This window comes from Oncorhynchus tshawytscha, linkage group LG20 (assembly GCF_018296145.1).
Source record: "Oncorhynchus tshawytscha isolate Ot180627B linkage group LG20, Otsh_v2.0, whole genome shotgun sequence".
NCBI classification, from domain to species: domain Eukaryota; kingdom Metazoa; phylum Chordata; class Actinopteri; order Salmoniformes; family Salmonidae; genus Oncorhynchus; species Oncorhynchus tshawytscha.
The window spans coordinates 12,771,537-12,843,625 of record NC_056448.1 but is presented as its reverse complement, the minus strand read 5'-3'; the positions used below and the strand labels follow the sequence as shown (position 1 = coordinate 12,843,625).

Here is a 72,089-nt window from a genome sequence, read left to right as displayed (position 1 = left end):
AAACACCAGGTGTAGTAGACCTTAGCGGGAAATGCTTACTTACAACCCCTTTACCAAAAATGCAGTTCAAGAAATAGAGTTAAGAAAATATTTACTAAATCAAATAAAGTAAAAAATAAATGAAAAAGTAACGAGGATATATACAGGGGGTACAGGTTAGTCGAAGTCATTTGTACATAGGCTGGGGTAAAGTGACTATGCATAGATAATAAACAGTGAGTAGCAGCAGTGTAAATTAAAAGGTGGGGGGTGTCAATGTAAATAGTCCGGATGGCCATTTGATTAATTGTTTTGGGGTAGAAGCTGTTAAGGAGCTTTTGGACCTTGACTTGGCGCTCCGGGTACCGCTTGCCATGTGGTAGCAGAGAGAACAGTCTATGACTTGGGTGACTGGAGTCTTTGACAATTTTTTGGATGGTTTCCCAAGGGGTTATACAGCAAAGCAGACCTAAAGCTGTAAATATAGAATAAGGAGCTGTCTGGTAATGTTTATCACATTTGTACCCTCTCTTGTATTTCTCTTAGCGACGTTGAGTTTAGTGTTAACTGACCATTATACCAGTAAAGAAAGTGGGAGGCCCCGGTGTACAACTGAGCAAGAGGATATGACTTTTTCTTTGCAACTCTGCCAAGAAGGCCAGCATCACGGAGTCGCCTCTTCACTGTTGACGTTGAGACTAATGTTTTGCAGGTACTATTTAATGAAGCTGCCAGTTGAGGACTTGTGAGGCGTCTGTTTCGCAATCTGGACACTCTAATGTACTTGTCCTCTTGCTCAGTTGTGCACCGGGGCCTCCCACTTTCCTTTCTGGTATAATGGTCAGTTAGCACTAAACTCAACACATCCTCCACCGGAACCCAGCGTCTCTCCTCTGGACGCCCTCCCACTCCACAAGGTACTGAAGGCCCCTCGCCCGAAGCCTCAAATCCAGTATGGAGCGAACGGAATACGCAGAGGAACCTCCCGCTCCTCAGACTTCTGGGGAGGGCCAGCCACCACCGGCCTGAGGGGAGACACATGGAACGAGGGGTTAATACGGTAATCGGGGGGAAGTTGTAACCTGTAACGAACCTCGTTCAGTCTCCTCAGGAATTTAAATGGCCCCACAAACCGCTGCCCCAACTTCCGGGAGGGCAGGCGGAGGGGCAAGGTTCAGGTCGAGAGCCAGACCCGGTCCCCCGGTGCAAACACCGGGGCCTCACTGCGGTGACGGTCTGCGCTGGCTTGCTGGCGCAGCACGGCGCGCTGAAGGTGAACATGAGCGGCGTCCCATGTCGCCTCCGTGCACCTGAACCAGTCGTCTACCGCAGGCTCCTCGATCTGACTCTGATGCCAAGGTGCCAGAACCGGCTGGTACCCCATTACGCATTGGAATTATTGCCGGTCCTGGCAATAAAACCTCAGAAACCTACCCACATCCTGGTTCACTCTCTCCACCTGCCCATTACTCTCGAGGTGAAAACCCGAGGTAAGGCTGATCGAGACCCCCAGATGTTCCATGAACGCGCTCCAGTCTGTAGGGCCATAGGGAAACCGGGCAGAGGGAGAAGACGGCAGGGTTTAGAAAAACGGTCCACAACGACCAGGATCGTGGTGTTTCCCTGTGAGGGAGGAAGATCGGTAAGGAAATCCACTGACAGGTGCAACCAAGGCCGTTGTGGAACGGGTAAGGGTTGTAACTTACCTCTGGGCAGGTGCCTAGGAGCATTACACTGGGCGCACACGAGCAGGAGGAAACATAAACCCTCATGTCCTTAACCAAAGTGGGCCACCAGTACTTCCCACTAAGACAGTGCACCGTCTGACCGATGCCTGGATAACCAGAGGAGGGTGACGTGTGGGCCCAATAGATCAGCCGGTCACGGACCGCAAAATAGAACTACTGTAAAATAGACTGTGTCTGTGTTTTTCATGATTTGGGCTAGGCCCCTTAGTTACAGTGAATCGAAATGTTAATGTTACATTGTGCAATGACATCCTAGATTATTCTGTGCTTCTAACTTTGTGGCAACAGTTTTGGGAAGTCCCTTTCCTGTTTCATCTTGACAATTCCCCAGTGCACAAAGCAAGGTCCATACAGAAATGGTTTGTCGAGATCAGTGTGGAAGAACTTGACTAGCCTGCACAGAGCCCTGACCTCAAACCCATCTTTAGGATGATTTGGAACGCCGATTGTGAGCCAGGCCTAATCGCCCCAAAACCCGTGCCTACCTCACTAATGCTCTTGTGGCTGAATGGAAACAAGTCCCCGCAGCAATGTTCCAACATTTAGTGGAAAGCCTTATCAGAAGAGTGGAGGCTGTTATAGCAGCAAAAGGGGGACCAACTCCATATTAATGTCCATGATTTTGAAATGAGATGTCTGATGAGGTGAGGTGTCCACCTACTTTTTTCATGTAGTGTATTATCCCATTTCACTACCTTTTCAAGCTTTTTTAAAATAAAATAAAAGCAAGCTTTGCTTTTATACTTAAAAGACCACCAGGCTTGATTGACCTGTTTTGTCTTGTAGTAATGTGGTGCATGCATGTATTTCCTTAAACCTTTATTTTAAGCAATACATGTCATTGAAAAAAATGTATCATAAAAACACTTTCGGGTCAGTAGGTGTCCAACATAACAAGAGGTGGTGGTGTGTTGGACACATTCCTGATTTCTGTAACTGTTAGCTTACCTGTGTAATATTGACATAAGCTCAAAAACATGGTCCTGTTTTATCAATTGCTGTGCTGATCAATAAACAGTTCATTACCTCTGTCAAAATCAAATGTTAAAGTTATGTTTGCACTTGGTTTTGTTTTTGCAATAATGATGGTGACGCAACAATAATACACATTTACCATAGGCCTATATCTAAAAATACATACAGCCAAATGATATATATATACTTTATACCGGTATGCATCATTTTAATAGCAGGACACTGTTATGTCCATTATCGCTCTGAAGAGTATGAATTATGCTCTTTGAAAAGGCTTATGGCGCTGGGCTTGAACAAAACAACTGCATAACCTTGTGGATCGTCAAGAGCAATTATTACCTCCTGATACAAACGACAAACTGCTGAGAAACACCTGCAAAATGCAAAGTTATTAGAGTACAAAATGCTTAAGAGAAATGACAGACATGTTTACAAATCTGAAATTGGATAGGTGCTCTAAACCTTTGAAAACAAACCTTTAGCTACAAGTAATGCTGGCTACCACCCGGTTACTCAACCGTGCACCTTAGAGGCTGCTTCCCTATGTACTGTAGACATAGAACACTGGTCACTTTAATAATGGAACACTGGTCACTTTAATAATGGAACACTGGTCACTTTAATAATGGAACACTGGTCACTTTAATAATGTTTGCATTGTACACAGCTGTCCAACTCCAGTAAAAGAGCACACGTGTCCTCATTTATAAATGGAAGTATAAATATGAAAACAGGAGGGAGAACGCACAGATTTGGAACAGACCAGACATTTTAAGTATTGATAGTGTGCAAAGTACCAAGTTTACTGCGTGCATTTGAATTGGCATAAGTCGTTTGTCAGTTCCACATGTCAGTTCTGACATGTCATGTCAGTTCCAAGCTTGCATTTCTCCATCACAGGCGCATTCCCACAATCTGCCACTCTGCCATAAAGCACTGTGTCCCTAGACAGTACTGTAGGGATGGCGTGCATCTCACGGATGAGGCCACTGACCTCTTCCTTGAGAGTATGGGAGCTGGTGTCTCCTCCGTTCTAACAAGACGCACTCAGTAGTACAAACCACCACACTCACTGCCACTTGCCTGCCACTCCACAAACCCAAAGTCTCCTAAGAGCCACCTAATACATGAAACTAAGTGTTAGTGTATGTGTGTTAGTAGGGGGCTGTCAAAACTATAAACAAAATCATTTTCCAAATGTATCCTCCAGGAGGCTAACCCACAATCGTCAGATATACAGGCGGTACCTCTAGCCATTACAGTACAAACCCTGCAGTTAAAACGGATTTTGACAGAACATTTAAATGAACAGTATTGAAGCGTTTGTTCCCAAAACTATTTTGTTTGTTTATTTCTCTTGTTTTGGTTAAAACACAATAGTCTAAAACAGTTGATTTGTTAAAAACAGACACATTTAATCACGTAGCTAACCAAGTTAGCAAGAATGTCATTTTCTATTGACTGCGCACAGCATGGCACACAATTTAAGCAAGCAGAGAGGCTGTTAGATTAATCTGGTTCTATGGCCCGTCACATTGTTGGGCGAAAGCGGGGATGGAAGGCAGATAAAATGTTTTTATCAAAAGCAATCACTTTTGCACATGAAAACAGAATCCTGCTCATTACTAGAAATGCTTAATTATGTCACTTTTGTTTTGAGACGACTTCGCTGTCGGACAGAGTGGGCACCTGGATCACATCTGGGCTGTCGGACAGAGTGGGCACCTGGATCACATCTGGGCTGTCGGACAGAGTGGGCACCTGGCAGCTGGGACAGAGTCACCTGGATCACATCTGGGCTGTCGGACAGAGTGGGCACCTGGATCACATCTGGGCTGTCGGACAGAGTGGGCACCTGGATCACATCTGGGCTGTCGGACAGAGTGGGCACCTGGATCACATCTGGGCTGTCGGACAGAGTGGGCACCTGGATCACATCTGGGCTGTCGGACAGAGTGGGCACCTGGATCACATCTGGGAGGCAGCCTGGTTCCAAATCGAATATGAGCAACTTTCAGCCGGTGTTAAACACACCTACATGGGCGCCCGGATGAGATTAATCGAACCCCCTCAATGATTCTGATGTTGTTTTACCTGGGTGCACCTAGCTGCAGCACCCACAACCCCTGACTACTTTTTACTTGTTGAAGGCAACTTCAGATTTTCTAGGAACACCCTGAAAAGTAACTTGACACTGTGTTACTCAGTTAGCACAAATGTGGTTTATAATCATGTCAAGGCAGGAGAAGGAGCGTATGACGGTAGAAGCTAGAATGTATTCTACATGTTTGAAACAGCGATGCTGTCCGTCGAATGTGGTGAGTCTAATTGGAGAATGCATTTGCACACTTGCAGTGCACAACTGAACTGAGGGTCTGTTTACATGTGCGTTTGGGGTTCAAACATTGACTAAAGCTATATGCGGTTCATAACTAGCTAACTAGTTTCTTAACAAAGCCATTTTTGTTTTCTTGGCCATGGTTGTGTTGTGGTCTTGGTTGTTTTTATTTGAGGAAATGTAACATGATAAATATGTATAATTCCTCTGGTTGGTTAGTTGGTTCTCAGCCAGTCTCAGCTGGCTAGCAATCTTGCTGCCAATTTAGTGACGCTAGTTAGCTAACAGCAAACTGACAATATTGAAATGTCCATGTTAGATATGCTTAGCTAGCCAGTCTAATAACGGTAACTAACTCACTTTTGTACATTGCACTGGTCCGTACAATTGACCTTATTTTAGTGCCCAAAAAATGTAATACTTCCAGATCAACTGAAATATCAATACCATTGTAAAGCACAATTTCTCCCCTTTCCAGATAAATCCACGACGAGACCTTCATGATGTCTCTGCATGATTGAAGAAGGCAATGAGCTCTGCCGGGTATTTTTTTAAATGGAGGGTGGGGAAGCGAAACCTACTGCGTGATAGTGAAGGGGGAGAGATGTCATGTGGGGAAACAGCTTTTTTCACCCGATCTGTCCAACGTATCACCTCTAAAATGTAAATAAAACACTATAAAGAGTTGATATAATGTGTCATTGCATACCTATTTGAAGGTTTGTGTCGAATTTGAATCTGGTTTTTAGGGCGGCTATCTTCAGAAGTAAACAGCGGCGGCTTTTGAGAGTCACGGTGGTTTGTAGTGATGACGCAAAAAAATGTATGCATTCAGTTGCACAATTGACTAGGTATCCCCCTTATCCTGACCCCTTTCTTGTTTTCAATATGCGAGAGAAGGGCTGGCCCTTGTAAGTAAGCATTTCACGGTCTACTTGCACATGACAAATACTTTGATTTGATTTGTGAGCTGCTCAATGCATGCCGAACGTTACGTAGTGACATGTGCCGTACGTTTACGTAGTGACACGTTACACCGCGCCAGAGGAGTCCGTTTTTTCATATTTTCTCGAATACTATTAGTCCATTACCATGTCAATCAACGCTGAATCGAAACTTAGTTCACACCCCGGATTTTGATGCAACACAGTTACTACAGCCCCATTTAGTTTTCATTGCAGCCTCGTTTGAGTGCTGCGGTTGTGCAAATTTGTACGGAATGGGGTTAGTCACAGTTACAGATCAATAACATTTGTGCGATGATTCAATTGTGTATTGTTGTGTTTTGTTGTAGATGGTACAGAATCTGATTCCACCAACATACGCCTCCAACCCCTAGCTCCAGAACCAGCTCATTCTTCTCTCTGCAGATTCTCAAGACACAATACAAAGACTACAAAATTGCCCTGCAAAGGGCTACTATTGACAAGAATAACCTGTCAAAGTCAATGGGCAGGGGGAGGTTTACAGACAGTTATTTGAGAAGAGGAAGGGGGTTTTGGTTGTGCAGGGTTGTGCTTAGACAGTAAATGCATTGTTGTGTATTAGAGCGATTAAGGTGCCATTTCTCCTCAATCTCCCATATACAACAATTCATACTTTGTAAGAACTGCCTTCCTCAGACTTGTTATACCTTCTTTAGCCCCCCAGCCCATTCACTTTGTTGACTGATCGTTCCTCTCAAAAGCATCTCACAATATCCCCTCATTGTCCCGAAACAATACGCTAGCCGGTCCCATTCGGTTGATACCTTTACTAACAAAGGTGTTTTTCCCTATGTCCCTTTCACAAAAAGTGTAAAGTGCTAACACCACGACCATGTCTTTCCAGGAGATGTGCAGTACCAGCAAATATTTTGCTAGAGGACCAAACAGTTGGTGGTTAAGAAGCCATACACCACTTTTGGCAGAGTCTTATCCAGCTGGCCGTTCACCGCAGACAGGACAAGCCCAACGCCATAAGCATAAAGAGTCTCAGCTTCCCCAACCCACCATGCTGAACACCATTGCCAGTGTATCGAAGCCGGATAAAGGACTATAGCTGTGTTTACAAAGGAAGCCCAATTCTAACATTTATTTTCATTAATTATTTTTTTGAACAATCAGATCTGTTCTGAAAAAGATCTGATGTGTTTAAGACCAATTAGTAGAAAAAAGATCAGAATTGGGCTGCCTGTGTAAAAGCAGCCAGTTTGGCTCAGCATAAGACCATGTAGAACAGGGATCTCCAACCCTGTTTCTGGATACCTACCCTCCTGTAGGTTTTCACTCCAATCTCAGTTGTAATTAAGCTGGTTAATCTTATCAACTAGCTAATTATTAGAATCAGGTGGGCTAGATTAGGGTTGGAGTGAAAATCTACAGGATGGTAGCTCTCCAGGAACAGGGTTGGAGAGCCCTGATGTAGAACCACCATCAAATAAATATGGATATTTTCCATCAATCTTTGAAATTTGTCTGCTCTTATTGATTCACAGAAGATATTTATATAAACTGTACATGGCTCTGTAGCATCAAACAGATGCTAGACATTCAGATATCCAAAGAATGTTTGTTTATTTCTCAAAAACTATAATACAGGGGAGTGTACACTATTTAATGCTAACTCAAGAGAACTGGGTATTCAACAAGAATGATATATGGTAAAATTAACATGCAAAAAAAGTGTATGAATGGTGTAGCACAGTTCAGTGTGTCTGAGCGTGTCTCATATGTAGACACACAAGTGCAGAGAACTGTAGCTTCAGATTGTTACACCAGATAATGTGATTTACCCAAAGATTTGCCGACATCTTGTCTATTTCAAGTCTTCTTTCATTGATCGAGACAGGTGGGTGTCCACCCCAAAGTGCTGCATGTCATGATGACATGACCAACATATTGTTGGATTACTTTATGGAGCTAAAAAAGTATTTGTTTTTTATAACGGAGCATTTTCTAAATGCAAGCTGACCCACTGCAACTGGACAGAGACATTTTATGAGACTCTTGTACCCCAGAATCGAGGATGAAGATGGCATCGTTAAGGTTGGTCAAATTCGCTGTGCTAAACAGTACTTATCTTGTAACTCCCAGTAATGTAAACACAAAATCTTTGGTTAAATCACATTATCTGGTGTAACAATCTGTAGCTAAGAGAACCGGCGATAAGCAGATGATGGGAGAGGTGGTCATGATGAAATTGCCATTCCAATGAAACATACAGCATGTTCAGGGAATACTTGTAAAGTTGTGGGAGGAGTGTTGTCATGATCAAACTGACATTTAGCTCCTCATGAGTCATCCTCTTGAAATCGGGCATAATGTCTAATTACTCGACAGGGATACAGTTCACGGGATAAGCTTTTGCTACACATACAGGCAAAGGAATTCTATTTCTGTATCTAGAATCCATTCCAGGGAGAATCCCAGGCAACACACGGTATCGTCTCTAAGACAAAAAAACGAAGCGATTCAACTATATTGTACAGTTTGAACATGAGGTTGAACCGTGCCAGGATAACATCAACATTAGAGTAGACTAGTTGAACATGCATACAGTACATGTGCACAGGCAGAGAGATTACATTTACAATAATATCTAGCCTAATAGAAAGAGATATGGCATAACCCTCAACCTTTGCACAGGGACCAGACTGTACAAATTAGCCTAGGTAGGTAATCAGACAGTGTCTACATACAGCCATGTCTATCAGGCATGCTTTGGAAAAATATTTTTTTTAATAGTAAAACCAGCTGCAGTTTTAGAGATTTACAAGAGTAAACTGTTGTATTATTGTTTCTCCTCACTGTTTTCTAGTAAACATAGCCTTCTAGCTTGCTGGATATGCAATACTTGTTATTTACATCTGTTTGGAATCCTATCTTGCATCATGCCTATAATTTTGTGAGATTCAAATGCATGCACAGACATAATCATAACAATGTCAACCTTCATCAATTATGTTACATAGCTAGCTAGTAAAATTCTTTACAGTTGCTGATGTTACACATTTGCTAACAAGTTACAAATGTAAGGCATGGCGCATAACAAGTTAGCGCCAAGTCTAGGTCCAAGAGGCTTCTAAACAGCTTCCTCCCGGAAGCCATAAGACTCCTGAACATCTAATCAAATGGCTACCCAGAGTATTTGCATTGACCCCCCCCCCCACCCCCCTTCTACGCTGCTACTACTCTCCGTTATTATCTATGCATAGTCACTTTAATAACTCTACCTACATGTACATATTACCTCAATGACCTCGACTAACCGGTGCCCCCCCCCACACATTGACTCTGTACCGGTATCCCCTGTTTATGACCTCGCTACTGTTATTTTACTGCTGCTCTTTAATTATTTATTTAATTTTTAAAACTTATCTATTTTATACTTAACACTTATTTTTCTGAAAACTGCATTGTTGGTTAATGGCTTGTAAGTAAGCATTTCACGGTCTACTTGCACATGACAAATACTTTGATTTGATTTGTTCATTTTATCAAAACCCATCTCTTTCACACCAGCTACTGCACCCATGATTCCACTTGTGAAAGATAGCTCAAATATTTCTGACATACCCCTGTACCTATATGTTACCGCCAATGCTAAGATGTACCATTACATTAGGTTTATTAAAATAGAACCCCAGAGCTGTTACAGTGCCATCAGAAAGTATTCATACCCCTTGACTTATTCCACATTTTGTGTTACAGCCTGAATTCTAAATGGATTACATTTATTTCATTTTCTCACCCATTTACACACACAATACCCCATAACAACGTTTATTTTTTATTAAAATGAAATACATAAGTATTCATAAGTATTCAACCCCCTAAGTCAATACATTAGAATCGTTAGAATCACCTTTGGCAGTGATAAGAACTTTGCACACCTGGATTGTACAATATTTCAACATTATTCTTTAAAAAATTATTCAAGCTCTGCCAAGTTGGTTGTTGATCATTGCTAGACAGCGATTTAATTCTTACCCTAGATTTTCAAGCCAATACTTTAACTGGGCCACTCAAGAACATTCAATGCAATCTTGATAAGCAACTCCAGTGTATATTTGGCCTTATGTTTTAAGTTATTGTCCTGTTGAAAAGTGAATTCATCTCCCATTGTATGTTGGATCGCAGACTGAACCAGATGTTGCCTGTGCTTAGCTCTATTCCATTTTTTGTATCGTAAAAAAAAACTCCCTTGCAAATGACAAGCATACCCATAACATCATGCAGCCACCACTATGCTTGAAAATATGAAAAGTGATCCTCAGTGATGTGTTGGATTTGCCCCAAACATAAGGCTTTGTATTTCTTTGCAGTTTTACATTAGTCCCTTATTGCAAGCCGGATGCATGTTGTGGAATATTTGTATTCTTTACAGGGTTCCGTCTTTTAATTAAGTCAATTAGGTTAGTATAAAGCCCCACAGTGGTGCTGTCATAATACTCATAAAACCTAGCAGTCAAACAGGGAAATGGTTCCAAAAGTTTTTTCCCCATAGGGGATTTTAGAAAATCTTAAATTAAGTGTCACAAGTTTAGAAAGGGGTAGGCAGTCGCAGATTTAGAACTACTGAATTTAATAAAACTGGACGAAACCCAAGGTGCAAAATAAAGTACTCAGGAAAACAAGGAGAGAGAGAGTGAGAGCGAGAATTGGAGCCAAGTGTGTGTAATGATGACAAGACAAGTCCGGCGTTGATGAGTGAAGAGCCGGGCCAGCAGCAGGTTTGGCAGCAGTGAGAAGGCCGGCGACGCCGAATGCCTGAGCTTGACTAAAGGGGGAGCCAAAGCGAAGGCAGGTGTGACTGTACAAACCCCCTCCGCCGAGAACGGTCCAGGACGTCATGCGCCAGAATCCAGCACTCCTCTTCGGGACCGTACCCCTCCAAGTTGACTAGGTGCTGAAGAGACCCCCACGATGCCGGGAGTCCAACAGGCCGCCCGACATAGTACCCTGGGGCTTCCTCGACGTCCAAGTAATTGATGGGGAGCTGTAATCTGTACGTCACCTCATTGACTCTCCTCAGGACTTTGAATGGCCCCACAAACCGCGGGCTCAGCTTCCGGCAGGGCAGGTGGAGGTGCAGGTCCTTTGTAGAAAGCCATACCCGGTCACTGGGGTGAAAGACCGAGGCCACACTGCAGTGACGATCGGCCTGCTCCTTCTGCCGGAGGACGACGCGCTGGAGACAGGTGTGCGCTGTGTGTTCCATACCTCCTCGGAGTGTCGGAACCAATTATCCACCGCAGGAGCCTCGATCTGACTCCGGTGCCAGGGTCAGCTGATAGCCTAGAACACACAAAGGGTGTGAGGTTAGTGGAGGAGTGACGGAGGGAGTTGTGTGTATTTTGCCCAAGGAAGAAACGCAGCCCACTCCCCCGGCCGTTCCTGATACTAAGAAGGTACCTACCCTGTTCCTGATTTACCCTTTATACAGTGGGGCGAACAAGTATTTGATACACTGACGATTTTGCAGGTTTTCCTACTTACAAAGCATGTAGAGGTCTGTAATTTTTATCATAGGTACACTTCAACTGTGAGAGACGGAATCTAAAACAAAAATCCAGAAAATCACATTGTATGATTTTTAAGTAACTCATTTGCATTTTATTGCATTACATAAGTATTTGATCACCTACCAACCAGTAAGAATTCCGGCTCTCACAGACCTGTTAGTTTTTCTTTAAGAAGCCCTCCTGTTCTCCACTCATTACCTGTATTAACTGCACCTGTTTGAACTCGTTGCCTGTATAAAAGACACCTGTCCATACATTCAATCAAACAGACTCCAACCTCTCCACAATGGCCAAGACCAGAGAGCTGTGTCAGGACATAAGGGATAAAATTGTAGACCTGCACAAGGCTGGAATGGGCTACAGGACAATAGGCAAGCAGCTTGGTGAGAAGGCAACAACTGTTGGCGCAATTATTTGAAAATGGAAGAAGTTCAAGATGACGGTCAATCACCCTCAGTCTGGGGCTCCATGCAAGATCTCACCTCGTGGGGCATCCAATGATAATGAGGAAGGTGAGGGATCAGCCCAGAACTACATGGCAGGACCTGGTCAATGACCTGAAGAGAGCTGGGACCACAGTCTCAAAGAAAACCATTAGTAGCACACTACGCCGTCATGGATTACAATCCTGCAGCGCACGCAAGGTCCCCCTGCTCAAGCCAGCGCATGTCCAGGCCCGTCTGAAGTTTGCCAATGACCAACTGGATGATCCAGAGGAGGAATGGGTGAAGGTCATGTGGTCTGATGAGACAAAAATAGAGCTTTTTGGTCTAAACTCCACTCGCCGTTTTTGGAGGAAGAAGAAAGATGAGTACAACCCCAAGAACACCATCCCAACCGTGAAGCATGGAGGTGGAAACATCATTCTTTGGGGATGCTTTTCTGCAAAGGGGACAGGATGACTGCACCGTATTGAGGGGAGGATGGATGGGGCCATGTATGACGAGCTCTTGGTCAACCTTCCCTCAGTAAGAGCATTGAAGATGGGTCGTGGCTGGGTCTTCCAGCATGACAACGACCCGAAACACACAGCCAGGGCAACTAAGGAGTGGCTCCGTAAGAAGCATCTCAAGGTCCTGGAGTGGACTAGCCAGTCTCCAGACCTGAACCCAATAGAACATCTTTGGAGGGAGCTGAAAGTCCATATTGCCCAGCGACAGCCCCGAAACCTGAAGGATCTGGAGAAGGTCTGCATGGAGGAGAGGGCCATAATCCCTGCTGCAGTGTGTGCAAACCTGGTCAAGAACTACAGGAAACGTATGATCTCTGTAATTGCAAACAAAGGTTTCTGTACCAAATATTAAGTTCTGCTTGTCTGATGTATCAAATACTTATGTCATGCAATAAAATGCAAATGAATTACTTAAAAATCATACAATGTGATTTTCTGGATTTTTGTTTTAGATTCCGTCTCTCACAGTTGAAGTGTACCTATGACAAAAATTACAGACCTCTACATGCTTTGTAAGTAGGGAAACCTGCAAAATTGGCAGTATATCAAATACTAGTTCTCCCCACTGTACCTGCCCATTTGATTGGGGACGGTACCCAGAGGTGAGGCTGACCGTGACCCCCAGTCGTTCCATGAAGGCCTTCCAGACACAGGAGGTGAACTGAGGACCACGGTCAGACACGATGTCATCCGGGATCCCGCAGGGCCAGATGATGTGAGAGAAGAGAGCCTCTCCTCCAGAGCCCGGCCTGTCAGCACCGAGATCACCACGGCCACCTTGTCCCTCTCGGAGGCCGTCCCGGCATGACGGGCAAGGTGGAGTTCACACTGCAGGGGAAACCCCCTACAGTGAGCTGGGGTGCCGTCAAACCGTTCCGGGAGGGGCAGGTGGACTTTGCTCATCGGACTGGGTGATGTAGATGGTGATGGGGTGGTTAGAACGACCATGGAAAGCTGGGAAGGTGGTGGCATAGCATGCAGCTGGCGTACGTGCCAGAGCACCTCATCCAGTCCCAAGGTGCTCCAGGCACAAGTCGTGGTATAGGAGCTTTGCTCCTATAGTGGAGAGGTCGGGATGTCCTGCTGCTTCCTGTTCTCTTGGGTCGGTCATTCTGTCGCAAGTGTAGAGAGGATTAGGCAGGAGGCAGTCGCAGGTTTAGAAATACTGAATTTATTAAAGTGCCATATATAAAAGCAGGATGAAACCCAATGTGCAAAATAATAAAGTAGTCAGGAAATAGTAAGGAAGATTCCTCTCAGGAAAACAAGCAATATTTACAATGATAACTGACAGAGGGAGTATATATGCAGTGATAGAGTGGGAATTGGAACCAGATGTGTGTAATGATGACGAAGCAAGTCCGGGGGTTGATGAGTGAAGGGCGTTTGCCAGCAGCAGGTTCGGCAGCAGCTAGAAGTCCGGCGACGCCCAACGCCTGAGCTGGACAGGAGGGGGGAGCCAAAGCGAAGGCTGTTGTGACGAGAAGGGCTGTGTTTTGTGTATGCTTACACTGGTGTGATGTTTTGGTGACCATGTAAATCTCTCTCGGACAAGGTGACATTTATACATTTATTGTGTGTAGGTCAGTGGCAAACAAATCTGAATGTAATCTATTTTAAATTCAGGATGTAACACAACAAAATGTAGAGAAAGTCAAGGGGTGTGAATACTTTCTGATTGCATATGTGTTATTTCATAGTTTTGATGTCTTCACTATTATACTATTATGTAGAAAATAGTAAAAATAAAGAAAAATCCTTGAATGAGTAGTTGTGCCCGAACATTTGACTGGTACTGAATATCTCATTTTTGTTTTTACATAAAGGTTGACAGTTGAGGCTAGGCATATTATAAGAGAAAATAGAATAACACTTTAGAACATTAGACTTCGTGGAGTCGCAAAAACCATATGATGAAACTGGCTCTCATGAGGACTGACACAGGAATGGAAGACCCAGAGTTACCTCTGCTGAAGAGGATAAGTTCATTAGAGTTACCAGCCTCAGAAATGAAATCCCAAATAAAAGTAACAGACACATCTCAACATCAACTGTTCACAGGAGACTGTTTATATCAGGGGCTTCATGATCGAATTGCTGCAAAGAAACCACTACCAAAGGACACCAATATTAAGAAGAGACTTGCTTGGGTCAAGAAATACAAGCAATGGACATTAGACCGGTGGACATTTGTTGTTTGGTCTGGAGTCCAAATTGGCGATTTTTGGTTCCAATCACCGTGTCTTTGTGAGATGTGGTGTGGGTGAATGCATGATATCCGCAGGTTTATTTCCCCACCGTAAAGCATGGAGGAGAAGGTATTATGGTGTGGGGTGCTTTGCTGGTGAAACTGTCTGTGATTAACCAACACGGCTACCACAACATTCTGCAGCGATACGCCATCCCGTCTGGTTGGCGCTTAGTGGGACTATGATTTATTTTTTTAACAGGACAATGACCCAACACACCTCCAATCTCAAATATAACCTATATTTGGATTTGTTTAACACTTTTTTGGTTACTGCATGATTCCATATGTGTTATTTCATAGTTTTTGTGTGTGCACTATTATTTGTGTCTGCTCTATTATTCTACATTATTCTACAATGTATAAAATAGAACAAATAAAGATAAACCCTTGAATGAGTAGGTGTTCTAAAACTTTTGATCGGTAGTGAACATAATCACATACAATAATAACAAAGTACACATTTCTTTATCTTATATAGAGTCCAATTATTCTCCATTTGTTAATTTACTTTTGCTTTGTATTCACAAAAACGATTCTTTATTCCCCCTATATGTAAACAAATAAAAATGTATGTTGGGATTGGCATAGTTATTATTGTAGTTCCCTTGAGAAAGAGAGAAAACAAGTGAGTGAGAGACAGAGAGAATGGGGTGGCTGGAGTTACTGGGGGTAAAGAGTTGATATGGCGCCACCCGGACTCCCCCCAGCCTCTTCAGGTCAGCTCAAGGAGCCTACAGACTTTCATCCCTGTGGAGGCTGTCATGATAAACTTGAACCCTGAGCTCCACCCAGGCACCAGCACAGGGAAGTTACAACGGATCAATAGTCTTGATTAATTAACTTCTAATGAGCTCCTGTGAGTGTGTGGAGGCCCGGGGAGCCCGGATATGTCTTCTACTCTTAGCCCAGCTGCACTGGCCAATGGTGACATGTATCTCACATCCCCAACCCAAGACACACTATCAAGACATATCAATCAGATTCTGTAGTGTATCTCTAAGTCTAGCAAGGCCTTTCCTTATTGCTGTTGTTCACAAGTCTCATCTTGTTTTCATCTTGTTTTCCTAATACATTTTATTCTCGGATTTTGAATAATTTGACTAATAAGTATACAACATTTTAAGAACATCTTCCTAATATTGAGTTACCATGATACTGGCCCATGTTGACTCCAATGCTTCCCACAGTTGTGTCAATTTGTCTAGATGTCCTTTGAGTGGTGGACCATTCTTGATACACATGGGGAAATGTTGAGCATGACAAACCCAGCAGCATTGCAGTTCTTGACCCAAACTGGTGTGCCTGGCACCTACTACCATACCCCGTTCAAAGGCACTTAAATATTTTGTCTTGCCCATTCACCCTCTGAATGGCACTCATACACAATCCATGTCTCAATTGTCTCAAGGCTTTAAAATCCTTCTTTAACCTGTCTCCTCCCCTTCATCTACACTGATTGAAGTGGATTTAACACATGACATCAATAAGGGATCATAGCTTTCAGCTGGATTCACCTGGTTAGTCTATGTCATGGAAAGAGTTTTGTACACTCAGAGTAGATAAAACAATGAGAGAAAAACATGGTTTGTCAGGGGGTATTGTTTGTGTTGTTTTTTGATGTTAAGTACATTATACTTGAGATGAATGAAAAGTTGAGTAGAGAACTTGATTGGGAACAAAAAGGGCCAAGTTGGCAGCACCACCATGTATGGTATGTGGACCTACAACTAGGTCAGCTCAGAAGAATAAATTGTCTTGAAGTAAACATTTGAAAACATTATGCCATCCATCATCGGCTGACCTGTAATCGATCATGGGACAACCTCGGTCTTAAGCAGGATTAAACACAAAAACAAAGGCTTTCTTCAATACCACTTTATCAAAAGTAAACTTTGCACTTTAGGAGTTTTATCATTTCTGCTAGAGTCAGCAAAGAGGGATGAATGGGTGTGCTCTCCTTCTCAAGTCCGAATTTGGGCCATTAATAATTCTGAGAGATTCCAAAAACAGGGAGAGAAATGTTTGGCCTTTAAATATACTCAGCACACAATGACAGAACATTGTGTTTGCCCTTTTTATATTGATATTTTTCAGGCAGAGCAGTCAACACCCCTCTAGTACACTCTGTAGTATAAATGTATGTAAGCCTTGTACAATGCCCTTGAATGTTTACCGGACCAGTAGTAAGGGTGTGAAGATGACAACGAGTCTCTTCTTTTCTACAACAGAACAGACAAGGAAATACTGCCCTGTGTGATGATAAAACACCACTCAGTATACCTGTCAGAGGCATTCTGGGGAGATGAAGCAGGCAGCAATTACATTTGGATTAAGCAGATTAATGTGCATCGAGGCCCTCCGGGACACACATCAATTTGCCAAAGCAGGAGAAGGCTTTACAGCGTGAGCAGAAGGGATTGCACTGATTTTAGCATGTCTAACCACCTGGAATTGGAGGAGGGATTACATGAATATCAATTACAGATGGGATCAAATGTTCCTGCTGTATGAAGACACCAGACAAGCTGCTGCTGGTGAGACAGTCAGACTCTGCTGACAGAACACTGACACATTATTTGGAGATGTATATGTGTGCCGTTATTAAAATGGCCTGGCTAATTTGTCTTGGATAAAGGCAGTGGGGTTAGTTTCACATAAGCTCTTTACCAGGCAGTGAGTGGTTTACTGTAGGGGCACCTGTTTGTTGTTCAGAATATTTTTTCTTCCTATATGGTTTAAAATGTCATTATTCTCTGTGTTCTGCAGACATTAGCTTCCACAAACACTATTTTCCCCCGGTTGTGTATATTAGCACCAGGAGCTTAGCCTTGACTTTCGCCCTGTGGAATATTAATACGACAGGGGCTTGTTTACACATCACTGGGCTCCATTTCACAGAGAGCAACACCGAGACTGTGTTTCTATGTAACACTTAGAACCGAGGGGTGAACGGCATAATTTCCAGATCTCACAATAGCTGTCAGACCTTTGAGACCGCTTGTTCACAAAACAACGGCAGTCACGTTCCAGTTTGCAAGGTGCAGTCATTCCTATATAACACAAGATATAGGATGACATAAATAATATGGGGGTGTTGGGGTGTAGGATGCCTCAGGCACAGGTTGGTGAAGGCACAAAGAGGTGGAATTGTAGAACAGTAGAATTGGATAGAATACAGTATATACATATGAGATGAGTAATGCAAAATATGTAAACATTATTAAAGTGACTAGTGTTCCATTATTAAAGTGGCCAGTGATTCCAAGTGAATGTATATAGGGCAGCAGCCTGTAATGTGCTAGTGATGGCTATTTAACAGTATTTAACAGACTGATGGCCATGAGATAGAAGGTTTTTTCAGTCTCTCTGTCCCAGCTTTTATGCACCTGTACTGACCTCGCCTTCTGGATGATAGCGGGATGAACAGGCAGTGGCTCGAGTGGTTGTTGTCCTTGATGATCTTTTTGGCCTTCCTGTGACATCGGGTGCTGTAGGTGTCCTGGAGGGCAGGTAGTTTGCCCCCGATGATGCTTTGGGCAAACCACACCACCCTCTGGGGAGCCTTTTGGTTGCAGATGCTCTCAATTGTGCATCTGTAAAAGTTTGTGAGGGTTGTAGGTGCCAATACATTTTTTTCATCCTCCTGAGGTTGAGGAGGCGCTGTTGGGGCCTTCTGCACCACACTGTCTGTGTGGGTGGACCATTTCAGTTTGTCAGTGATGTGTATGCCGAGGAACTTGAAGCTTATTATAGTCATAAGGCTGAAATGCATTTTATCACCAAATGTCATGTGGATTGAATGTAGGCCCATTCATTTATAACACACAGAGCAAATTCCATGAATGCAAAGCTAAGTGGCCCAGATTTGAATTAGGCAAAGTTATGATTTGATTTAGTTTGATTGTGCATCTGTATCATCATATATTACAACTGCAGAAACTCGGGTCTTGACCACCCCAAAGAGCCAGCTATTTGAATAGGTAGATGAGACTTGACTGAAAATGTGAAATCCAAGCTGCTGTTGATCTATGAACATAATGATCCAGAAGCAAGCATTTCCCACTCTTCCTCCCCATTTGTCTTCTATCTGCATCACCAGCAGAGAAGAAACCTGAGGATGTAATTGTTCATCAGGGCCTCCATCGCAATGCTAGCTGTGCCACCAGAGACTCTGGGTTCAAGCCTCTGTCGCAGCCGGCCGCGACCGTGAGGTCCATAGGCCGATGCACAATTGGTCTAGCGTTGTCCGGTTTAGGGAGGGTATGGCTGGTAGGGATATCCTTGTCTCATCGCGCCCTAGCGACCCTCTATGATTTCAGTTGTTGTACCTGGGGTATTTACACTGTCTAACATTCAGGTAAATTGCAAAGGGATGGTGTTCTCTGACAAGGTACCAGCATATTGCATCACCATATATAATACTCTACTGTATGTGTAAAACACACTACTGTAGCAATGGAAGAGATTAGTCATAAGTCTTCATATCATTATATAGTAGAGTATTATATATGGTGATGCAGTACCTTGTCACCATCCCCCTGCAATTTATCTGAATGTAGGAAAGGTCAGTCAACACATATAGACAATGCACCTTGACAAAGATAATGTACTGTGAGAAAGGTGCCCACTAGGTACAGTTGCAAAGCTACTGGTAATTTACCAAAGTTCACTGGAATCTCTTTTGGTAATTAACAGAAAATGTATGGCAATCTCTCGTAACTTTGGAAATGTATACTTGAGTATCTTTTTAAAAATGTATTCACATATAGTATAAATGTATTATATCTGTGTCCATATTGTCCACGAGTGTCTAGCCGATAGACCACATGGTTCAAGAGAAAATATCCTAATTAATGAAAAAAGAATCTAAGCATTATTTTCTATTTACTCTGCAACTCTTCCAACTATTAACTTTTCTTCACAACTGCCACCAGTTTGACACCAAAACATTGAAAACGAAATACATTTTGGCATAACATGATGAAAGTCCTTATATTAAACACAAATAGATTTCACTAAGTTGATTGTTTATATTTAGGGTAATGTTTTACAGCTTTCTCATTCAGTTTTTTATTTCAAATCTTTCTCTTATTGATTTATGCCACATATTTTACATGCGATAAGACCACACAGAGGGCCAGAGATAGTTACAGACACCTGTAATAATCTGTAGTATCCAAAAGGGCCACTAGATGTCTTGTGATTGATTATATAAAATCCTTAAAATATACCAACATTCTGGTAGTTTATTGGTAAACATCGAAAGTTTTCAGTAATATACACTCCCCTTGCAACTCTCCACTAAGCCATACATATGTCCCTTCTATATTAGGGTTGAGAAGTAGCTGAACTTTACATAACCTTGGCTGTTCTAGCCCTTGTAGAAAGAACTCACTGGAGACACATCACTGACATATTGTCAGCACAAAATGTTTTATTTTGCTTTGTGGCTGAGGATAATTCACAAGGGTAATTATGTTGAACCACTGCTGTATAAACGTGGCAATTTGAGGTTGACGCATCTCTCTGAGCTTCCTTTTTCATTACATTTGAAGTTTAATTCGAAATGCACTCCTGTATAATAGGTCATTTCCATGTAAAAGGACCCATGAGCACCAACATGTGAAGTTCATAGAAACATCTCAAATTGGGTGTCAAATGAAAGCTCAGAGTCTCTATTTTTGAGAAATGAAGGCATCACAGTAAGCACAAACCAGTTAGGTCACCTGCTAATGTCCTCTCTTCCACTTGCATACTGTATGTTCAGCTGATAATGGTTTTATTTCTCTTTCTGTTGTCTGGTGATCAAAGCAAGACTAAAAACACGGGACAACGCTCCAACATTTTTTAACAGATTTTGGAAAACGTAGTCACATAAAAAAACGGGGGGAGATTTTACAAAAACTCTGTTACCAAACTTTGCATCTGCACAGTTTTATCAGTAAATGTGTTTTGGTAAAAATGTCAGTGTCAATTGTTAAAGGAAGTCCTTGTGGACAGAGTTGGTTTGTTAAACTTTGAAATCAATGGGTTTTGTTTGGCATACATTTTAAGTGAAAAATGTGAGTCTCAGGGCAAATCTGTTACAGTGGAATTGCCCTCTTCCTTCTTATCTTCCATTGGAGATAGAAATTGGTTCTTACCGGTCACTTCATGAATGATTCTGGATCTTGAGCTACTGTAGGTTTTGTTCATAACATAATAAGAGTCATTTAGCAGATGCTTTATCCAAAGTAACTTACAGTCATACATTTTATGTATGGGTGGTCCCAGGAATCAAACCCACTACCATGGCATTGCAAATGCCATGCTCTACAAACTGAGCTCCAGAGGACCACAAATGAGGGGGATCAATCCAGGTATCTGCACAAGGAGTTTTCAGCGTATTTAAAAAGTATAATTGCTCATAGATTACTAATAAGGTGCTGGAAGTATTGCATAATAAAAGTCTGTGACTTGACTACTAGTTATCAGTCATTTTGCTGAATGTTTTGTGTCTATGAGTCTCCTGCATGGATGTCTGATGCTAATGCCAAACTGGTGAAAAGAGCAGATGTGACCATCTTTGACTCTCTGTCATTGGCAGATGGCAAGCTTTCTCCTGTTTGGACATGGGCCCATCAGTGTCTTCCACCCATATTGGAAGTCCCACAATGTCAAACACTGATGTGTTCTTTCCTGCCCGATGTTTGCACAGAAGTAATTCATGACTGTACACAAAATGTCTGCTTTGGTGAGCTATGCGCTGCTGATGAGCTTAGGAATTATTAATTCATGTTCCTATTGACTTTTTCATCCCCAGATAAGAAGCTTTGGGTTTCTGCTCCCGAACACTGTCTTAAGTATATTAGAATGTGGTGCTGGAGGGTCCATCATATGGCTCTTGCTCAAGTTTACTGTACAGAAAATTGCCTGTCCTTAGAGACCTTTGCTGCAGCTGCTCACAGCTCTTTCTAACAGTAGAAAGAGGGTACTACAATCTTAGAAAAAAAAGTGATATCTAGAATCTAAAATCCTTGTTGCTTCCAGGTAGAACCCTTTTTAGTTCCTAGTCGAACCATTTTTGGGTTCCATGTTAAACCCTTTCCACAAAGGGTTCTACATGGAACCCAACATGGTTATACCTGGAACAACAAAAATACTTCTCAATGGGGACAGCCAAAGAAACCTTTCAGAAGCCTTTTTTTTCTAAGAGCGTAGGATGATTTGTGGTTCTAAATAAAATGTTGTTTTTGGAACCTTCTCTTACAGTACATGCCTGTGCCTATTTCCTGATAGTATTGCTGAAGCTGCACCCCAATGCATCTTGGGGAAATGTAAAGTGTTTTTGGAGATGTCTTCAAATAGACCAGGAAAGCTTTCTGAAAGTAGAATGAATAACACTACAAACAGTGTGTCATAGGCACTTCAGAAAGTCTGAATCACAAAGCCCTTTCTGTTTCACCCGCTCCCCTAACGGTTGAAACACCCCCAGTAGTTTGCATTGCTCAATCACAGGCTCCATATATAATTGGGAGTGAGTGGGAGACGGGTCGAGTTCTGGAGATGCTGTGGATAGATCGTACATAAAGAAAACTTGTTTTTGTGACGCAGAGAATACTCAGCTAGACATACAAGCCGAGTCAAAATCCATGAAGTCTGCATGCCTGAGGGCAAAACTTGTAACAATTATATTACCTTCCTTGTGTCAATGTGTAATTTCATGCAGTTTGCTGAAAAATACGACTTTTCTGAGACAAACACGGTAAACAGAGCTTTTCTACTACAAACCAACCAATTTAGAAAAATATAGAACTGTCTGTGCCTCCAAGCTCACAGTAAGCCTAATATCAAAGAACAGTGCATAGAACATTGATATAAGATACAGTAAGTGTGGAATATTTTTTTAGCATGTTTCTGAACATAGCAATATCAACAGCATAAATGTATGCATTTTAAAAGAGGTGTGAATAAAGTGTTTGTCTTTTGATAAATATCTGCAGCCAGACATGATTCTTTATTATATGTCTGTAAGTAAATAAGTGCATGTTACAATAGCTGACAATCATATATCAGAAAGGCTGGCTTCGTTGTGACAATTCCATAAGCAGATGAGGGAAAATACCCAATTTATGACCGCATCATTAATTCCTGCCTCAGAAAAATTGACCTGGCAAAAGCTGTTCACTAATGCACAACACAAGTGTGGAACATGTGTCACAGGGATGGGACAAATACAGTACAGACAAAAACTAGAGTGAGCAGTTAATAAACAAATAATAAGCTAATAATTACTTCATATAAACTTCTGTTTGCAAGAGGCAGCAGAGCATGTTACATTCATTGTGCTTGCTGTCTAGTTGCAGTGTGAATGAATGCTTTACAGACTAGTTATAGCTGTACTGTATGGCAAGAGAGTCAATTTGATACACTGATTACTCCAGTTAAAATGTATTGGTTGATATGCAGACTGTCAACCTTGAACTGACCTACTGTGAGGGAAAGAGAGAGGTCCTTCATATGACCATGTAGAGTTACTTCCACATTATATTGAGATGCTTGGTGTCTGCCAGATGTGCTTATGTACTGTACACACATTGTTAGGGTAGGCAGGTTTAGACATGCATTTTACAGAAGTCAACACATTTACATACTAACACCCCCCCCACCCACCCACCATCTTGCAGCTTGCAGACAGCAGGAAGTGTTAGACAATCCAATTAAATGATGAAATGTGAGTATGAGTAAAAAGAGCTTAACATAAGCTATTTGACATTGTCCTGATTCCAAGATGTTAATGAGGTTTGGCTTTCTCGCTGAAAGACAATGCAGTGGGGTGCAGCATATTGTCAGCTTGGAGAGGCAAATTAGCCACATCTCATAAGAAGGGGCGAGAGGTCCCAGCCAATATGGAATAAAGAATGTCTGTGTCATGTGAATAGATGCCAAACGTGACATAGAGACTGATAGCCTAGTGTTTAGAGCGTTAGGCCAGTAACTGAACGTTTGCTTGATCGAATCCCCGAGCTGACAAAGTGAAAATCTGTCTTTCTGCCGCTGAACAAAGCAGTTAACCAACTGTTCCCATGCCGTCATTGTCAACAAGAATGTGTTCTTTACTGACTTGCCTGGTTAAATAAATACAAATAATACATGCAGAGATTTTCACAAATTACTCATCCTAACAGATTTCTGCTCTTGTTTTCTTTGGGCTGTACGTTGTCTAGGGCCATCACTGAAACATTCTACTATAACATCAGCACTGTCTTTCTGGAATGCACACATTTGATTAATTAAGTGTAGATATAAAATACAAAGGGGTTGTGCCTCTCCTTTCATATTTTGTTTACTCCCTTGTATATGTTCTCTACGAAACAAAATCGTTTTCAATCTAACGGACAATGTGTTAATTTGTATTGCATGAGTTAGGCCTGCCATTATTCGCACACAATGGTCATTAAACACATGGAGACAAAACAACCATCGATCGTGGAAACATGACCAGTAATTACAACTGACAGTCATCTGAACTCCAGGCTACTACAGCCTAGCCGACTCAAGTTTACCCGTCTGAGGTGGCTATGGTGCTGATAAACACGAGCCTAGGTGGAAAAGCTCAAACATCAATCTCTGTTGAAGTGTGTCACTGACATTCAGAGAAAGGTATATGTTCGTCGTCTCTGTGGCAAACATTGCATGAAGCAGCGACATTGGTTTCTATTTTCCTTTTACAGCAATTTGTTCGGAATTTAATATAGGCTTATAAAATCGGGGAGGTGTTCACACACTACCGCTGGGAGGCGTCTCTATCTTAATTTAGAATAGTTTGACAGCAAGATCTCAACCACGAACCACCTATTACGAATATCATATAAGACGTTAGTTTTCTATGTCATTTTCTTTGTTATGTTAAAATTATATGGGTCGATATAAATCAAGAGCACACTGCCAACGCCTATCACTAAATAATCAGAAACAATATGTTCTGCTGTTCATCACTTAACGTGCCTGAACTGCGCATTATCGTTTGTTGGGATCATCCGTTCTATGTGGTTGTTGTCCCATGATATGGGTTCTGACCAAAGAGTGCAGAGAAGTTCAGGAGCACTATGACCTCAGTTACCTTCTCACGTTCACTAAGAACACGACCGCGCGCGCATGCAGCTCCCTCTGCCCTGTCTTGTTCTATGCTGATAGAGAGGCGCATATCTTTGGATCCCCACCCTCACAAGCCAACCGGCAGTGCACTCATCTAGGATAACTCTACGTTGGAAATTAACGAAGGACGGTTGGATATATGCCTTTTCCTAACCGTGGATTGCGTTGTGACTGCTGATGGTTTTAATTTTGTAGCTTATTGCCGTTTGGATTGCTGCCACCCGTGCGTTTATGTGGTCCATTTGGAGACGTTCCTTTGGGTTGCCTGTATTCGATTGTAAAAAAAAAAAAAAAGGTTTTGTTTCCCGCGCATCTCTCAAATGACTGAGCGCGGCGTGAAGAGGAGACCGCGTTCTCCACCTCCGTTCTATGTTAAAACCTTGGGGTAAAGTTTTCATGGACGGTGCCCTGGATTTTCCACTGCCATCTCTTTGACCGGGGTCTTTGTTTTTCAATCAGAGAACGAGTATTTTACCACGCACACAAGGGGTGCCTTTTGGATTCTATTTCCAAAATGAAGTCCGTTTTTATCCGAGGTATGTATGTATGGGCTACGTTTACATCAGATCCAAGTGTGTTGTTTGTGTGTTTGCTTGCTTGTTTGTCTTTTACATAATGATTTTACATAATGTGATCCATTTGCACAGTATTTGATGGTTATTTGGAGAAAACCATTTTAGACCTGTCAGTGTTTACTACTGTAATAATATAACATGTACCATTTAGCAGATGCTTTAATCCAACGCATTTTAAGGTCATGCATGCATACATTTTACGTATGGGTGGCCCTGGGAATCGAACCCACGACCCTGGCGGTGCCATCCTGAGCCAATTTACTGACGTATATACATCTACTTGATTTACAGTTTTCTTGTTCAATGTGTTTTCAATTAGGTGCCATACTTTAACATGCCAATGTATTTGTTTTTTACATTGATCTTTTAAATAGGCTTATATTATCTTGTAATGTTACATAATAGTTACTTGGAACACATAAAACATGCATAGTTAACATTCTCAGATTTCTCAAAAAAGGGGTTCTGCGCAACGTTTGTTTTCCCTCTCTTTGCCAGAAACTTTAAGAATATTGTCCACCATGAGCAATCACCCTTGTCATGCTAAGCGGTTTTGATGGAGACCACCACAGCTCATGAAATGTATTTATCCACTGCACTGTTCACTGCTCATGTTGTAAGACAAATTGGATCTAGTCACGCAATGGGGAGTTGGGGATTGGGCAGGGCATGTGTATTACCTGATAGCACAACCTGGTCTCAGAGCACTTTGTATTATTATGTATGTTAATCCAAGACACTCCATTTAGTATGATATGTTATGTTTCATATGGTATTTTATGTATTAATTTGTAGATGTCCATCACCCATTTCGTATGATATGCTACAAATTACAATTCTTATTATATTTTAAGAATTTGCAAAACTTTCAATATGTTATGAATTTGCAAAACGTACAATGTTACGAATTTGAGAAATGTTCAATATGTTACGATTTTGCTAAACGTATGATATGTTACAAATTCTAGCTTGGTGCTGAGGTGGCTAACGTTAGCTAGGCTAGGGGTTAGGGTTAAGGTTAGAGTTAAGTTTAGGAGTTAGGTTAAAGAGTTAAGGTTAGGGTAGGAGAAGGTTTAGCTAAAAAGGTTAGGGGAAGGGTTAGCTAAAATGGTTAGGGTTAGGGGAAGGGTTAGCTAAAAGGGTTAGGGGAAGGGTTAGCTAAAAGGGTTAGGGTTAGGGTTAGCTAAAAGGGTTAGGGTTAAGGGAAGGGTTAGCTAAAAGGCTTAAGGCTAGGTGAAGGGTTAGCTAAAAGGGTTAGGGTAGGAGAAGGTTTAGCTAAAAGGTTAGGGGAAGGGTTAGCTAAAAGGGTTAGGGTTAGGGAAGGGTTAGCTAAAATGGTTAGGGTTAGGGAAGGGTTAGCTAAAAGGGTTAGGTTTAGGTGAAGGGTTAGCTAAAAGGGTTAGGGTAGGAGAAGGTTTAGCTAAAAAGGTTAGGGGAAGGGTTAGCTAAAAGGGTTAGTGTTAGGGAAGGGTTAGCTAAAAGGGTTAGGGTTAGGTGAAGGGTTAGCTAAAAGGGTTAGGGTTAGGGAAGGGTTAGCTAAAAGGGTTAGGGTAGGAGAAGGTTTAGCTAAAACGGTTAGGGGAAGGGTTAGCTAAAAGGGTTAGGGTTAGGGGAAGGGTTAGCTAAAAGGGTTAGGGTTAGGTGAAGGGTTAGCTAAAAGGGTTAGGGTTAGGTGAAGGGTTAGCTAAAAAGGTTAGGGTAGGAGAAGGTTTAGCTAAAAAGGTTAGGGGAAGGGTTAGCTAAAAGGGTTAGGGGAAGGGTTAGCTAAAAGGGTTAGGGTTAGGTGAAGGGTTAACTAACATTTTAAGTAGTTGCAATGGAGCTAAAAAGTTAGTTGTCAAGTTGCTAATTAGCTAAAGTTGTCAATGGTGAGATTCAAACTCGCAACCTTTGGGTATGGGAAGGGTTAGCTAACATACTAAGTAGTTGCAAAGTAGCTATAATGCTAAAGTTGTCTGTGATGAGATTTGAACTCTCAACCTTTGGGTTGCCAGACATTTGTTTTATATGTCTACCCATCCACCTCAACCAATCACCCTACTTTCATTTTTGCCTTAATTAACCATCTGTTTTATGTAACCATGCCAAATGAATCATAAACTAATTTGAGTGTCTTGGATTTATGTTTACTATGTTACATTTACTTTATGAGACCAGGTTGTGTTGCTTGTTTTGTATGAGTGATTACATGCCTACTTTTACCTTGTCTGTGCATCTGTGATGCCACTGTACGCCTCAAAAATATGAATTTAATATACATGAAGTATGATTATACATAAAGTATGATTCACCACCATGCCCAGGGAGTGAGGCTGGACCCCTGTCTATCACACCAGGTAGAAGAGTAGAGAAGAACAGCCCTGAATAATTAATAATAATCCTAACCAAATGCCCAGTGTGCTGAAAATACATCAAACGATCCATAGCTCAAAGGAAGCAGAGAGAGAGGGAGAGCAGAGAGAGAGGGAGAGCAGAGAGAGGGAGAGCAGAGAGAGAGGGAGAGCAGAGAGAGAGGGAGTGCAGAGAGAGAGAGAGAGAGAGAGAGAAGGACAGCAGAGAGAGTGGGAGAGAGCAGAGGTTGGAAGTATCTAAGTGTGTGCTAGAAATCTAGGCAGCGAGAAACCAGGGTGCAAAGTGTGCGTGAGTGTGAGAGAGAGACATTTAAAGTTTATTCGCCACATGCACAGAATGAAACATCTATATAATAATACAGAAAATAGCATAGAATTGTAAAAAATGCACAAGAAGTACACTATAATAAGTTGAAGAAACAAGAAATGCTAGTTAATACAGGTCAGTACCAGTACCTTATTCAATATGCAGGGGTACTAGAGTGTTTGAGGTAGGTTTATACATACAAAGTGACTGGTAGTAGAATACATTATACATGTAAACAGGGCTGAAAAGTGACGGGTAGCAGGAATATATCAATATTTATGGTAATATACTTTTGTTTTTATTTAACCTTTATTTAACTAGGCAAGTCAGTTAAGAACAAATTCTTATTTACAATGACGGCCTACCAAAATGCAAAAGGCCTCCTGCGGTGACGGGGGATTAAAAATATATAAATAAATACAATATAGGACAAAACACACAATCACAACAAGAGAGACACCCCAACACTACATAAAGTGAGACATAAGACAACCACATAGCATGGCAACAACCACATAGCATGGCAATGGCATACTAATGGTAATATATACATGTAATATATTTTAGCTAACCCTTCCCATGACCCAAATACAGTAGATACTCATGGTAATTGCAATCAACAATCAATGAACAGCAGCGTAGGTTTGACGAGCTGTGTGCGTGTGGGTTTAAGTGTGTGGCTTCAGTAATGAGTGTGTGAGTGAGGGTGTGTGTATGTGAGTACGTGTGTGTGCGTATGAGTAAGAGTGACAGTGAAGGTATGTATGTCTGAGTTGGTAGAGTCCTGTGGATTGGCATAGAGTTAGCATGGATAGTCTATGGGAGAGGGAGAATAGTCATTTTTAACAGTGACATGGCCAGGGAGTCTGAGCCTTGATGAAACGGTACCACATGTCAGACAGGAGCATGGAGAACTGTCCATGTCTCGGGTGGCTGGAGTCTTGGCAATTTTTCAAGGCTTTCTCGGACACTGCCTGGCATGTACATCCTGGATGGCTGGGAGCTTGCCCCCAGTAATGGGTTGGGCTGTTTGCACCACCCATTGTTGGGCTTTCCTGTCGAGGGCGTTGCAGTTGCCATACCAGACGGTGATACAACCAGTCAGGATGCGTTCGATGGTGCAGCTGTAAATGTTCCTGAGGATCTGAGGGACCATACCAAATAATTTCAGCCTCCTGATGGAGAAGAGGTGCTGTCATGCCTTCGTTACGACTGTTCTGGTGTGAAAGGACCATGTTAAGACCTCAATAATTTGGACACTGAGGAACTTGAAGCCCGCACCCCTGTTTCCTGTAGTCCACGATCAGCTCCTTGGTCTTGCTAACATTGAGGGAGAGGTTGTTTTCCTGGCATTGTCCTGACATTGCCATGTCTCTGACCTCCTCCCTTTAGGATGTCTCATCGCCGTTGGTAGTCAGTCCTAGCACCGTCGTGTCGTCAGCAAACCTTAAGATGGAGTTGAAGTTGTGCATGGCCACACAGTCATGGGTAAACATGGAGTACAGGAGGGGGCTAAGCACTCACCCCTGGGGGGCCCTGTGTTGAGGGTCAGCATGGCAAAGGTATTGTTGCCTACTCTCACCACCTGTGGTCGGCCTGTCAGGAAGTCCATGATCAAGTTGCAGAGGGAGGTGTTCTGTCCCAGGGTCCCGAGTTGGTGACAAGCTTGGAGGGCACTATGGTGTTGAACGCTGAGCTGTAATCAATGAACAGCATTCTCACATAGGTATTCCTCTTGACCAGATTTAAAGCCTTACTCACATCCACCTCAGAGAGCGAGATCACTCAGTCCTCTGGGACGGTGGAGGCCCTCTTGCATGGCTCTGTGTTGTTTTTGTTGAAGTGTGCATGAAATGCATTGAGTTTGTCTGGTAGAGAAGCATTCATCATTGGGCAGATCACGGCTAAGTCTTCCTTTGTAATCCGTAATGGACTGGAGCCCCTGCCACATGTGTCGAGCGTCAGAGCTTGTGTAATAGGATTCCACCTTGTTCCTATATTGTCCTTTTGCCTGTTTGATAGCTCTGCGGAGGTCGTAGCGGGACTTCTTGCACGCGTTCGTCTCCTCAGTTGTAACATTGTGGTTGGCTGTGATGTGTGCGGTAGCTCTGTCCTTTAGCTTAGCGTGTACCGCTTTGCTGCAAGGTCCACTTACTTCTCTAACAACAATGACTGCCACAGTAAGAACTCCCGGACTCTCTTCTCCACTGTCAGCAAACTACTTCAGCCCCATGATGACACCTTCTCTACTCCCTCCACTGAGCTGTGCAACTAATTTAGTTTTTCAAGGACATGCTCACCAAAATAAACTCATTACTGACTGATCAATCTCCCTCAGCTGCCCCTCCCCCTGTCAACCTCCCAACCGTCACACCTGAAACCCGGCTCTCCGAATTTGTCTCCATTGACTCTCCCTACAGTATATCTCAAAACTCATCATGTTAACCAAGACTACAACTTGCTCCCTTGGGTCCTTTCCCCAGTCTTCTCATCAAAGCCTGCCTGCCTTCCTGCCTGCTCTCTGTCCATCACAAACATTGTCAACCTCTCCCTCGACCACGGAACTGTCCCCTTCAACTACAAAACAGCTGCAGTCACCCCCATCATAAAAAAACTGGACACCACCATCCTCAATAACTTCTCCCCCATTTCCAACCTCCCCTTCCTTGCCAAGACTCTGGAACATACTGTTGCCTCCCAATTACAAACCCACCTGCTAATCAACAACCTGCCCGAACCCCTCCAGTTTGGTTCGTGCTGAGTCCCTTACTCTTCATTATCTACATCCTCCCTCTTGGTCAGATCCTCCATCACTTTATCCTTGACTTCCACTGCTATGCCGATGACACCCAGATCTACCTCAGCACCAAATCCCTCCTCAACCCGCCTATGACCCACATTGAATCCTGCCTCTCTGCAATAATAACATGGATGCAACAAAACTTTCTTAAGCTCAAAAGTGATACAACGGAACTCTTCCCAAATTCACCCTCACCGAAGCTGGCAACCTCACCCTCCCATTGACGACACCACTGTTTCTCCCTCCCTTCATGCATGCAATCTTGCCATCATCTTGGACAAATCATAATTTTTCCACCACCGCAATATTGCCAAAGTCAGGTCCTCCCTCTCCCGTCCTGCCGCTGAAATCCTCATACATGCATTCATCTCCTCCCGTCTTGACTACTGCAACTCACTACTCTCCAGCATTAACTCCCCTCCATAAGTGCCAGATGGTTCAAAACTCTGCAGCCCGACTCCTCACCCACACTTGGTCCTGACAGTGAACTGCACTGGCTCCCTGTCTCCCAACGCGTTGACTACAAGATCCTCTTTCTGACCTACAAAGCCCTTCACCATCTTGCCCCGATGTACCTCTCAGACCTTTTTTTCCCCACCAACACACATGCACACTCCGATCCACCACAGCAGGTCATACCCAGGTTGATGCTCCATAGTTTCGGCGACATGGTCTTTTCCAGACTACCTCCTAGGCTCTGGAACTTCCCTCCAGCCAGGCGTTACTCTGACTCCATCACTATCTTTCAGTGCCTCCTAAAGCCCCACCGCTTTGACAAGGCCTGCCCTTAAGGTCCCCCTCCCCAAAGACACTCCTCTCTTCACCATACTGAACTGCACCTAAATCAAACCCTTACCCTACCATTACCCTGAACCGGGTTAGTTTCCTAACCCCAATCACGCCCCTTACCCTATCCCTGGTTTGTATCCATATCCCAATCCCAGCCCTTACCCTAAACCGTGTTCGTATCCAGATCCCAACCCTTCCCTCCCCATACACTGATACTCTTTCCCTTCTTTGAGACTACCTCTCTCTTTTATTTATGTTTTGTTTAGTCTGATGTTTTGTTTTGACTACTGTTTTGCTGTTTTTCATTTTAATTTCTACAATTGTAAAGCGACTTAGGGCCCTTGAAAAGCGCTGTATATTCGGAAAGTATTCAGACCCCTTCCCCTTTTCCAAATTTTGCTAGGTTTACAGCCTTAATCTAAAATGGATTGAAAAACATTTTTTCCTCATCAAGCTATACACAATACCCCATAATGACAAAGCCAAAAAAGGTTATTAGAAAAATAAAAACAGAAATACCTTATTTACATAAATATTCAGACCCTTTGCTATGAGACTCTAAATTGAGCTCAGGTGCATCCTGTTTCCATTGATCATCCAGAGCTGTTTCTGATTGGGGTCCACCTGTGGTAAATTATTTTGATTGGACATGATTTGGAATGGCCACACACCTGTCTGAATAAAGTACCAACAGTTGACAGTACATTTCAAAGCAAAAACGTAGAGATCCGAGGCAGGAATGTGCCGAGGCAGAGATCTGAGGAAGGGTACCAAAAAATGTATGCAGCACTGAAGGTTCCCAAGAACACAGTGGCCTCCATAACTCTTAAATGGAAGAAGTTTGGAACCACCAAGAATCTTCCTAGAGCTGGACGCCCTTCCAAACTGAGCAATCGAGGGAGAAGAGCCTTGATCAGGGAGGTGACCAAGAACCCAATGGTCACTCTGACAGAGCTCCAGAGTTCCTCTGTGGAGATGGGATAACCTTCCAGAAGGACAACCATCTCTGCAGCACTCCACCATTCAGGCCTTCATGGTAGAGTGGCCAGATACTCTTCAGTAAAAGACACATGATAATTCCGCTTGGAGTTTGCCAAAAGACACCTAAAGGGTCTCAGACCATAAGAAACAAGATTCTCTGGTCTGATGAAACCAAGATTGAACTATTTTGCCTGAATGCCAAGTGTCACATCTGGAGGAAACCTGACAGCATCCCTACGGTGAAGTATGGTGGTGGCAGCATCATGCTGTAGGGATGTTTTTCAGCGTCAGGGACTGGGAGACTAGTCAGGATCGAGGGAAAGATGAACGGCGCAAAGTACAGAAAGATCCTTGATGAAAATCTACTCCAGAGCACTCAGGACTTCAGACTGGGGCGAAGGTTCACCTTCCAACAGGACAACGATCCTAAGCACACAGCCAAGACAATGCAGGAGTTGCTTGGGGACAAGTCTCAATGTCCTTGAGTGGCCCAGCCAGGTCCCGGACTTGAACCCGATAGAACATCTCTGGAGCGACCTAAAAATAGCTGTGCAGCAACCCTCCCCATCCAACCTGACAGAGCTTGAGATGATCTGCAGAGAAGAATGGGAAAAACTACCCAAAGACAGGTGTGCCAAGCTTTTAGCATCATACCCAAGAATAATCGAGCCTGTAATCACTGCCAAAGGTGCTTCAACAAAGTACAGAGTAAAGGATCTGAATACTTATGTAAATATGATATTTTCACCTTTTTTTGTTGGTACATTTGCAAAAAAATCTAGAAGTCTGTTTTTAATTTTTCATTATGGGTATTGTGTGTAGATTAATGAGGAATAAAAACAATTTAATCCATTTTAGAATAAGGCTGTAAAGTAACAAAATGTGGAAAAAGTCAAGGGGTATGAATACTGCACTCTCAGTCCCATGTACACTATATACAAGAGTATGTGGACAGCTCTTAAAATTAGTGTACTCTGCTATTTTAGCCACACCCGTTGCTGACAGGTGTATAAAATCAAGTACACACTCACACAATCTCCATAGCCAAACATTGCCACTAGAATGGCCATACAGAAGAGCATAGGATGCCACCTTTCCAAAAAGTCAGTTTGTCAAATTTCTGCCCCGCTAGAGCTGCCCCGGTCAACGGTAAGTGCTGTTATTGTGAAGTGGAAATATCTAGGAGCAAAAACGGCTCAGACAAGAAGTGGTAGGCCACACAAGCTCACAGAACGGGACCGCCGAGTGCTGAAGCGTGTAAAGATCGTCTGTCCTCGTTTGCAACACTCACTACCGAGTTCCACACTGCCTCTGGAAGCAATGTCAGCACAAGAGCTGTTATTTGGGAGCTTCATGAAATGGGTTTCCATGGCCGAGCATCTGCACTCAAGCCAAAGATCACCATGCGCAATGCATGCCAAGCTTCAGCTGGAGTGGTGTAAAGCTCACCGCCATTGGACTCTGGAGCAGTGGAAATGTGTTATCTGGAGTGATGAATCACGTTTCACAGTTTGGCAGTCCAATGAACAAAGCTGGGATTGGCAGATGCCAGGAGAATGCTACCTGCCCCAATGCATAGTACCAATTGTAAAGTTTGGTAGAGGAGAAATAATGGTCTGTGGCTGTTTTTCATGGTTTGTGCTAGGTCCCTTAGTTCCAGTAAAGGGAAATCCTAATGTTACAGCATAAAATTACATTCTAGATGATTCTTTGTTTCCAACTTGGCAACAGTGGCAACAGTTTGGGGAAGGCCTTTTCCTGTTTCAGCAGGACAATGCCCCCTTGCACAAAGAGAGGTCCATACAGAAATGCTTTGTCGAGATCGGTGTGGAAGAACTTGACTGGCCTGCACATGGCTCAATGGAAGTGAGTCCCTGAAGCAATGTTCCAACATCTAGTGGAACGCCTTCCCAGAAGAGTGGAGGCTGTTATGACAGCGAAAGGGGGACCAACTCCATATTACGGCCCATGATTTTGGAATGAGGTGTTCGACAAGCAGTTGTCCACATACTTTTGGTAATGTAGTGTGTTATTATTATTATAATAATTATTGTATGCTTGCTTGTGGGTTGAGTAACAGTGGTCTAGGACTCTTTCGCCTCTAGTGGCAAAGGAGACGTGTTGATAGAATTTGGGCATTATGTGTCTTACATGCTGACCACACCACCTGTGTCTCGTGAAGAGACATCCCCATTCCTCACTGGATTTCCCTGAATCCAACGTCTTGTCCGTTCGGTAAATGGAGAATCTTTCGAGTTGGATAGCCATGGGGGTTCTCTTGTACGAAAGCCATCCTTCAGAAAAACAGAGAATATTGTAGTTATGAGTCTCGTTGGTAGCAAATCCACGATTGGAGGTCATCCATCTTTTTATCAAGTGACTGGCCAATACAATAGAATAGAGAGAAGTGGTAGCCGGTTATACCTTAACCTTATTCTCATCAGGATGCCCACTCTTCTGCCTCTGCATTTCCTATTGGTTAGTCCAAAGATTGGGTCGAAGGTACACATAGAGCCCAGGGAAGATGAGTCGAAGTTGAAGCCGGAATTAAGGTTATTGTTGATCATAAAAAATGATAGCGGACACATTTTGTGCAAAAACAGTAAAGATAAACACCAAAAGGATAACAAAATATTTAAATTGGGTCAGAGCTTGCAAGAGGGCAACCATACAGTACGTCGCCATCTTCAGAGAGAGGGAGAGAGAGAGAGGAAGAGAGAGAATGTAAGAGAGAGAGAGAGAGAGAATGTGTGAGAGAGAGAGAATGTGAGAGAGAATGTGAGAGATTGCTTACAGGGTGTTGGGATTAGAGGCATGTAGAATACTTGAGAGCAGATATTGAAAACCATGTTATGAAGTAAGAGTAAAGATGAGACAAGAGACAGAGGATTGAGGAAGAATGGATATCTGGAGTTATCTAGAGTTTGTTGTGTATAAAAAGTGTCTGAGGCATTTTGCAATATGACAAGCATGACAGGTATAGCTAGTCTTAGTTCCCTATAGTGTGCACAGTTACACTTTGGTCTGTAGGAAGAGAGAGAGTAATTATCTGGTCTCCACTGACAATTGTTATAAATCGTATAAGTAGTCTTGTTCATTCTTATCTATTGGAGGGAAGACCTTGAGAACAGTCTGCACTGTAAATATAGCATTTTTTGCTAGTGAGAACAAAGCATGAATCCTTTTCTACCCAAGAAAATAATCCGAATTCCTTTGTTACGGCTCTGCTGTGTTTGTTCAGCTTTAAAGATCCAGTCAGATGCTCTTACGATTTGTTATGTTGAGTGGAAACATCAGTGTTTTAACACCAGGAATGTAGCCAGCAGCTTAAAGGTAAATCCGTCCCTAAACCTATCACCTCTAAAAGGTTGAGCCGGTGGTCATAACACTCTGCAGAGCATGATATTCCTATAGGAGAAACACCTACAGACACATTCACAGATCCTCCTGCTATAGTGCTCCTGTACGTCAACCACTCTCCCTCTACAGCTCAGCACACATAAATCAGCATCCAAATTGTCTGGGGCAGCCAGCCTCATTTATTGAAATCCATTAGCTACGCCTTTGGCCTTAGCTAAGACGTAATTGAAGAAGGGTTAGATCCATTCCTGTGTGTGAGCATGGTGTGGGTGGGCCCCTTTCATTAGCTCGCTGGAGACTTTATGGTTCAATTAGTTGTGGACATGGAGGGGGCGGGATCTACCATTAAAGGGGGTGGGAAGGTGGATGGTTAGGTGGTGGTTTATTGGTGGAAGGCATGTGCTGCTCATTATTCTGCGTGTTGTAGAGGATGGGAACAATGGCTTGGTTGATTGATAATTGAGCCAGATGGAGGCAGCCATTTTAGAGAGGAAAAGTGTGTGGCAGATGTGCATCTTCAACTAGATCACACAGACCTGCATGGGTAAACCTGCATTTTCCTTTGCTTGGATATTGTAGCGTAAAGCCGCAGATCATTGTCTGTGCTGTAAATGGTTTCCTCATATACTGAACAGTGTGGATCAATGGATATTGAATGACACCGATGGGATTTACTGTGGTTAGAACTCATTTTGGTTCATGGTACTGTTAATACAGGCAGAGCTCTGTGATGCAATGAGGCGTTTTGGGAGAGTAAACTGGTTTATGAGAGTGTTATGATGATTATGACGTGATGATGATGATGATGATGATGATGATGATGATGATGAAGACATAGACGCATGTGCCAGTAAGCCAATAATCAGTGTTTCAATAAATATGTAATGCAGCATTGAGACTAGCTTTCAAACTTGTAAGTGCTATCTACAGTGGCTTGCGAAAATATTCACCCCCTTGGCATTTTTCCTATTTTGTTGCCTTACAACCTGGAATTAAAATAGATTTGAGGGTTTGTATAATTTGATTTACATAACATAAAATATTTTTTATTGTGAAACAAACAAGAAATAAGACAAAAAAAACAGAAAACTTGAGCGTGCATAACTATTCACCCCCCCCCCCAAAGTCAATACTTTGTAGAGCCACCCTTTGCAGCAATTACAGCTGCAAGTCTCATGGGGTATGTCTCTATAAGCTTGGCACATCTAGCCACTGGGATTTTTGCCCATTCTTCAACATTTAAATGTTTCCCTTTAAACCACTCAAGTGTTGTTTTAGCAGTATGCTTAGGGTCATTGTCCTGCTGGAAGTTGAACCTCTGTCTCAGTCTCAAATCTCTTGAAAACAAACAGATTTCCCTCAAGAATTTCCCTGTATTTAGCACCATCCATCGTTCCTTCAATTCTGACCAGTTCCTGAGTCCCTGCCGATGAAAAACATACCCCCAGAATGATGCTGCCACCACCATGCTTCACTGTGGGGATGGTGGCTCGGGGTGATGAGAGGTGTTGGGTTTGCGCCAGACATAGCATTTTCCTTGATGGCCAAAAAACTCAATTTTAGTCTCATCTAACCAGAGTATCTTCTTCCATATGTTTGGGGAGTCTCTCACATGCCCTTTGATGAATACCAAATGTGTTTCCTTATTACAGGTACTCCATTCTCAGCTGTGGAGCTTTGCAGCTCCCTCAGTGTTATCTTTGGTCTCTTTGTTGCCTCTCTGATTACTGCCCTCCTTGCCTGGTGTGTGAGTTTTGGTGGGCGGCCTTCTCTTGGCAGGTTTGTTGTGGTGCCATATTTTTAATTTTTGAATAATGGTGCTCCGTGGGATGTTCAAAGTTTCTGATATTTTTTTATAACCCAACCCAACTTCTCCACGACTTTGTCCCTGACCTGTTTGGAGAACTCTGTGGTCTTCATGGTGCCGCTTGCTTGGTGGTGTTACAGTCTCTGGGGCCTTTCAGAACAGGTGTATATACTGAGATCATGTGACACTTAGATTGCACACAGGTGGAATCTATTAAACTAATTATGTGACTTCTGAAGGTAATTGGTTGCACCAGATCTTATTTAGGGGCTTCATAGCAAAGGGGGTGAATATATACAGTATCCACGCACCACTTTTATGTAAATTATTATTATTTTTTTTTTCATTTCACTTCACCAATTTGGACTATTTTGTTTATGTCCATTACATGAAATCAAAATTTAAAAAATCAATTTAATTTACATACAGGTTGTAATGCAACAATATAGGAAAAACGCCAAAGGGGATGAATACTTTTGCAAGGCACTGTATCCTTACTGATAGCAGAATAAAATAATGCAATACTTTCCCACGTAAGATACATTGTAATGTCAGCTGAGAATATTTTATTTTCTGAGGAAAGGCACAGACTCCCAGGTTGCAACATTACTATCTACATTGTTTTTCTGACAGTGATGGGATTTTGAGAACAGCTTGAAGGTGATGGTTCATACCTCTCCTTGGGCATCATAAATGCATCGCCTGAAACATCCCACTGCAGAGGACTATATGTATCATACATGCCATGTGTTCTTACTCATGCCTGTAAGAACACTCGGTTGCATCAACCAGCATCCATACATTACATTATCCCCCAAAAATATCTCCCACATATTTCCAATGTATTTAACATGAATGACAACTACTCTCAGAATTTTCGCTTAACAATTAACATTACAATGATGGTGTGCTTGATGCAAACAAAGTGCAATTCTTGTTCAATAATTGCAAGCAGTACTGTAGACTACAAGCATTAAGAAAATTAGGATCCTGTCGGCGTGACTGTAGACATTCCATAGAATTGATCGATATAGAGACAATGCAGAGATTCAGCAATATTTCAGTGTTTTTTCCTCAGTCTAGTTCATAACACCCTCAGCAAGTCAAACCTGTAGTTAAAGGGGAAATCTGTGATTGATACATCATTTTTTAAAACTTTTAAATAAATTGTATATAGCCATTAATTATTGAATAATGTAACTTATAAATGCTGCAAGAGCTTAGTTCAGCTGTCAGAATCCAAAATATAGGCTTGTTTTACTCCAATGTTGGTAAACAATGTAAATGTGAACAGACAGTGTATAGCCTCAAAACATGGTTAAAACTAGAATGTTGGTGGTCAGTACTTGAATCCATGGCTCCGTCTATGAAATTGGTTACATTCCTCCGGCCCCACCCCTCGGCTTTTAACCAAAACAGTGGCGGGGTGTTATTGATTGAACTGCAGATTGCCACTTTAAAGCAATCATGAGCATTTTTAAATAAAGCCAATAACTACTGACTAGGTGTGAAAAAAAAAGAAACAATAGAAAAGTTATTATAAAAACAATAAGGAACTGGAGCTTGTACGTTATCGTGATTATTGTCCTGGCTGTGCATGTTGACGGTATTCAGGGATTGGAGCACAACCGACAATCATCATAATCAAAACACACACCCCCTCGAGTGCCTTATTGCTGTATTAACAGATTGCACTAATCCATCACACATTATGGGCGCATTGGCATAGTTTGCCTCCTACTTCCATATGAACAGATGGCGCCCATGCTGTTGGTGGACAATGTGAGTACAAGCAAGGAGACTGGAGCCAGAGCTCTTGTGTGGAGATATAATGTCCAAAGAAAGTGCTCCTAAATCTTTCAAAGGTAAAAAAAAAAAAAATGATGACCATCCCACTGGTCTCATCATTATATGCTGCAGTCCTTTACAACATATGGAGAGAAGGGAGAAGGGAGTGAGAAGCAGATGAGTTAACGAACAGAGCTAAGAACAGTTAACCGTTTTACTGACATGGATCCAGTCAGAGTGCACCAAGCATTGCATACCCACTTACTATGGTAGAAAAGTATCCTTTATTTGATTAACTTAAAAAGAGAATAAAAACAAAGGTTTATAGCGATCAGCTTCACAACATTAAACTTGCACTTTTAAACAAGTGCAATAAAGTGTTGAGTTTCTTTGAATAATAACAAGTGAATACATTAATTCAGCGAGAGAAGTGAGTCTGTGAAAGGCCTGCACACGGACCGTCAGGTTGTGAGATTGTGCTGTATTGAGGCATGAATAAAGATGGCGTAGCCTTTCCTGAACAGCCGCATAGGCACGGGTAGGCCCACCTACCCACCCACCCACTGGGGAGCCAGGCCCACCTACCCACCCACCCACTGGGGAGCCAGGCCCACCTACCCACCCACCCACTGGGGAGCCAGGACATTATTTGTATTTATACCTCAACATGCAAACACCATCAGATAGAATTCATAGCAAGCAGTGCACTGGAACGACATTCACTCTCATGGGATTGGTGGCCAAAAATAACTCATTGTAAGCCCCACCCCCAATAAACCACAAATATGACCAATTGGGGCATATTGTGCTTCTTTGGCTATATGCACCATGCCACTGCCTACTTAATATGTTCATTTAGCAAACAAGACAGCTCATAATCCATTGCCTTTATCACAGTTAACGCACCTACAGTACATTTGAGCTTTAATTAGCTTTAAAATGCAACATTTTCCTCTCTGCCCCATGGCAAAATGTGTGTTTGTTTTTATTTTTTTGGCCTACCCAAATTTCTGCTGGCCCACCTGCCAATGAATCTCTGGCTACGCTACTGCTGGCTATGCTACTGCTCCTGATAATACATTGGTGGCCTAACTGGCTAAACACAATAGAGCAGTAAGGCCACAAATATAGTTCATTCCTACGCCGTGATGATTTGTTAGCACACCAATAAGTTAACCAGAATTTTCATGCAGAGTACTCTATGTTAATGCTAGTATGAAGAAACTACAGAATATCTAGTGGGAAAAGAAAAGGTTAGTAATCTTTTGCTTTTATCTCCATTAATGTAATAACTTCTACTAGACTTCTCCCCTGGAACTGAATCGGGGCTCCCTTTTCCAACCCTATTCATTTCCCAACCCCATGGAGAAGGAGCCCTACCAGAGAGTTCTGACAGTGCATGTCATAAATAATGCCAGAGCTTTTGTTTTTGAATTTAAAATGAATTTCCCCTTAAAGATACTGCACAAACGCACATCGAATGAGAGAGTGGTGGGACATCTCAGGCCTCTCGGGAAGACAGGGAAATTTGGACGACTAGAGAACAGAGGATTCTCAAAAGCGCTCTCTCAAAGGGAAATTCTGAAGAAGAAGAAAGGTAATAGAATATTGATGCCCCTCTCTTCATGCAGCACACACTTTTAGCCTGGCCTTAACAAAAGCTGCAACTTACTATGACGGTTTAGAGGACAGAATGGAAACATCTCGAGATTTCAGCTTGCCTTTATAATAGCATAGTTTCAGTGATATCTTTCCCTTAAATGCTGGCCGCTATACAGGCCAGGGTTGTGTCCCTGTCTATCATACCTGTCTAGGTTAGGCTCAGCAGGCCTAGCAGGGACGACAGCGTATTAGGTCTTTGTGATGTCCTCTCTGTGGTCTGATTGAGGGTTTGAATCAAATCAAATTGTATTTGTCACATGCTTCGTAAACAACAGGTGTGGACTAATAGTGAAATGCTTACTTAAGGGCCCTTCCCAACTATGCAGAGAGAATAAATAGAAAAATAACACAAGGAATAAATACACAATGAGCAACGATAACTTGGCTATATGCAGGTACCAGTACCGAGTCGATGTGCAGGGGTACGAGGTAATCGAGGTAGATACTGTATGTACATATATCTAGGAATAAAGTGACTGGGCAACAGGATAGATCATAAACAGTAGCAGCAGCGTACAGTGGCAAGAAAAAGTATGTGAACCCATTGGAATTACCTGGATTTCTGCATAAATTGGTCATAAAATTTGATCGGATCTTCATCTAAGTCCAACCAGAAATCCAGGTAATTCCAAAGGGTTCACATACTTTTCCTTGCCACTGTACATCATTTTCCCACTGAGCATGAAAAGCCTGGATGCTCAAGAGTCCTGCTAAAGTGTGTACATGTGTAAACCAACCAGCATTGGATTTTCTAACCTTCATCTTCCTCAGTAAAACATTTTCCATAGATGAAATACAGCAAGCTGCAGTGAATCACTGTTACTTACTGGCCTCTCCGATATCACTCTGCTCTGTAAGATAATTTTTGTGGAATTGTGATTAGGTCAGACATTATGAGATTTCCTACAAAGCACTCTACTGTATGTTAGCAGGCCCTATGGTAAACGTGATATCATGATAGTGATATCGCTGCTCACTTCTCAGTCAGGAACACTGAGATTGGATGGGGAAAAATTTGAGTTTCCAATAACTTTTAAAGTTCATTAATTACCTGGTAATCCAATAGACTGTGTTGATTGGGAGGAGCCCAGTATGGAGCACATGGATATGGTCAAGATATATCTGACTGGCAACAAGATCAATTTCACTTTTACAGTGGAACTGCGGTCTGTTTTTCACTAGTCTGCCTGGCTGCATTCTGCTCCTCTATTTATCCATACTGCCTATAGGACTCAAACCCCATCTTCAGCTAATCCTTTCTCATGGAAGGACAATTCACCCAAACACAACCAATCTGCTTTGCATGTGGATTAATGCCACACAAAGGAATACATTTCTAAAGAATTTCAAGTCATTGTTTGTTTACTCCTTCGTCCTTTTGGGTTCAGTTTAAAAATAGGCATTCATCTCCTAAATTCTTCTTTTTTTGCAGTTGCCCTTCAGTGTCTTTTAGAAAGGTGCAAAAGCTACAAAGGGTTGATAAGAGTTTGGACAGGCATTATCACCTGTAAATGTCAGATGATAGTTTGTAGGATTCATCTGTGTCGTGAGGATTTATTTTCTGGCTTTCCTTTTAGATAGTGATGGACTTTTTGTGTTTTGCTGACTGAGAATTATTTTTGCTGACTAACTGATCTTAATCTGACATCAGCTGTCATTAATGACTGTTTATGTCATGGTTATAACTGTGTTATGTAGGCCATCCTTTGTTGGACAACAATTCTGTCATCAGTACTCTGCTAGCTTTTTAAGCCTGGTAGTTTCAAGTGGCTTTTTTTACTACGAACTCTGTATCTCTTCACAAACACTCTTATTTCTCTCTCCATTTTAGTGGGATGACCCATTTGCTCTGCCGAGTGGAGCACAATGGCATTACTAAGTGAGTTTGAACCGCCAGGCAGGTCTGCCAGTGTTGTTTCAGGTCCCGCTCACAAATCACTTGAGGAACAAAGACACCAGGTCACCCACAAATGACCTGAATCAAACATTATGATAGTGTAGCTTATTAAAGCAGATAGTGTTATTAATCCAATTTGCCCTTATCCACAGTCAGAAGCTTCTCTGGGGATTTTATTATCCAAAAGTATTACCTGCTCACTTTGATGGTTTCCCATACTATGGTTTAGAACTTCAGCCTCTGTATTTCAGTCTTTGCGAGAGACAGATCAACTGTATTTGAAGAGTTTCATTCCAAAATGATATATATCAGGAGGGGGTAGGGCAGATGATCGATGCTAGGTCAATGTGGGTGGGAATGAGAGAGCGAGCGTGAGAGATGCAAGGTAGAGACGACTTACAGAGGTAAGAAACAGAGGGTGTGAAAGACAAAGAGGGATGGAGAGAAGCAGGGAGAAATGGAGAGTGTGATGCTTATTAAGTTGATTCATTGATACAATTTAAATTCAAGCTGCCAAAATACATAAAGGATTGTGTACAGACAGACAGCTTATTCATATCTGAAAATAATACTGTTTGATCAGTATAACTGTACGATCCAACACCGGCATTCATATTTGTGTGTGCATATGTGACAAAACACACAAGATATTTGAGATATTCAAATAGGCTAAGCCATATAATGCACTGTATGGAGGATCTATGGCAGATATGCAGGGTTTTTTATGAGGGCCATTAGGATGCAACATCACACAGCCCTTTTCTTTTCCCTGGCTGTCTTTGGCATGTGCTCTCTCCATGGTCTGCTTGCTGTGGCACTTAAATACGTCAGGTTGGATATCCACTGTCATTTGACAGCCTGGTCACTGTGCTAGCCAGTCACACCAGCAGGGAGGCTTGTGCTAACACTAGAGGGCATGCTAATGCTTTTCGCATCATTCGCCCACTCAAGGACCACCACACAGTCATGAACCAAAGCAGTAGCGACACAAAGTGTGACTCCCATACAAATCTAACTCTATTAGTAATGACAACATGTTGCTGAAGGCCCAGCGCAGTCAAAAATATGATTTCCTGCGTATACCTAAAATTCAGAACACCTTCCTAATATTGAGTTGACTGCACTGTGCAAGGCACTTTTGTCTTGCCCATTCACCCTGTGAATGGCACACATACACAATCCATGTGTCAATTGTCTCAAGGCTTAAAAATCCTTCTTTAACCTGTCTCCTCACCTTCATCTACCCCGATTGAAGTGGATTTAACAAGTGACATCAATAAGGGATCATAGCTTTCACCTGGATTCACCTGGTCAGTCTATGTCATGGAAATGTTTTCCATACTCTGGGTCCTGTGTGGCTTAGTTGGTAGAGCATGTGGCTTGCAATGCCATGGTTGTGGGTTTGATTCCCATGGGGGACCAGTATGAAGGAAATGTATGAACTCACTACTGTAAGTTGCTCTGGATAAGAGTGTCTGCTAATTAGCTAAAATGTATTTCCACACTATGAGGTTGGAATAATACTATGAAATTATGGTAATGCCCTTTTACTTTAAGAGCTGTTTGTTTGCCTGAAATTTCAGCCTGTTGTAGTGGGATGGAGTTTTGGCCTGCCTGGTGACATCAATGACCAATAAGAAAGAGAGTTCCGAACCTCTCTGCCAATAACTGCTAGTTTTCAGTTTTCCCCTTCCCAGTCAGACCACTCTCAGACAGTCCTAGCTAAATTCTTGCATGAGAAATTGCTCTTTGCTATGAAGCTATTTTTGTTTCTTTTTGAACAATTTAATTCAAAACAATCACAGTAAGGTTTTGTTACCCAGAAATGATTTGATATTGAGATAAAAAAAAAATATATGCTCCATTGGAACTTTAAAGCACTTTGATAGAAAGCTGATGTAACTGGGATTTTTTTCTCCCTTTTATGATTATAGGTATATTGGAAGGAGCTGTTGCTGTCACCGTTGGCAGTTTCTACTTCAATTGGCATAATTTTCCATGTTGGCCTGTTTCTGTGAAATTACTCAGGTTTGGCAGGGCTTTCATCCTTTGTTACTTCTGAGATGTTCTCTTTTATTGGTAAAGATTACAGAGCAGGAACCTGCCTTTCACTGTGGATGGATTGGAAAGGCAGGCTCCACTTTTCTTGTGAAACATTGCTGCATAATAGATGCAATGTGAGACTATTTGCAGTACAGGTGAAGAAGACTGGGGCTGTATAACTCAACCTTTCAGCCTCCATGAAAGAAATATACATTTTGAGCTTTGTTCTATTATCAATGGGAGGATGGTGAGGTGAGAACTGGTTTGGCTTTCAAGCAGACTGACATGGGACCCAATACAATCAAACTCGTTTTGAAGTCTTCATGATATTCATGGTGGAGAGTGTACCCATTGAAAACATCCAAAAATAGGATGAATTCAAGGTGGCTCCTCCTTTTAACAAACAAAATTCCAGGTTGAGCTTACATAATCATAGGCTTAATTCCAAACGTATGAGTATTGGCACAGGAGTCACACATAGAGCCTTCCATATTTCAGAAGAAAACAAGTGTGTGCACTGGCACTATTGTAAAAAAAAAAAAGCTGCTACATAAATATTGCTATGGCAAGTTTTTGGCAGCTGGGTTAATACTGTAGGCACAGTATTAAACTCCTGGAAATGGCCAAAAAAGAGTAGAACCAGCTCACCTGTTTTTACACTATAATTTGACTATTAGATGTTCAATGTTGATTTTGGAAGAAATATTTGAAAAGGAATAAAGCAAGAGTTCAATTCCAGTAACAGGGTTCACCTTAAAATGAGGGACAGACGTACATGAATCACAAGAAATAAACAATCATCTTCAGAAAGAACTTTCTCAAAGTCACCTAAATAACTAGGGCTTTACAGTGATGGTGGAAACATGGAGTATTTTGGAGGTTTAATGGGTTAATATCTTCTTAGAAGGGGCATGGAGGGACGTGTCAAAATGCTACATTTTTGCACTTTACCAAGTCGGTATTCCTATTGAAAATCAGATTTATTGATTTCTCCAAATCAAATCACATTTTATTTGTCACGCGCATACGGGTTTACTGTGAAATACTTGCTTACGAGCCCTTCCCATTGATGCAGATTTTAAAAAATACAATAAATAAAAGTAACTCTATAAGAGGAATAAAATGCACAAGAACGAAGCTATATACAGGGAGTACCAGTACCAGATCAGTGTGCAGGGGTACGAGGTATTTGAGGTAGATATGTACATAGAGGCAGGGTAAAGTGACTAGGCATCAGAATAAATAATAATAAGAGTAAGAATAAAAAACAGAGTAGCAGCTGCATATGTTGAGTGTGAAAGTATATATATATATATATTTTTTTTTACCTTTATTTTACTAGGCAAGTCAATTAAGAACAAATTCTTATTTTCAATGACAGCCTAGGAACAGTGGGTTAACTTCCTGTTCAAGGGCAGAACGACAGATTTTGTACCTTGTCAGCTCGGGGATTTGAACTTGCAACCTTTCGGTTATTAGTCCAATGCTCTAACCACTAGGCTACACTGCCGCCCCATATGTGTGTGTACAGAGTCTTCAGGAAGTTTTCATACCCTTTAACTTATTTTGTTGTTACAGACGGAATGAAAAATGTATTAAATAGATTTTCTTTCCAACTACACACTATACCCCATAATGACAAAGTGAAAACATGTTTTTAGAAATTTTAGCAAATGTATAATAAATGAAATCCCACTTGCTGGCCAAGAGATTTGTTCGTGGAGTTTTCATTCATTTAATTTCAGTACACTTATCTTAAGTCCTCCCTTTAAATACGGTACACCTTTTAGTTCGAATGTTGTATATCGGTGTTGTATAAATGAGGTATAAATATATGCATATTTGTCTCCATTTCAGCACCAATTGGTAGATTGAAAAATACTCTGATCTTGTCGATTATTTAGGTTTAGGAAAGTATTTATGAACCATAAAAAAAACAGGTTTGGAGAGCCTTTATGAACATATGGAAGAAAGTTGCCACATTTAGTTCTTCAACCCATGGTAATGTTGGAAGACTAGTGTCCATACTGTACAGTGCCTTCAGGAAGTATTCATACCCTTTAACTTATTCCACATTTTGTTGTGTTACAGACTGAATACAATTTTTATTAAATGCATGTTTTTCTCTCATCCATCTACACATAATAACCCATAATGACAAAGTGAAAACATGTTTTTAGAAATGTTTGCAAATGTATTGAAAATGAAATAAAGATATATATAATTTACATAAGTATTCACACCCCTGAGTCAATACATGTTAGAATCCTCTTTGGCTGCGGTGACAGCTGTGAGTCTTTCTGGTTAAGTCTCTAAGAGCTTTGCGTACCTGGATTGTACAATATTTGCACTAATTCTTTAAGCTCCATCAAGTTGGTTGTTGATCATCTCCCTGTGTCTGTTGGAAAGCAGACTGAAGCAAGTTTTCCTCTAGGATTTTGCCTGTGCTTAGCTCTATTCCATTTCTTTCTATCCTAAAAAAAACACTGTAGTCCTTCCCGATGACAAGTATACCCATAACTTCATGCAGCCACCACCATGCTTGAAAATATGAAGAGTGATACTCAGTGATGTGTTGTGTTGGATTTACCCCAAACATAATGCTTTGTATTCAGGGCATAAACATAATATCTTAGCCAAATTGTTTACAGTTTTATGCTAGTGTCTTATTGCAAACAGGATGCATGTTTGCAATATTTTTTTATTCTGTACAGGATTCCTTATTTTCATTCTATAATTTAGGTTAGTATTGTGGAGTATTGTTGATCCATCCTCAGTTTTCACAAATCACAGCCATTAAACTATGTAACTGTTTTAATGTCACCGTTGGCCTCATGGGGACATCCCTGAATGGTAATCCCTGAACAGTATTATGTTTGAGGTACAGAGAGGAGGTACAGTAGTCATTCAAAAATCATGTTAAACACTATTATTGCACATAGAGTGAGTCTATTCAACTTATTAACTTATTACATTTTTAATCATTAACTTATTTAGGCTTGCCATAACAAAGTGGTTGAATAGTTATTAACTCAATATATTTCAACTTTTCATTCGTAATTCATTTGTAAAAATGTCTCTAAATACAATTACACTTTGACATTATGGTATTGTGTGTAGGCCAGTGACACAAAATCTCAATTTAACAAAATGTGGAAAAAGTCAAGGGGTATGAATACTTTCTGAAGGCACCGTATGTATGTGTGTGTTGTGTTGGTATGCGTGTGTGTGTTATGTAGTGTATGTGAATTTGTGTGGGTTTTGTGTGAGAGTGTCAGTGGAGTGTGTGAGTGAGTGTATATATAGTCTTGTGAGTCAGTGCAAGATAGGGTCAATGCAGATAATTCAATGGTTACATGGACTATTTAGCAGTCTTATAGCTATTTAGCGGTCTTACACTGTAAAAAAAAGAAGAAAAAAGACCCATAAATTTAGTAAAATAACTAACTTATTAAAAACTGGTTCCGCAGCCATTTTTTTTGTTTGCTAAACTTTTCATTCCAAGTGTTACCTTTACTACTATAGCCAATATAAATGCACTGACTAACACATTCATAAATGGCAAAAAAGACAGTAAAAAAAATAAAACATAAAGAATAAGGTTTTAAAGTGTTTGTCCTATATCTTGGAGACATAAGAAAATTCAGGAAATATTTTCATTTTTTTTTGGACACATATTTAACCCCTTATTTTTGTTGCCACAAAACTACCGTGATACTTCCATTCGTTTGTATGGGTTACCTTCAGATGAGTCCCGTCACATTCGTGAGAGCAAAACGGAGAACACACTCATGTTCGTTAGTCTCCCCTTTACATAGAGTGACAATGCTCTCATCAAGTCAATGCTCTCATCAAGTCAATGCTCTCATCAAGTCAATGCTCTCATCAAGTCAATGCTCTCATCAAGTCAATGCTCTCATCAAGTCAATGCTCTCATCAAGTCAATGCTTTCATCAAGTCAATGCTCTCATCAAGTCAATGCTCTCATCAAGTCAATGCTCTCATCAAGTCAATGCTCTCATCAAGTCAATGCTCTCATCAAGTCAATGCTCTCATCAAGTCAATGCTCTCATCAAGTCAATGCTTTCATCAAGTCAATGCTCTCATCAAGTCAATGCTCTCATCAAGTCAATGCTCTCATCAAGTCAATGCTCTCATCAAGTCAATGCTCTCATCAAGTTTGTTTGTTTATTTGTCATATGCACATGAAAGTTATGGAGTCACTACATGACCCTTAATGTACAGTATCATGTTCTTTTAACAAAATATATTGTAGCGGTGGCAGCCAATTAGAAGACTTGGAGGAGAGGTTAAATCTTAACGATTTTTTGGCCACTCCATCCAGTTAATGTGTTCTGTTTTGTTCTGTAGTTTAAGGTTAAGCTTGTACACTGCCAGTTCTGTGGTCCTAATGGTACCAAATAACCTATTAAAGGTTCATTGTTAAGACAATATGATTTGGCAAATGTATTATGTTTTCTATACACTTTTATAAAAAAATAATAATTATGGCCTCCTGAGTGGCACAGTGGTCTAAGGCACTGCATCACAGTGCTTGAGTTACAGACCCGGGTTCAATCCTGGACTGTATCAAAAACGGCCATTACTGGGAGTCCCATAGGGTGGTGCACAGTTGGGTTTAGGGGAGGTTTGGCCGGGGGGGGGGGCTTTACTTGGCTCATTGCGCTCTAGCAACTCCTTGTGGCGGCCCGGGTGCAGTTAACCAGTGTTCCCTCTGACACATTGGTTAAGCGGACGGGTGTTAACCTCTATTGGATTGGTATCCCCCCACGGCACTGTTGAGCTAATGTGAAAAATAAGCCATATCTCAGACTGGCAAATAAAAAATAAAATATTTAGAACACAGACACTGGACAGAGCTATGGCTTTTCCTTTGCAACTCTGCCTAGAAGGCCAGCATCCCGGAGTTGCCTCTTCACTGTTGACGTTGAGACTGGGGTTTTGCAGGTACTATTTAATAAAGCTGACAGTTGAGGAATTGTGAGGCGTCTGTTTCTCAAACTAGACACTCTAATGTACTTGTCCTCTTGCTCAGTTGTGCACCGGGGCCTCCCACTCCTCCCACTCCTCTTTCTATTCTGGCTAGAGCCAGTTTGCTCTGTTCTGTGTAGGAAGTAGTACACAGCGTTGTACAAGATCTTCAGTTTCTTGGCAATTTCACGCATGGAATAGCCTTCATTTCTAAGAACAAGAATAGACTGACAAGTTTCAGAAGAAAGTGATTTGTTTCTGGCCATTTTGAGCCTGTAATTGGACCCACAAATGCTGATGCTCCAGATACTCAACTAGTCAAAATATGTCCAGTTTTATAGCTTCTTTAATCCTTAACAACAGTTTTCAGCTGTGCTAACATAATTTCAAAATGGTTTTCAAATGATCAATTAGCCTTTTAAAATGATCAACTTGGATTAGCTAACACAAGGTGCCATTGGAACACAGGAGTGATGGTTGCTGATAATGGGCCTCTGTACGCATATGTAGATATTCCATAAAAAATCAGCCGTTTCCAGCTACGATAGTCATTTACATCATGAACAATGTCTACACTGTATTTCTGATCAATTTGATGTTATTTTAATGGACAAAAAAGTTGATTTTCTTTCAAAAACAAGAACATTTCTAAGTGATCCAAACTTTTGAACAGTAGTGAATATGTATAATTATTACAAATACATTTAAATGGGTGTTGTATTTGGAAATATTTTACAAAACATTTCCAAATACATTTTTTCAAATATATTTATCAAATATTGATAAATATGTGAAACCATATTCTAAAATACATTATTTAATGTTTTTCAGAATATATTTTGAAATTGGTTTAATTCATTTTCCAATCCATTTCACAAATAGTGTGATATACATTTTACATACATGTGTGTATATATACAGTACATTTGAAATACATTTCGTAATATATGTTGGAATGTATTTAAAATGTATTAGATATTTTCATATACAGTATATACATTATTTGGCCAAATGTAAATATTTCACATGTATCCTACATTTTCTTATTAAAAAACTATATTTTATATGTTACATATATGAGTACAGCAGTACCAAGGCAGCTCAGACTCTGTCAATGACAGGCAAGAGGACGGTGGGCTCAGTCTCCTTCTCTTCTACTCTGTGACAGCATTAACAGTGGAGGCAGCAGATAGGGGTCCTTACAGCTGTGCGATCCTCCACCATCACAGTTGCCCCCTGTCAAACACAGCCTCTTATCAGAACGCTGTCTTCAGCTTGCACAACACCTCCTTCCCTATATTCAGGGCCAAGTCGAGTGAGGTACACAAACTAATTTCACGTCAGCTTACATTTTGGTTGTTGTTCAGCAAAAGCGAGATAAGAGGATGAGAAAATAAAGGGAACAAGACCAACAGGGATGCCTGGCTGGGCTGGCCAGCAGGGGTGCTGTGCTGTGGAGGGTAGGGAACGGCAGGGCTTAGACTGGACAGCTCACTAAATGAAAAGGTGATGGATCAATAAAGGGCTGTGGCTGAGAATCTCTTATCAGCTGTGCAATGAGAAACTCCAGTGCCTGGCCATGCGATGATCTAGAGGCACCGGGGTTCAGTGGCCTTGTGCCTTATCGCTCCTCGTTACTGCAGAAACCATTTTCCACCACGAGGACTTAGTGTACCCAGGCACCCCCGAACAGGAGCAGCTAGTCAATAATGCAGGACCTTTTCCTCCGCCATAGGATATTCAGCACAACACATGCCTGGATGAAGAAAACCTTTTAGAACACCGTCAAACTTTAGTTGAGTTTTTTTGTGATGGGTTGAGGCACCCTATCTCTCTTGCCTCTTGGTGCAAAAAAATATATATATGTCTTTGCTTTTTTCTGATGACGTGCATGTCACAGTCAGAGAAACACTTGTCAAACTGTTTCATGACACATTAAAGAGGTTTTTAAAAAGCACCAGTCTGTCATGAATGTAGATGATGCACAAGGATACACCTATTGCTATGCACATATGCACACCGGTGCACTTAATACCTTTTCATTCATTGGGAATAATCTTGCGGTATATTTTTTGCAAAGTCTGTGACTGATGTGATGCTCTGTCTGTGTCTGCTAGTTGGTTTAACCAGGGATATATTGATTTTGCAATATGCTGCCAGATCTGCAATTACAGTATTAGTTTATATCTGGAATTCATTCATACTGGAATTCATTCTAACTGATTCATTTGTTTTAAAAAATCTGATTCAAATCTGAAACAAATTATTTTGCTCAAATACAGATGTAGGATCATAATTTGATCACTCTTTTGTTGCTGAGAATTTTCCTGCACAGAACAAAATGCACATTTATGGTGTATTTTAGGTTTATAATGGTTTCTAAAGTTTTCAGAAAAATATCCATTAATTACATATAATCCACATAAATGTTTGCATTTCCTGTTGCGAGAGGATTATTTTCCTGCTGTAGCAAATTGGCTCAAATGAAGATCCTTCATCTTTACTGATACAGTTTGCTGGGTTGTGTGGCTTTAACCTGTCGAGTTGACTTCATGGATATTTACTGCAAACACTTCTTCCCGAGCTGACCTCAACGCTCTGCAGTTTTAATAGCTTGTTGTGACTGTCTGTACTGTGGCATCCTGTCTAGCAAGCATCAGCTTTTTCTTCTCGCATTGCTTGGTGCTGAAAGCTATGCTTTTTTCTCCCTCTGAAAGTACCACTGGGATGGCTGCCATATATAATAGCCATAGACTTCCAAGCAGTGCAAAGATTGGTTTTATATGAAAAAGTATGTCATAGTCTGCTGTCTCTTGAGAATTGTGCTGGGAGGAGACAATCTAATAGAGATCTAGGATCTTAATTTGAGCCAGTTTGCTACAGCAGGAAAATAATCTTGCAGCAAAACAGAAATGTTAATTATTATGTGGATTATAATTAATAGACATGTTTGCACCTGCAACCTGGGTGATCAAATTAAAATCCTACATCTGTAGCTGTATTTTTATAGGTCCTTTCTCAATGGTGGAAAGTGATTGCAAGATATCTGTACAATGGCTAAGGTTGGATTCCATTGGCTTTCAAATAATGGGGGTCCTGTAAATCTTTACACCCTGTTAAGACATTTGATGATACGTTGCTGTGAATTTACTGTAAACAAGAAAAGAGGATTTCAACACCCACCATCTTAGATTGTTCTGAAATTGGTTATGTAGTTAGTAACTGATACAATAAGCATTCCTGCAACTTTATTTTTTTGAAAAATAATTTGATTTCTGAGAAATTAAGCTAATTGATTGCACCCAAATTGGCCATTTTCATTTATCTGACTTTTATTGGCCATTTTCATTTATAGGAGTTTATAGGATAATATTCAATAAATATAGTACCCAACATCTGATTTGGACCGAACTTCTTCCTACTAATGAGTAAAACATGGAAAATCTCTAAAATCTCTAAAAAGAATCTACGGACCCCCTCACCCCACGCCAATCCCAAACCAGTATAAGTTTCAAGTCTCTATGTTTGACAAGTAGTATGAAGCTTTAGTTTTGTATTGATTTTCCATACTATGTAATGTATTCCCTGTGAATCTGGTGATGTTCCCCCCCCATTCAGAGAAATTAGTCATTGAAGTTGCTTACATTGTTTACCATGAAGTAGTGTTTTGACCATTAGATGCTGCTGTTCCTGCTATACCGCCTCACTATTTCATCCACTTCTCTGGTCTCTTGTGTTTATTAAACAGATCACAACATTTCCTTTGCAACTTTGGGAAGAAAACCAATCGATTTGGCTCATGAAGAAAATACATTGTGTGGTCAGCCTCACAATTCAAGTCCTCCGTGAAAGCAATTCAGGTCTTCTCTTACGCTTCATCTGTGTCCAAGAAACGGCCCCTTTGTGTATGGTTTATTCCCTTCACAAAAGGTCTAGATTAGTTACTGTTAGACCATTCCAGTTGAACAAGCAAATGATTAGGCTACAGCAGTTCTAATAGATTCAGTCTTATGGTCGTCAATGGTAAAAGTCCCAAACACACTCTGTGAAGTGTTTGGTAATGGTATTAGGTTGGGTTGGTTGGTCAATGCCACTAATCACAATACATATAGAGATGTTTCCTGATATTTTTGTTGTGGTTGACAAAGTTGCAACGGGAATGTTGTGATCTATTTAATAAACACAAGAGACGAGCAAAATGGAGACTTCAATTACTAATTTCTCTGAACAGTGGTGGGAAAAAACATCACCAGATCCACAGGGAGGGAATGCATTACAAAGCCATGCAATATATTGCATTATATTATTGTATTAGTGTTGTCACAACATTTTAGTCCCCTATCCCATTTCTCTATCAACGTTTATGGGCTTGTAGGAAAAGTCTTCATATTATAATTGCACCATAGGGATAGCCTTTCAGAGAGCTGTCACTTGTGGACTATTTAAGGATTTTTGGGTGGAAGCATTATGTTTCTAAGAGAAGGACAAACTGAATTGCTTTCACAGAGGACTGGCTTGAACTATGAGGATGACCACACTATTGTATCTTTATTTAACTAGGCAAGTCAGTTAAGAATAATTTCTTATTTTCAATGACAGCCTAGGAACAGTGAGTTAACTGCCTTGTTCAGGGGTAGAACAACAGATTTTTACATTGACAACTCAGGGATTCGATCTTGCAACCTTTTGGTTATTAGTCCAACGCTTTAACCACTAGGCGACCTGCCGCCCTCATGTTTTCATCATGAGCACAATCTATTGGTTTTCTTCCCAAAGTTGCAAAGGAAATGTTGTGATCTATTTAATAAACCCAAGAGACAAGCAAAATGGAGAAAATAGTGAGGCGGTATAGCAGGAACAGCATCAACTAATGCTCCAAATATGGCACTTCCACACTACTTGATGGTAATCAATGCAAGCGACTTCAATTACTAATTTCTCTAAACAGTGGAGGAAAAAAACATCACCAGATTCACAGGGAATACAGGGAAACTGCTTATACTACATAAACATAAAGAATGTATACAGTATACTGGTTGTTGGGATGGGATTGTTGTGTGGAGTGTGGGTGGCTTTAAACCTTTTTTATTTTATTCCTAATGTCTTACTCATTGGTAGGAAAATGTTTTGTCCAGATCGAATTTTGGGTACTACAGAATATTTATTGAATATTGTCTAAATCCTATAAATTACATTTAAAATCGCCAATTTGGGTGCAATCAATATATTAATTTCTCAAAAATCAGGAATGCCAATCTAACCTGTTTCTAACTACAGAAACGATTTCAGAACAATCAGAGATAGTGGTTGTCATGGCTTGCTGAAATGACATGAAATGACTCTTATGTCAATACTTACCTACATCTTTGAGTGCAGTGTACAGTTTTAGCTTTCAATTTATGGTCAGAAAATGCACACATTCTGTTTAGTTCTTACAGTGTCCAAATACAGTATTAATTTGGGAACCACCGCTTAGTGCCTGAAATTACGATGGCTTAATTTACATAATAATTAGCTGTGGGGACTTTTACGATAGAGAAAATAATGCTGGAGCTGTGAGCATTTCTTCGGAGAGGTCTAATAGTCCCAAAACTAGCATCTGTGCCAGGGGATTTTTTAATTTAGGTGACTACGGCCTGCTTCTGAGTCCGGTGGGCAATGCCCACATCCCAGAACATATCGGGCAATGCTAATAATATGACTGTCTAGTTGGAATTGCTCTGATGAAATGACTAGAATACAAATAGATTATATTGTGTGAATTAGCGTTATCTATTGTTTTGTTCACAAGCATCATTCTCTCGCTCTCTCTCTCTATTCGTCTGTGTCATTCAGTTGTTGGTTCTTTGACTTTGGAGTCATAATTCGTCTGTTATTTAAAAGCCATCTGGTTTGAAGATGCTTTGTCTACAAATTATCACTTCTTCTGTTTAAAAAAAAACTGTGCCCTATTAGACTCCAGTCTCACTGTTGCCGGTCTGACAGCCTTCACAAGCCTCACAAATTCTAAATTGCTCATAGCCATTATTACAACCATATTATATTCCTCTTGTTTCCATGAATTAACTGCACATATCAACTGGCAAATACCTGCAGTCCATAAAATGTGTTGGTGAAGCACGTAGTAATGCAATGTAAAACCTTTGAGGATAATGGCACGTTTTAAAGGCAATGAAAGCAAATACGTTGGTTCTATCAAATTGGGGTATCCTTTTACGATAAGAGAGACTTACAGTGTAGTAACCGTAGGAGGAAAGCACATCCTGCACTGGAGACGAGTTCTGTCTGATCTCATCTGCAGTAGGCATTCCACAAGGTTACATGTCATGTCAGCACTGGCATGAGAGACCTGTGTCAATTGCCCTTTCAAGCATGCAAATCCACTCTGAGATCTCTAGCACAGGCCGAGTGGCAATTCCCAGGTGTCCTCATATGTGATTAGTTCCATTTGTTCTGTTAGTGTGGAGGATTTTTTGCTCAACCCACCAATGTTTTATTAATTTGTGAAATAGTCCAACCCCCACCCCCCACTCTCTCATTTCCTCCCTCCCTCCATCGTTTTCCTTCCTCTTCCTCTCTCTGGTCTGTGCTTCCAGAAGAGGATTGAAATTGAACTGGTAAAAAGCTACCCAATTTGAGATAAATCTCCAGCTGGTGTGTAATCCAGCTGCTCTCCACTTTTAGATTAGCAAAGTGTGCTTTACTCATAGGGGGAAATGCAGAGTTTTTGATGTAAATTGACTGAGTGTCATAAGTGCATTATATCCATTTCACTTAATAAATATTGGTTTCTGTGGGGCTGTATAATCCCTTTGGCGTTTGCCCTGATGTCTTTGAATTCCGTTTTTCATTCAAATACATGAAGAAAAGAGAATGTCACCGTTCTTATGCAGTTAGATGTCTGAACAGAGATGAAATGTTATGGCACAGCCAGCGAAAACGAAACCAGGATCTTCTACACTGTTAAGACTTGCAAAACTGATTTATTTTAAGGTTTGCAAATATGGCCACGGCCATTTTATAAAAGGTAGTGTGTTGCTGCCTCATTCCATAAAATCATACACTACATTTGAACACTACATTTGAATATGTAAAATCAAAATATTCTCGCATTAAAATTAATTCCACAATTCTACTTGTATTATTTTCTTTTCCATTATTTTTAGGTTCTAGCTTTTATAGCAACTGTGAGTAATTTTAAGGGACTGTTTAAATGTGCTACAGTATGCTAAATGATAGCACCTTATTTATTTTGGATGATTTACAGCAGATTGTTTTTTTTCTTCTGTGAACCCCAACAAACTCTCATTACCCACTCATGTCTTTCTCATTTGCAGTTGGCGAACTCTACATTCTGATCCTCTGGCTTCAATTAGTGCCTCCGATAGAGGGTCGAGTGGAGGGCTGCCCAGCGCCATGCATATGCCACAGCGAGCCACGGCCCACCCTGGCCTGCCAGCAGCAGGGCCTCTACTCCATCCCCACAGAGATCCCTGTCCACAGCCAACGAATTTTCCTCCAGAACAACAAGCTAACTGTGGTGCGCTCCACCAGCTTCAGCCCCTGCAGGAACCTTACCGTCCTCTGGCTCTACTCCAACAACATCAGCCACATTGAGGCCGGGGCCTTTTACGGCCTGGAGAGGCTGGAGGAGCTGGACATAGGGGACAATGATTTAAGGATCATCAGCCCCACAGCTTTCAGAGGCCTCTCCAGACTGCACACCCTGCATCTGCACAGGTGTGGCTTGTCTGAGCTGCCTGTGGGTGTGTTTAGGGGACTCTTTTCCCTGCAGCACCTCTATCTCCAGGACAACAGTTTACTAACTCTGCATGACGATACGTTTCTGGACCTGGCTAACCTGACCTACCTGTTCCTCCACAACAACAAGATAAAGACTGTGACGGATCACATGCTGCGCGGCTTGGTAAGCCTGGATCGCTTGCTTCTCCATCAGAATCTAGTGACCTTTGTCCAACGCAAGGCATTTCATGACCTGCGCAAGCTGACCACTTTGTTTCTGTTCTTCAATAATTTAACAGTGTTGACAGGGGAGACCATGGACCCATTGGTGTCCCTCCAGTACCTGCGTCTGAATGGGAACCAGTGGATCTGTGACTGCCGGGCCAGGACCCTGTGGGACTGGTTCAAGGGCTTCAAAGGGTCTAGCTCAGAGCTTGAGTGCCATGTTCCAGCCAGACTGGCTGGGAAAGACCTGAAACGGTTAAAGAGCCCTGACCTGGAGGGTTGTTATGAGAGCTCTCAACATACTTGGGTTAGTGTGTTCAGTTCTAAGGCTCGCTCTGGAAAACTCACCACGGAGAGTCCACTTAGGGCTGGTATTCCTAGGTGCTGCCTCTCAGACAACGACAAATCCTCCATCATCTCCAGTAAGGGTCTTCCAGATCAGTCCTCCTACAACAGCAGACAAATCACCAACAATCCTCTGAAGGAGAAGGAAAACATCTCCAAAACTAAGCTTATGGAAGCTGACCCCAACGAACCCCAGAACAAAGAGAGCCTGAACGATGGGCCAGGAGGAACATTATCTAACAATCTGGACCATTCATCAGAGGATCTAGATCCCTCCAATGACCCTGAAAAAAAGAAAATGTGTACAAAGGAGAACATTTCAGACTCTCTGTGTCTCAAGTCCCAAGGATCTACAATCGGAGCATGGAGGCTTATCATTCTTCTTTTGTTTTGGCTATCCTTAGACTTCTGTTAGGAATTAAAATCACAGAAGGATAATATGGGCCAGTGTAAGGCCAGTACAGGAGGCCCTGCTAAGTACCAGGGGTGGAAAGGGGAAAATATTTCATAGATCTAAAGATATGAATCTGAAAAGAGAAATGGAAGCGCTAAAAAAACACACATCAACAAATGGATGCCTTTCTACAGTATGTCAATTCCAAATGTATATATTTCATGGATTTGTGCCCAGTTGATACTGTATGTTTTGCTCAGCTATGAAAATGACTTCTTCTGGGAGGTCCTAACGTCTCTAAGCTTACTCTGCCAATGGTGGTGACTGGTTATTACAAAGACAATGAAACAGTGCTACTGTTTAAAATCCAGAACCTTTCGAGGTTTCCTTCACAACAACCCCAAAGATGTGACAGATCTTACTCCATGTATTTTTGTTCATCCTTTTTTTTTTTAGAGTGAAACATTGATTTAAATGCAATTTTTATGTTCATAAGTGTAAACGCACAAATGCTTTGGTCTCGATTCAATCCGTCTCGCCGAAGTTCAGCCTTAGCCAGATTGAGCTGACATATGCAGCGTTCACCGTGAATGCAGTCTCCTCGAACGTAGGAACATTGCCTTTAAGTTTCAAACAGGTTGTCATGCTGACATTCAGCACTACAGATTGAACCGAGACCTTGATATTTCTGCGTTTTGTTTTCTTGTCACGCTGTGGTTACAGTTAGCATTCTCAAAAGAGTGCTGTCTATTCGTTCACTCTTCATTCATATGCATTTTATTTTACTTGTGTAAAAGTATAAATATATTACAAATAAAGTATTCTCTTTCTTACATTTGTTATGTTATCTATTCAAGCAAATGAATAATGTAAAGTTAATCTTCCAGCTTGCTTTGTATGAGTAGGAAAAATAGCCTCTGTTCTTGGTTATCAACTCCACAGAAGGGAAAGCATTGTCAATAGTGATTGTCTTGTCTCTGGCAGCTTAGTAACGTAATAACATTTTCTATTTGGATAAATCCAATGTTTAACCTCCTGAGAAACCACCATTTTTTTCTTGATTACGCTGGAATGTATCATGAAGATGTAATTATTGCGAAACCCAAGAGTGGAGACCTGCTGAAAACAACATTGAAACAGACATAAATCAATGCGGGGTTGCCGATGCACCGCCACGCTGTGAATTCAAGGCCAATCTCAGGGATATTGGAAATATATTAAGTGTAATAATGCTTTCCTACCACTGAATATCTAATAGGTCATAGAAGGGTGTGACTGACTCCTTTCATTTAAATGAAGAGACTTTCAAATTCATATTGTTCGTCCAATTGTTGCGGGATTTCAAACTAATTGAATTCCACCACTCCCAGTAGTACTAGCCAATATACAGTGCATTCGGAAAGTATTCAGACCCTTTTTACGTTACAGCCTTATTCTAAATGTAACGATGTTCGTTTGAAGAAGGTGTGGACCAAAGTGCAGCGTGGTAAGTGTTCATGTTATTTTTATTTCAACTGAACACAAAACAAAATAACAAGGAGAATGAACGAAAACGAAACAGTCCTGTAAGGGGCAGAAACACAAAAAAAGAAAACAACTACCCACATATCATAGTGGGAAAACAGGCTGCCTAAGTATGGTTCACAATCAGAGACAACGATAAACAACTGCCTCTGATTGGGAACCATACCAGGCCAAACACAGAAATACAAAAACATAGAACAACACATAGAATGCCCACCCCAACTCACGCCCTGACCAAATTAAAATAGGGACATAAAAAGGAACTAAGGTCAGGACGTGACAGTAAAATTGATTTCTTTTACACACAATAATGACACACCAAAAACAGGTTTTTCAACATTTTTTGCTAATTTATAAAAATTATAAACAGAAATACCTTATTTACATATGTATGACACTCAGAATTGAGCTCAGGTAAATCCTGTCACCAATTAAATTGATTGGACATGATTTGGAAAGGCACACACCTGTCTATATAAGGTCCCACAGTTGACAGTGCATGTCAGAGCAAAAACCAAGCCATGAGGTAGAAGGAATTGTCCATAGAGCTCTGAGACAGGATTGTGTCAAGGCACAGATCTGGGGAAGGGTACCAAAACATTTCTGCAGCATTGAAGGTCCCCAAGTACACCGTGGCCTCCATCATTCTTAAATGGAAGAAGTTTGGAACCGCCAAGACTCTTCCTAGAGCTGGCAGCCAGGCAAAACTGAGCAATCGGAGGGAGAAGGGCCTTGGTCAGGGAGGTGACTAAGAACCCGATGGTCACTCTGACAGAGCCCCAGAGTTCCTCTGCGGAGATGGGAGAACCTTCCAGAAGGACAACCATCTCTGCAGTACTCCACCAATCAGGCCTATATGGTAGAGTGGCCAGACAGAAGCCACTCCTCAGAAAAGGGCACATGAAAGCCAGCTTGGAGTTTGCCGAAAATACATCTAAAAGAATCTCAGACCATGAGAAACAAGATTGCCAAGCGTCACGTCTGGAGGGAACCTGACACCATCTCTACAGTTAAGTATGGTGGTGGAAGCATCATGCTGTGGGGAAGTTTTTCAGTGGCAGGGACTGGGAGACTAGTCAGGATCGAGAGAAAGATGAACAGAGCAAAGTACAGAGATCCTTGATGAAACCTGCTCCAGAATGCTCAGGACTTCAGAATGGTGCGAAGGTTCACCTTCTAACAGGACAATGCAGGATGGGCTTCAAGACAGGTCTCTGAATGTCCTTGAGTGGCCCAGCCCAAGCCCGGACTTGAACCTGATCGAACATCTCTGGAGCGAACATCTCTGGAGAGACCTGAAAATAGCTGTGAAGCGATGCTCCACATCCAGCCTGACAGAGCCTGAGAGGATCTGATGAGAGAATGGGTGAAACTCTCTAAATACAGGTGTGCCAAGCTTTTAGCGACATACCCAAAGGTGCTTGAACAAAGTACTGAGTAAAGGATCTGAATACTTACAGTACCAGTCAAGTTATAGAATAACACTGAAGACATACAAAATACATACAAAATATACAAAATATGAAATAACACATATGGAATCATGTAGTAACCAAAAAAGTGTTTAACAAATCAAAATATATTTTAAATTTGACATTTTTCGAAGTAGCCACCCTTTGCCTTTGTAACGGCGTTCGTCTGTTGAAGGAGAGTCGGACCGAAATGCAGCGTGGTGGTTACTCATGTTCTTTAATGAAAAAAATAGCGATACATGAAATAACTAAATAAATACAAAAACAACAAACGAAACGTGAAAACCTAATTACAGCCTATCTGGTGAACACTACACAGAGACAGGAACAATCACCCACAAAATACACAGTGAAACCCAGGCTACCTAAATATGGTTCCCAATCAGAGACAACGAGAATCACCTGACTCTGATTGAGAACCTCAGGCAGCCATAGACTATGCTAGACACACCCCTAATCAGCCACAATCCCAATGCCTACAAAAAACCCAATACGACAACACAATAAACCCATGTCACACCCTGGACTGAACAAATAATTAAAGAAAACACAAAATACTAAGACCAAGGCGTGACAGCCTTAATGACAGCTTTGCACACTCTTGGCATTCTCTCAACCAGCTTCATGATTAAGAAGATAGCCCTATTTGGTAAAAGACCAAATCCATATCATTGCAAGAACATCTCAAATAAGCTTTAAGTCATGAAGGTCAGTCAATCCGGAAAACTTCAAGAAGTTTATTCAAGTGCTGTCGCAAAAAACATCAAGCGCTATGATGAAACTGGATCTCATGAGGAGCACCACAGGAAAGGAAGACCGAGAGTTACCTCTGCTGCAGAGGATTAGTTCATCAGAGTTAACTTCACCTCAGATTGCAGGCCAAATAAATGCTTCACGGAGTTCAAGTAACAGACACATCTCAACATCAACTGTTCAGAGGAGACTGCGTGAATTATTCCTTCATTGTTGAATTGTTGCAAAGAAACCACTACTAAAAAACAAGAATAAGAAGAAGAGACTTTCTTGGGCCAAGGGACACGAGCAATGGACATTAGACCAGTGGAAAACTGTCCTTTGGTCTGATGACTCGAAATGTGAGATTTTTGGTTACAACTGCCGTGTCTTTGTGAGATGCAGAGTAGGTGAACGGATGATCTGTGCATTTGTGGTTCCCACCATAAAGCATGGAGGAGGAGGTGTGACGGTGTGGGGGTTCTTTGCTGGTGACACTGTCTGTGATTCATTTAGAATTCAAGGCACACTTAACCAGCATGGCTACCACAGCATTCTGCAGCGATATGCCATCCCATCTGGTTTTCTTAGTGGGACTATCATTTTTTTTCAACAGGACAATGACCCAACACACCTCTAGGCTGTGTAAGGGCTATTGGGCCAAGAAGGAGAGTGATTGAGTGTTGCATCAGATGACCTGGCCTCCACAATCACCCAACCTCAACCTAATTGAGATGGTTTGGGATGAGTTGGACCACAGAGTGAAGGAAAAGCAGGCAACACGTACTCAGCATATGTGGGAACTCATTCAAGACTGTAGGAAAAGCATTCCTCATGAAGCAGATTGAGAGAATGCCAAGAGTGTGCAAAGCTGTCATCAAGGCAAAGGTTGTCTACTTTGAAGAATCTCAAATATAAAATGTATTTTGATTTGTTTAACACTTTTTTGGTAATGATTCCATATGTGTTATTTCATAGTTTTGACGTCTTCACTATTCTAATAGGCTGAAATGTAACAAAATATGGAAAAAGTCAAGGGGTCTGAATACTTTCCAAATGTACTGTAAAAGCAATAACACAATACTTTGTAAAGAAAATATGAATGATATAATAGCAATAGATGTGTATAACAGAATAACTTCAATAGTGAAAATTCTCATTTACATTCTGCTGTTTTACTGAAGGAATTTGTTGCAGTCCTCTTTTGACAGTTTCTAGGCAGCATTGAACCTATGGGACTTTGCATTATATGCTTAAGGCATCTGTCAGCCCATTTCAACAAAAGGCAGTAATGTAATGGGAAATGTGCCTCCTGCACAGAGTTCCTTTCCAAATAGTATCATCCAAACTATCATTGACTTAACTTTCAGGGGAATATGGTCTTTTAGATTCCTCCACACATGTATTGGCATAATGTACAGTAGGTAAAAGAGTTAAATAGGGTGCAAATCATTGTTTTGGAGAAATATATTTTTAAAGACAATAGTTTTTCCAGTCAATCATACAGTCATTCAAGGTTAACTTTCTAATAGGAATATTTAATAAATTCAATATTTAACCAGAAACAATATTTCCACTGGACCTCATGGACTAAACTTTTTGAGTGAAAGGGTTGTTAATACTGGTATAACGAGCACTAGTACTTGTATCTCAGCATTTAAACACAGATCCCATTTCTATTCCATAGGCAATTTCCATAACACATGAATCATTCAGGAACACAAACATGCTCAGGATCGATACTGTAAGGGCCCAAGGCAACATCACAGGACCCCATCACAGGCGCTTGGGTTTTATTGGCATTACTCAAAAGAGACCTGCTCGAAAGTTTGCGGATGCCAACTCCTGATAAATTACAGCACTTCTCTTCTGTTCCACTTGGACTTTTTGTTTCGATAAATACCTTTGATTGTGCTCGAGTCACTGACAGTAGCTAGATATGAATGGTGGCAAATAGGAACGATTGATTACTGCAGCTCATCTATCTTGGTCAAGTAAAATGAGTGTTTCACACACAGAGATGTGAAACGTAGTCCATCATTTTCAATTGGCCCCTCAGACCCTCACAAACTTCTACAGGTGCACCATTGAGAGCATCCTGTCGGAAATGCAATTAGCATAACAAAAACAATCCCCATAAAAATCTGTCAGTTTAAGCGAGATATCTGTTCTTTGCATTGATTGCGTGTCCATCCACTGCATCCCCTGATGTTGTACTTCCACGTCTGCAGTGAACAGTGATAGAGCTTGTCAGATCATGAGACATCCCCCAAAAAAATCGGTCTTCTCACAAAATTGTCTGTAGCGTCCGAACGGTTTGGCCTACATTATGACCCCTCTATCGTAAGGTGACACTAACGAACACATACATGTCAGTTGTTTTGCTCTCGTCTGAAGGTCCCCCGGTACCAGTTGAAAAAAATGTATGGATGTAAGTATGGAGACTGTTTAGTGCCAATATAAAGGGTTAAATAGGTGTAAAAACGTTTAATGAAAATGTTTCCAGATCTTTCTTATATCTCTCAAATATAGGACAGACTTCAGAACAAACTTCATTTTTATTTTAGGGACTTATGTTCCATGTAGTGAATCCGTTTGTAAGGGTTTTCCTGTGGTGAAGCGGACCAAAATGCAGCGTGGTGGTTATTCATGTTCTTTAATAAAGGAACTAGACATGAAATAACTAACAAAACAATAAATGTGCTAAAACCTGGTGCAAACACAGAGACAGGAACAATCACCCACCAACACACAGTGAAACCCAGGCTACCTAAGTATGATTCTCAATCAGAGACAACTAATGACACCTGCCTCTGAGAACCATACTAGGCCGAAACATAGAAATACCCAAAACCTAGAAAAAACAGACTGCCCACCCAACTCACGCCATTGTCTTAGTCCGCCTCATTGTCCGCCTCCGTGGCTCTCTAACCATGGCAACCCTTCTCAATGACCCCACTGGACAGAGGGGCAGCTGCTCGGGACAGAGGGGCAGCTGCTCGGGACAGAGGGGCAGCTGCTCGGGGCTCTGGCGCCTCGGGCTGAGGGGCTCTGGCGCCTCTGGGCTGAGGGGCTCTGGCGCCTCTGGGCTGAGGGGCTCTGGCGCCTCTGGGCTGAGGGGCTCTGGCGCCTCTGGGCTGAGGGGCTCTGGCGCCTCTGGGCTGAGGGGCTCTGGCGGCCCCTGGCTGACTGGCGGCACTGGCGGCCCCTGGCAGACTGGCGGCACTGGCGGCCCCTGGCAGACTGGCGGCACTGGCGGCCCCTGGCAGACTGGCGGCACTGGCGGCCCCTGGCAGACTGGCGGCACTGGCGGCCCCTGGCAGACTGGCGGCACTGGCGGCCCCTGGCAGACTGGCGGCACTGGCGGCCCCTGGCAGACTGGCGGCACTGGCGGCCCCTGGCAGACTGGCGGCACTGGCGGCCCCTGGCAGACTCGTTCGTCGGTTCGGCTGGCGCCTAGCATGCTGATGCCTTTAAACTGTACAGGCCCTCATTTGCTCCAGGGGCGCCATAGTACTCTGGCTGACCCTGTAAAACAACACATTTCACTGCACCTATCTGGTGTATGTGACAATAAAACACATGATTTTATTCTTATCCTTATTATTACTCCTGTGAATGATGGGATTAAATAAAATGTGTTTGAAATCTAGCAACAATTGGACTGACAATACGAATTTGAAAGTCTTTCAGGCTTCTAATTACTCATTCGTTCCCTCATTCATTCAACAAGACAAACTTCAAAACCGCTTATCAGTTCAAAGCAAAAAGCAAAAACAATCATATATAATATATGAATAAATAATATACTCATATTGGGCCCGATTCAGACTTCGCACATTTACGCCTTTCTTATGCACGCCTTACTTGCTCGCGCTTAATAAATGTAATTCAACCACTGAAAACCCTCCCACTTACTGGCCAACAGATTTCTCGTGGAGTTTTCATTCAATAGGGTTTTCTGAACATTTATCTAATGCCTTCCCTTTAATTGTGTGTACCTTTAATTAGACTTCTCTCGAGAGACACTAGAATATATGGAGAGAACAGTTAGGGGTCAAGGAAAGAAAGCCATGTAGACCTAAGTACACACATATTCGTCGACTTTCAGCAACAATTGGTTGATTTAAAAATACTCTGATCTTTTATATTATGTAGGGTCATTCATGAATAATACAAAAAAAATATTTTGGAGAGCCTTCACGCTCAAAATATATTGGTGAATTAAAAAAATACAGTGGTTTCATCCTGAAAGATGCCATATTCAATTGTTCAAACCATGAAATATTGGAAGGTGGGAAAAGTGTACAGTAGGGGTTCAACAGTAGTCCTATAAATCTACCCAAATAATCCTCACTAATCATGGAACTGTGATGACAACGGTCCAGTCGTCATGAACCATGCGTCAGGCTCTAGGTTTACACTGATACCTATGGTCTACGTTCCGTAATGATTCAAATAGGCTACATGTCCCAAATGATTACACAACTTATAATAAGTTAGCTTAATATGATCCACTATTGCTAGCAATCCTCAGGAACAACCACGCAAACATGACAGAGGAAAGAAAGGTAAACTAACTATGTAATGGAATGATGCAAAATGTAAGAAAACGGACACTAATGTGACAGTGATAAATGTATGTGAGTACAATTGACGGTGGCTACTGATAGTGGCTAATATTTAACATGATACAAATTGTAAAAAAGTACAGCAAAAGTCAGAGCACAATTTTTTGATTGATTTTATTAGGATCCCCATTAGCCAAAGCCAACGTCTACAGCTTAGACTTCACATACATTTAAAAACCTTAACATAGACATGACATGATTACATTTAAAAACCTTAACATAGACATGACATGATTACATTTAAAAACCTTAACATAGACATGACATGATTACATTTAAAAACCTTAACATAGACATGACATGATTACATTTAAAAACCTTAACATAGACATGACATGATTACATTTAAAAATGACCATTAACATAGACATGACATGATTACATTTAAAAACCTTAACATAGACATGACATGATTACATTTAAAAAAAACCTAGACATATGATTACATTTAAAAACCTTAACATAGACATGACATGATTACATTTAAAAACCTTAACATAGACATGACATGATTACATTTAAAAACCTTAACATAGACATGACATGATTACATTTAAAAACCTTAACATAGACATGACATGATTACATTTAAAAACCTTAACATAGACATGACATGATTACATTTAAAAACCTTAACATAGACATGACATGATTACATTTAAAAACCTTAACATAGACATGACATGATTACATTTAAAAAAAACTACAACTAAAGACACACAAATTTACACAAATGTAATAAAAGGAACAACACAACCAAAGAACAATAATATGTGGGTATGTAGCGTGTGTATTAGAGATTGTGCGGGAGAGGCGATGTGCCATGAGGTGTTGCTTTATTCGTTTTTTGAAACCAGGTTTGCTGTTCCAATTTGTTCCTGACCTGGGTACTATGCAGAGACCCTTGGCGTCATGTCTGTGGGGTAAGTGTGTGTGTCAGTGATGTGAGTAAGTTGACTATGCAAACAATTTGAAATGAATGTTTCTTATAAAAACAAGAAGTGATGCAGTCAGTCTCTCATAAACTGTTAGCCAAGAAAGACTGGCATGCATAGTATTGATATTAGCCCTCAGATTACAGAGAAGAGTAAAATGTGCTGCTCTGTTCTGGGCCATCTGCAGCCTTTCTAGTTCATTATATTCAGCGCCTGACCATATGACTGGACAATAATCAATATAAGTTCAAACTAGAACCTGCAGTGGAGTGCAGTGTCAAAAAAGCAGAGCATAATTAGAACATTCTAGAAATCCAAGTCACCTCGGTAGGTTTGGTGCTGTACTGTCATTTGCCCATGGCTACAGAAGTCTATAGCTTGGGTCTCCAAATTTCCTTATTGCAAGTTATACGGACAGCGTTTCATAAATTTGGAAAAGGGGATATGTTGATATGCTTCAGTTTGCTGCATATGACTGGTTTCACATTTGTCTCCAGGGATCACAAGGTAAAATATATCTAAAACAATTCATTTATTTTTAAAAAATCTATATTTAGAATCACCTTATGGAAACGCCTTACTCATTTACTTAGCTCTTATCAATAGTTCATATCAATGTGTAAATTACAGTGCATGGAGAATGGTGTTATTTCTATCTGAAAAATGTTCCATTTACTCTGTTTTTTCACACTCAACAGTTTCCTGTGTGCATCAAGAATGGTCCACCACCCAAAGATCGTCTAGCCGACTTGACTCAAACGTGGGCAGCATTGGAGTCAACATGGGCCAGTTTCCCTGTGGAATGCTTTCGACACCTTCTCGAGTTCATGCCCTGACAAATTGAGGCTGTTCTAAGGGCAAAAGTGTGGGTACAAGTTGAGATACTTGTTGTTGAGATACAACAAAGATGTGTACCTTCCGGAAGGTTAAGGACACCAGGGATGAATAGTACACCCCCAAGTATAAGTAAGACAAGCACATTCTTATGGGAATAGCATAGTGTACAAGTGAATCCCAAGTGAGTTTTAGATGGGTTACTCCTCACCATCGCTTCAGCCATCCCAACTGTACTGCAATGGCTCAAAGAATAATTAAACACTGTAAATCATCTGAACACTTACAATCAATCATCTACTGTTATTGCTGTCAGTGCATTTTCAATGTTCTCAAGGTGTGTAATGACATTTAAAAAGACTATGACTATGACCAGACGTCTGACCCCTTCATTGATAAGGTCCTCACTGTAGAGCATTGATGATCTAGCTGGATGATCTAGCCTCCCAATCACTGCCATTAGTCAAACATGAACATTAGATAATACTCATGTTCATGGGTATAATCATTCACTTCCTGTTTGGGGACAGGAATATGCTGGGAACCGAATGTTAGGTCCCAGTGTTCTTGAAACAAAGAGGCCTAGCACCTGCAGTAATAGTGTTATACATTTCAATTAACAGTAGCATGATATGTATCACCAAGGGCAACACATTCTTCATCCATATCAATTCATTCACTGTTAGGTCACTTGGCCTGAAATGATGATAGGCCACACAAACTAGTGATCATATTGTCCATTGGGGTTGTTAAAAACGCATTAGTGTACCGCAAATAATTATTCCAATAATGAGTTAGAGGCTATCATTTGTCAATCCATGAAAATAAAGCAGCTGCTAGGCGCCGGCCGAGGCAACTCCTCTGGAGTCTAATTTACGTTGCCAAAAGAAACTGCAGTGAGTATGTAGAGGATAAGAACCTTTGCAAAAACTTCACCTTTATTTAACCAGGTAGGCTAGTTGAGAACAAGTTCTCATTTACAACTGCGACCTGGCCAAGATAAAGCAAAGCAGTGCGACACAAACATCAACACAGAGTTACACATGGAATAAACAAATGTACAGTCAATAACACGATTGAAAAAGTCTATATACAGTGTGTGCAAATGGTGTGAGGAGGTAAGGCAATACATAGGCCATGGTAGCGAAGTAATGACAATTTAACAAATTAACACTGGAGTGATAGATGTGTAGATGATGATGTGCAAGTAGAAATACTGGTGGGCAAAAGAGCAAAAAAGTAAATAAAAACAATATCGGGATGAGGTAGGTAGACTGAATGGGCTATTTACAGATGGGCTGTGTACAGCTGCAGTGATCGGTAAGCTGCTCAGATAGCTGATGCTTAAAGTTAGTGAGAGAGATATAAGTCTCCAACTTCAGCGATTTTTGCAATTCGTTCCAGTCATTGGCAGCAGAGAACTGGAAGGAAAGGAGGCCAAATGAGGTGTTGGCTTTGGGATTACCAGTGAGATATACCTGATGGAGCGCGTGCTACGGGTGGGTGTTGTTATGGTGACCAGTGAGCTGAGATAAGGCAGAGCTTTACCTAGCAGACTTATAGATGACCTGGAGCCAGTGGGTCTGGCGACAAATATGTAGCGATGGCCAGCTGACGAGAGCATACAGGTCGCAGTGGTGGGTGGTATATGGGGCTTTGGTGACAAAACGGATGGCACTGTGATAGACTGCATCCAGTTAGCTGAGTAGAGTGTTGGAGGCTATTTTTTAATGACATCGCCGAAGTTGAGGATCAGTAGGATAGTCAGTTTTACGAGGGTATGTTTGGCAGCATGAGTGAAGGAGGCATTGTTGGGAAGCCAATGCTAGATTTAATTTTGGATTGGAGAGGTGTAATATGAGTCTGGAAGGAGAGTTGACAGTCTAGCCAGACACCTAGGTATGTATAGTTCTCCACATATTCTAAGTCAGAACCGTCCAGAGTAGTGATGCTAGACGGGTGGGCAGGTGCGGGCAGCGATCGGTTGAAGAGCATGCATTTAGTTTAACTAGCATTTAAGAGCAGTTGGAGGCCACAGAAGAAGTGTTGTATGGCACTGAAGCTCGTTTGGAGGTTTGTTAACACAGTGTCCAAAGAAGGACCAGATGTATACAGAATGGTGCCGTCTGCGTAGAGGTGGATCAGGGAATCACCAGCAGCAAGAGCGACATTGTTGATATAGACAGAGAAAAGAGTCAGCCTGAGAATTGCACCCTGTTGTACCCCCATAGAGACCGCCAGAGGTCCGGACAACAGGCTCTCCGATTTGACACACTGAACTCTATCTGAGAAGTAGTTGGTGAACCAGGCGAGGCAGTCATTTGAGAAACCAAGTCTGTTGAGTCTGCCGATAAGAATACGGCGATTGACGGAGTCGAAAGCCTTGGCCAGGTGGATAATTTTAGAAAGAGAGGGTCCAGATTGTCTAGCCCAGCTGATTTGTACAGGTCCAGGTTTTTCAGCTTTTTCAGAACATCTGCTATCTGGATTTTGGTGAAGGAGAAGGCTTGGGCAAGTAGCTGCGGGGGGTGCGGAGCTGTTGGTTGGGGTAGCTAGGAGGAAAGCATGGCCAGCCATAGAGAAATGCTTTTTGAAATTCTTGATTATCATGGATTTATCGGTGGTGACAGTGTTTCCTAGCCTCAGTGCAGTGGGCAGCTAGGAGGAGGTGTTCTTATTCTCCATGGACTTTACAGTGTCCCAATTTTTTGGGGAGTTAGATCTACAGGATGCAAATTTCTGTTTGAAAAAGCTAGCCTTTGCTTTCCTAACTGACTGCGTGTATTCTGCGTGTTCCTGACTTTCCTGAAACGTTCCATATCACAGGGACTATTCGATGCTAATGCAGTCCGCCATGGGATATTTTTGTTCTGGTCGAGGGCAGTCAGGTCTGGAGTGAACCAAGGGCTACATCTGTTAGTTAGTTCTACATTTTTTGAAAGGGGCATGCTTATTTAAGATGGTGAGGAAATTACTTTTAAAGAACAACCAGGCATCCTCTACTGACGGGATGAGGT

General features: G+C 41.5%; 1 protein-coding gene across 1 annotated transcript; it reads left to right on the top strand.

Annotated features, from left to right (window-relative positions):
* Positions 1 to 24,578: 24,578 nt before the first annotated feature.
* LOC112219472 (reticulon-4 receptor) lies at positions 24,579 to 59,777 on the top strand. Its single transcript, XM_024380740.2, has 2 exons — positions 24,579 to 25,421; positions 57,575 to 59,777. The coding sequence occupies exons 1-2, from the start codon at positions 25,400 to 25,402 to the stop codon at positions 58,963 to 58,965; spliced, it is 1,413 nt and encodes a 470-aa protein (XP_024236508.1). The 5' UTR covers positions 24,579 to 25,399; the 3' UTR covers positions 58,966 to 59,777.
* Positions 59,778 to 72,089: the final 12,312 nt, after the last annotated feature.

Coding starts and splice junctions, on each gene's coding strand:
- LOC112219472 (XM_024380740.2), top strand. CDS start 25,400: ATGAAGTCCGTTTTTATCCGAG. Junction 25,422..57,574: donor GAAGTCCGTTTTTATCCGAG/GTATGTATGTAT, acceptor TCTCATTTGCAG/TTGGCGAACTCTACATTCTG.